We start from the raw sequence: 70,247 nt of genomic DNA, 5'->3' as shown, positions 1-70,247 counted from the left end.
TGTTTTTGCACAAGAATCTAAACATACCCAAGCACTAGCTTTGCATCGGCTACACGCAAACAACAATAGCCTACTTTTTGTTTATTTCAAAGTTTATATTTTAAGTAAACTTTTATCCATTCTATTTAATTTACCTTTTATTTATTGTTTAAAAGTAGCCTAAGTGGCTTACATTTCTTAATCTGTCAGTTTGTGTGCAGTTGACAGGGGCTATACAATAATAGGGCACATTTTTATTTATTTTCTCTATTCGCTGCCCGGCTGTCATTAAGTTAATGTTAATATTTGAAATAAAACTTGTAAAGCTCTAAGTGAATTTGACTGTTTTATTTGAAGGTATGATTCAATGGTCCAGTACTTAAAAAAAAAAAATAACCAAAAGAAATCCCAGGAAATCGTAATATCGAAACGCAATACTTACAGAATCACAATACATATCGTATCGCCACCTAAGTATCGTGATAGTATCGTATCGGGAGGTCCCTGCCGATTCCCGTCCCTAGAATCCCCGAGTGTTTATTTTATCTTTGTCTACAGCATCAGAATCGATTCTCCTCGGGGGCCGGCTCTCGTTTGTTTACCCTCTCATATGCTAATTAAAGCCAATTAATTTCCCCTCAGAATGGAAATGATGTGTTTCAATAAAAAAACCTTCTGTCCCGTCACATTTGCAGTTCTGCAGGATGTACTCTGATCCTATATGTGAGTAAAAGTACTCAAACTGCAGTGTAAAAATACTCGTGAATCTTTAAAACTGTGGGAAACTTAGTGTGAGTGAGTCTTACCTGCGAAGTGTTGAGAGTGATCTGCCAGGTTGTCGTCTGACGTGATTTTGCCGATTCTCTCTGATGCCTGCGTGGAGACGGAGCAGTGAGTGAACTGAGACTCAGAGCCTGAGAGCTCGGTGCATCACAGGGAGGAGTTTTCAGTTTGTCGCTGTGAGTCGACAGAGAAAATAAAGAGACGCACCTTCTCCATGTCGTCTCGGCTGATGATGTCACTCTGCTGAGCGAACAGCGGCTTGGAGCTCTTGCAGTCGAAGGAGAGCCGGCGCTGTGGCACGCTGATCACCTCCGGCCCGTCCACTCTGTCGGGATCGAACACAAACGTTCAGTTCAAATCTCAGAATCCTCAAAACCCGCAGAGCATCTGGGATCATAACTGTTATCAGAGGTTAATTCTCTGATTCCATCCGGTCGTACAGATGTAAAGCTGCGTCTTCTAACAGGTCAACAGCAACATCAGGATAGTTGTGTTATAATTGTGTCTTTTTGCTGCCGAGCAGAACTGTTGCTGTTTCATTGTGTTTTCACTGAGGTTTGATATTTAGCAGGATGATGCAAGAACAACTCAGTTTCCCTGGAGCTTGGGGGAAGGATGTGGGCGGGGACAGAATCAGGGGGCGGATCCAGGATTCTAATCATCATCCGGAAAAAGGTTCCGGGCTATCAGGACCAAAACGTCTCGCCATCTGAACAGTTTTTTCCCCGTGGCAGTGGGGCTCACAAACAAGCCCCCTGCACCACACTGACTCTGCATCACACTGACTCTACCCCACCAGCCCCCCCCCCCCTGCACATAATTTATAATTTATAACTTATATATTACTGGCACTATCACCAATCTCTGCACCTTCGCACAGCACGTGCCCATAACTCTTTTACTCTGTTACTGTATATATGTATATACTTTATTCTACTTTATACTTTATTCTATTTTATTTTATTTTATTCTATTTCTTATATATTGTTGTTTTTCTTATATTGTTGTTTTTATGTTCAGTGCACCAACGACACCAAGTCAATTTCCTGTATGTGCAAACATAACTGGCATATAAAAGAATTCTGATTCTGATTTCTCACCAGAGCTCAAACCTCCATTAGGCCGAACAGTCTCCAAATGAAACCAGGTTTAAATTCACCAGATTTCTATTTGCGCCAGATTTCACTTAAATATCAAGATTAATCAAGATCCATGAATTATTCTCTGAGAAATCAAAGTTAGTCCCAGATTGTTAAAGAAAGGGAAACAAACAATTCCCTGACTCCGCCCCCTGATCGGGATCTACCTTGAAGTGGGTCATGTCCCACCCCCGCAAAAATCTCATGGAAATCGGCTGAGTAGCTTTTGCATAATCCTGCTAATTAACAAAGAAACACACACAGAGGAATATAACCTCCACCAGAGAATAGTCATATTTTCTCTGGGTTGATTTGTATTTTACTCGGTGTGGTTTACTCAGTCTTGAATAATCTTACTTTGTTTCTGTCGTTTCTGTCTGTTCTCTGATGTCGTTGAAAGGAAAATTTGTAACTGAATTAAGATCAACTCCCTAAAAATACGTCTTTTAATTCACAGAATTCAAATCATTATCCAGATCTGCACAAACGTCACCTGTTCACTTTACAGATTATTTCATATCCTGCTCATCTCTGCATGAAATATGAAAAACACCCAAACTCACAACGTTAAATAAAGGAAATCTTAATTCCTGGATCTGCTCTTCGACTCGTCCCACATCCTTTTATATTATATAATCATCTGTCCAGTAAAGTAAATGCTGCTTTGTCCTGACAAATAAATAAATTGTTTGTGAGATTTGTCATCTAAGAACCTGTTGAAGATTTTGGAAGATAAAAATGAAACTGGAGCAAAGTTAAAGAAAAAACAAACGGCGTCAGAATGTACGTTTTAATTTTGTAGACGACGCAACTTGTGTTGTGATTCCAGGATCCCAGAATGCATTGCACAGACACAACCAGGAAACTCTTGGTCTAGTTCAGAACAAAATGAACTAATGACACAGAGACTGAACACAAGTAGACTCAATAAGATTTAAAACACAAGAGAATAAACTAAAAACCTAGAAATAGACCATGACTATAAAACACAAAATGTCAAACTTCTCCTTTAAACCTGCTCCTTGTTGTTTGGTTAACGTTAGAATCCTCCGGTCCTCTCCGTGTTCTCACCTGTTCAGCAGCTGCTGCATGAAGTTGTCGGAGCGCCCCCCCCGGTACATGACGGCGAGCTGTCCCTGGGCCGGGTCCATCACCACCTCGCAGGAGTGACCGCGGCCCGAGCGCTCCACGTACGCCCGCTCCTCCTCCAGCGCCCGGCGCAGACCCTCCGCCTTCTCCATCAGGGTGGAGATGTTCAGACCCTCCACGCCTTCTTTGCACCGGCTGGCGATCTTCACCGAGTCCCTGCCCACCGACGGGATGTTGATCTTCCACTCCCTCTTCTCGTCCTTGGCCTTGGGGGCGTCGGCCTTGCGGCTCAGCGCCGGCAGTTTGCTCTTCTTCAGGCCGAACCAGCTGGCGATGCCGTTGGAGGCTTTCTGCTTGACCTCCACGCTCGGCCCTCCTCGGTCCTGCTCCTGCAGCTTCAGCAGGTTCTCCTCGATGCCCTTCATCACCTTCTGCTCGATGGCGGACTGCGGGCAGGGCGCCGGCGGCGAGGGCTTCTCCCCCTCGGAGGTGGGCGGTCTCGGAGGAGGCGGCGGGAGGCTGTCCCCGAACATCGGATTCTTTTTCCCTTTCCCGCTGATCTTGGTCCTCTCTTCTGACTTGGACGAGTAGCGTGGGGTCTCGGGGGGCTTCCCCCCCCTGTGGACGGACGGCGCCGGACACGGTTTGGACGGCGACTTGGGGGGGATCTTGTTGGGGCTGCTGTTACTGTGAGGACCCGGTTTGAGGTTATAGCCCAGATTCAAGGAGCCGGGACACTTGATGTTGTTGCGTAGAACCTGCGGCGCGTCGGCGTTGGGGGAGGGGAGAGCGATTCTGCTCTTCGGGACTTCGGCCTTGGACACACCCACTTCCTGTTTGACCGCAGCTGGAGCAGGAGGCTGAGACGAGCCCGGATACTTCAGCCCGGCGCCTCCAGCTTTAGCTTTACTGTCCAGAGAGTCGGTGAACCTCGAGTGTCTCTGCTCCTCCTTCAGTTGCTCCAGCGGCTTCGTCCGCTCGTCGCCGAAGGAGGCGTCGCCCGCCGGGTCGACCGGGTGGAGGCCGACCTGCAGATCCTCGGAGCTCCTCAGCTTCCCCAGGGCAGCCAGCCGGTCTTTGAAGGCATGGTGACTGGAGTCGGCCTGGGATCTCACCGCCCCGGGCGCCGGCCTCTTGGGGATGGAGGAGGGGTCGCTCCTCCTGGCCGGAGGCGGAGGGGGCGGCGGCTTAACGACCTCGGAGCTCGACACAGGGACCTCCCTTATCACAGGCTGCAGCTTCTCTCTGGCTCGGGAGTAGCTGGCTCTGCCCGGAGTTTTCCCGAGGGCGGATGCGTTGGGTAGGCTGTGGTGGTTCACCCACACCGGGCTGTCCGAGTCCTCCTCCTCCTCCGACGTGGAGGAGGAGGTGGAGGAGGAGGACTGCTTCCGCTGGGGGGGGGGGTTCATGGCGCTCTCTGGCAGCGACTTCACCAGCTTCCTCTCGCCGCCGTTCGCCCTCGCTTGAGATGGAAGGGTGGTTCTTTTCTCCAGGCCCTGGGTTGGCTCCTCCTCCCTGGAGCTGGTGGACATGTCACAGACATTTTCATAATGCGGGACCCTGTGGGAGACCCTCGGTGAGGAAGACGAGCTGGAGGAAGGCGCGCTCGTCTTCGAGTCGGCGCTGGCTTTAGGTGCAGAGAGGCTGCTGTAGCTCGTCTCCTTCGCGGGCGAGGAGCAGACGTCCTCAGGCTGCGGGGGGGAGGTCGGCGCCGAGTGAGTGGCGGGGTAGGACTCCGACCGGGACGGAGGCGGGGGGGGCTGCCGGCACCTCTCGGTGGTGGTGGCTCGGCGGGTGGGCACAGGGGAGTGGTACACCTCGTAGTTGTTGGTGCGGCAGGGGATCCTGGAGTTGCGGGTGAGCTGCGGACTCAGACGCACGGCGGCGGGCGGCGGCTTCTCCCCGATCGACGGAATCTTCAGGAACTTGAGCAGTTTGGACGGAGAGTTGATGGCGGCGGCTCTGACGTCGCTGAGGCAGGAGGCGCTGGGGCTGATGGAGGCGCCGGCCCTCACAGCGCAGGCCTCCGGATCCGTGGCGTCTTCATTCGTGTTGCTGTTGATGGAGGACGGCGCCAAACCGTTGGGAACGCCATCGCTGAGCGCCGAGTCACAGTGGGAGGTTTCCTTCACAGAAGTTTGCGGGTGGGTCGAGGGGCAGAACCCGGTGAGCTCCTCCGGGGCGGGGGGGAAACTCTCTGCTGAGTCATGCTCCGGCTCGGCTCCCGGCACCTCCACAGTCTGATCGACCTCTGGGGCCGGCGGGTGGGCGGCGCCCGCTGGCGGTGGGGGGTGGGCTTCAGTCCTGGGACACAGCTTGGACGGAGGAACAGATTTACTGTGACATTCACCGGCAGCGGCTGCAGGAGCTGCATGGCTCGGGGGGGCGGAGCCGGCTTTCGGGGGACTACAGACGTGGTTGCATGGCTTCGGGGGCGTGTCCGGGCTCCGCTTGCAGTGCGAACAGCCGGCGTTCCCCCCCTCACACTTCACCCCCCCGTCACCGTTAACGTGCAGGTGTGCGTCGGCGTCGGAGCAGGAGCAGCGGCAGTGCGTGTGGAGGGATTTGCACTGAAAGGGAAGCGGGTCGGCGGTGGCCAGGACCGCCTCCGTGGTCATCAGCACCTGGCTGTAGTCGCAGAAGGACAGGCTGGCCGTGGCCGGGTGGAACTTCAGCGGGTCGCTCTCCTCCATCTTGCGCAGGACCTCCAGGATGTGAGCTTTCTTCTTGAAGAAGGGCGACAGGGCCTCCATGGAGGCGGCGGCCGGACCGCGAGGGCCGGGGGGGGCGTGCTGTGTGCGGTAACCGTTTCCCTGCCGAGAGAAAACCATCGTTATCAACACAAGACCTTTGAGTGCATGCGTACAGGAAGTGAGGGCGGGGGGGGAGATTAGCAGCAGAGGTCTTGTTGTGAGGAACAGTTCAAATGTCAGAGTGCGTGGTGACGTGTGGTGTTCACCTTGGCTTGTGCTTCGGTCTGTGCAGGCTCCGCCTGTTTGGAGGAGGAGTCATTGTGCGGCGGTGCATTGTATTCTGGGGGGGGGCCTGCGTGCACCTGGAACATGAGATTCACGAGGTCGTTAACACAACACTGTTTACACACAGATCCATTGTGTGATAAAGACACACACACACACACTCACACACACACACACACTTACTTCAGCCTAATTGTACTTTTCTGAGTATTTATCTATTATTAGTACGTGTAATTTCATCCACTATCCAATAATTATTTGGTGCGTTTACATCTTTTTTTAATAAATCCATTTATTCAAAATGTGTAATTTCATTCACACAACTTTCCACTGTGCACTAGTGTCTGGTCTGAAAGAAGATACAGTGAATTTTTAAATCTTGAATTTCCAATTTGTGTCACTAATACTTTTACTTCCCTGCACTTTTTATTACATATTTACAGCACTTTTAAACTTCTAAATAATCCATGTATAGTTTGAAAATGAAAATGACTTCGATGGATCTTCAGTCACTGAGCGAAGAGTCGTTCCCCAACAGGAAAACGATGTGTCTGCAAACTTCTTCTTCTGATTTGATCCATTTGATCTGATTTGGTTATGATGGTTTGTTCCCTTGTTGAGAACTGGACTCTCTCTCTCTCTCTCTCTCTATCTCTCTCTTTCCTGTTTGTAATAATAACGTTCTCTGGTTCATGCTCGTCAGACGGACTCGGTCCCAGAGGAAGCTGGTCACCTGGTAGTGAGCGGCCGGGTGGTTGGGAAGCTTCTGCTGGAACAGCTCACACAGCGCTCGGTTCTGTCTCTCCAGGTCAAACACCAACATCTTCAGCTTGATGCACTCCTCCCTCAGATCCTGCTCGGGGACAGACGGGCGGGGGGGAGGGGGGGGCAGTGAGACAACTGACGCACTTCAGTCTGTGACTCCACAGTAAAAGAAAATCCACACACACAACGTTACCTTCTGATTGAGCAGAGCCTGGACCACGTGGTTGGCCACCTGAAAACAGCAGAGAGCAGTTCACACACTGAGCAGACTGGAGTTATGATCTCAGTTCGGTGTGTGTGTGTGTGTGTGTGTGTGTGTGTGTGTGTGTGTTTGGAGTTATCGACGCTCACCTCGTCCAGACATCGCTCGTACGCTTCCCGCTGACTCTCATTCGCCAGAACCAGAGCTGAGTTCTCGGCCTGTGATGAAAAAGATGTGAAGAACAAACACAGCAGAAAAACAGATTAGACATGTCGTGCATCAGACATGAACTTGAACCATGAACCATGAAAAATACTTTTTTAAAACAGGGATCGGACATCCCACTGGAAGGGAGGGCCACAGAATACCTGCTCAACATACTACTCACAGCAGCATTGAAGTGTATAACTATCAAATGGTTAAAACCCGACCCCCCAATCAAATGGTTAAAACCCGACCCACCCACATACGATATATGGACCCAAAAAGTGTGGGACATCTACCAAATGGAGCAAATCACATATTCATTAAGGCTCCAAAAGTCTATCTTTACTAAACGATGGGGTTATTAATAAAATGATCTGGCTCCGGGCCTCTGGTGGAGCGGTTATCTGTCAACTCTCCCTCCTCACATACATAACACACCATCCTCTCTGAAAAGCATATATAGCATATACCACACTCTGGAGTGGACAATTACTATTTCTTTACCTCTGGTTTTATTTTCATTTTACTTGTTTTTTCTTTTTTCTTTCCTCTTTTAATTTAATAAATTATGTATGTAATCAACCATTTATTCTTATTCCTATCCCCCCCTCTTTTTCTCTTGGAGAGTGAGCACTGTTTGATGTTTGTTGTTCTTTCTATGCATCGTACACTGTACTTTAATACCATGTATAACAATATTGTATACAGTTGAAAAATGGACAAAGAAAGTAACTGTCTGAAAATGCATATTATTTTGTTGAAAACTGAATAAAAAATAAGTTAAAAAAAAACAAAACAGGGATCGGTCAAGAATGAGCTGCATTCAAAAGTGTAGAAACAGAAAATCATTTCAGCGTTAAAGGACTTAAAGGTGACATATTATGAAAACTCCACTTTTGTACTGTTCTACACGTTAATGTGGGTATCTAGTAGGGATGAGCGAGTACAGCATTATCTGTATCTGTATCTGTATCTGTTAACCAAATGAATTATCCGTATCCGTATCCGTACCTGGAGTGGGCCGGGCCTAACCCGGAAGTGGGTGTGATTTAACCCGGAAGTGGGCTGGTTCAACATAACTTTCTTTTTTAACTTTGAAATTTTTTTTATGATTTTTTTATTTAAATTTTTTTTAAATTTATTTCCACACCAGGTGTGTGTGTGTCGGTGTGTGTGTGTGTGTGTGTGTGTGTGTGTGTGTGTGTGTGTGTGTGTGTGGGTGGGTGTGTGTGGGTGTGTGTGTGTGTGTGTGTGTGTGTGTGTGTGTGTGTGTGAGATGCGAGGGACGTTCACTGTCTCCCGGAGAAATGAACACTCTGTGTTTTTAGTATAGAAAGACGTGAATTATATTCGTTCACAAGTCATACAGACTGGTTTTGTTATTTTCACTTTACATTAACACTTAAAGTTTAGTGCAGTGTAATTGTTTGCCGTGATAATTAAATGCCAGTGTGATAATAGAGGACAATTTCAAACCATACAAACTGTCATGTTGTACTGTATTTAATAGAGGTTTACTTTACTGTAAAGTAAGTGTATATGTAAAGTGAAAACAACAAAACCAGTCACCATGACCCGTGAACAAATATAATTCACGTCTTTCTATACTAAAAACACAGAGTGTTCATTTCTCCGGGAGACAGTGAACGTCCCTCGCATCTCCAGCGCTCCTCTACTGAGCCAATGCAGGTCTCGTGAAAATTTTTCCAAAGACTCGTACCCGAAGACCCAGTCGGGAAATGAACGAATCATTTCTGCTTCCTTGACTGAGCCTATGGAACAGTCCCGATGCGCAGTGAACCTGAGTGACTGAGAGACAGAGAGCTGTTCTGTGAGTGAGTGAGCAGAGCCGTGTGTGACGGGAGGAGCGCTGTGACGCTGTGTGAGGATTTTCATTCAGTCCGAGCACAGATAATGACTCAGATTACTCGTATAATAATCGTACTCTGCAAAAGTGCTTTATCCGTACCGGATACTCGTTTCAGCCGAGTATCCGGCTCATCTCTAGTATCTAGCATGTCTACCGTCCCAAAAACTCTGGAAAAAAACAACTTCCACGATATGTTGTGGTTCCTCTTTGTCAGAAACGATACGCTAGATGGCGGCGAATGGGATTATGACCAGAATTGACGTCATAGTCTCGCTACACGGCCCGGCTCCCCAGCTAGCGTTTGCTCGCGAGCTAACGCTAGCTGGGGAGCCGGCCCACAGGTCAATCTGAGGAGGGCTGCTTTAGACAGGGTAGAAAGGTGATGTTTTAAATGATCCTTGTGGTATTTTTACCAAAATATGTTTCAGACATTTCATTAAAACCCCAACGAACCATATCAACTGCGGTAAAATGAGCATAACATGTCACCTTTAAGTAAAGTCGTGTTAATAACAGATGCAGGTTTTTCCATATTTAACTGAAAGACAGATTTAAATGTCTGGTCTTCAGTTTGCTTCTCTTTGCGACGTGTCGGTGGTTTTCTCACCTCCAGTTCCCGGAGCCGGTCCAGCAGCTCGCTGCTGTTGTCCTCCAGCTCCGACTCCACGTCGGCCTCCTCGCCCTCCTCGTCCGAGCCGAAGTCCTCGTCACACATTCTCGGTTCCGTCTCGTCAGACATCGTTCGCATCTGTGACACAGGAGGAGAAAGTGTCTGAGGCAGGAAACAAACCATCACCAGAGCTTCCTCTATTTCTCCAGAGTCACTGAGTGTGTGTGTGTGTGTGTGTTCATTCGTCTGAGCAGAGACACGACAACATGTGTGTGTTCCATCTGCCAGAGACACACAGTGTTTGCATCAGATTTGCATCAAGCAGATTCACTTCTGTGACACTATCCTCCCGAGTATGTAAAGTTCACTTCGATAGAACTTGACATCAATAATTCAAATAATATTAAAAAAAACATTAATATCAAACAATGAGAAAAGGTTAAAATCACAAATGAGAAACGAGTTAATAAATAAAATGAGGAAGTGATTCAGACAAGTGGATAAAAGTCAAACTCACACAAGTTTAGTGTAAAAAGGTCCATAAGAAAAGAGGCGGGTTTAAAAAGAGCCATTTGAATTCACCCTAAAACCTTGGAGAGATTTTTAAGTTCAATGGGACAAATCTGGTTAAATAATGATAATAAAGCTGATTGGATGTTTGATGGAGGATGAGGACTCAAAAATTTAGCAGCAGACGTAAAAAGACACTTAACGTCTGGAGATCCTGGCCATAATCCCCATATTCACCATCTTAACTTACTGACATAACTATGTTGAGCTTCCGAGTCCTTTTAAAATCAAGCTGCAAAAACATTCCACAGACTCACAAATATCAGTCCTGTAAATATGATTGTTTTCACCGAGATCCATATATTATTCTCTGAGAAATGTACTGATTTCTCCTCTGACCTGTGACCAAACAACCAGTTCAGTCAACACAAATCTATCGATTCTAAACTGAGCAATTTCACATGAAACTGACATTTTATTTTCCAGGAAATCGCTGCTTGTTAATCGTCATACCACCGGGAGGGAGAAGGGATTTCTAGTAGCGGCTAAAACATATTGACAATATTTCAAACTGAAATGTCGAACAAGTAAAACAACGTGAACCATAAACAGGACCTTAGGTTTCCCAGGGTGGCACCAGTGGAGATTAGTTTCCCACAGGTGACATCTTTTATTTTACATCGTGTTAAACAGAAAGACTTAAAAAATTTGAAAAAACTCATATTTCTGTGGCTTCAATTTCTTCTCCTTCAAAATCAATTATAAACTTTGTTAATCGGTTGATGATTTCAGCTCTTTGCCGTCAGCAGTGAACCTCTCACATCAAACCAACACAAACAGCAGATGTGTGTCTGTGTGTGTGTGTGTGTCTGTGTGTGTCTGTGTGTTGATGGTCAGAGCCGAACAGTGAAGTGTGTGTCGTGGACATGGACCCAGATCACGGTCACGTCTTAAGGATCATTAGAGAGGATGAGAGGAGCCTGATTCTGTGGCTGGAGGCCAATCAGGAACTAGCACAGGTTCCTGGAGCGTTAAAGCTGACAGGTGACACACACACACAGACACACACACACACACACACACACACACACTCTGTATCTGTGTAGCATGTGTGTATATGTGATGTTGACGTTACTCTCACTGTCACATGTTGCAGACGTCTATTAAGCGGTTAGAAGGATTTTGGTTTTTCAGCCGAGCTGCTCGATTATAAAACTGAAAAAAAATCATAAACAAAACATAAAATAAGAAAAAGCATGAAAATATTTACAAGCCCGGATTTATTCATGTTATTTGTGGAATGTTTTACTGATTTAAATCTCTAATTTTGTTTTTCATCCAGTCAAAGATCTTGATTTAATATAAAACTGAAGGGCGACACCTCACTTTTACACACTGTGCATAAGGACATGTATAATATTATAGCATTGTTAATCTTAATGAATGAATATGTCAACATCTTGATCTCCTCCTGTGGGCTGGACTTTACTCTGCACAGATAAAACCTTTATTTATCATTTAATAAACGTTTGTTTAATTCTTATAAATGTTAAATTGATGGATTTAACGTGAATCAATCCATTAAAGACCGATACACACGAGAGCTTTGACTTGTGATGAGTCTGGTGATAATCAATTCCTTTTTGGGTTTAAAAAACAAAATTACACAAAAAGACCAAATCTAACAATTAACAAACAACAGTCGTGTCTGTGACCAGACTCTGATCTGTCTTTGTTCTGAACCACAAAGCTGCACTGTCCTCCGAGAACCAACACATCAATGAGCACAGTGACTCACACACACTCACACTCACACTCACACACACACTCACAGTTCTTCATCTGGACTCAGTCCCACAAACACCTTCGTGCTGCTGGAAATTCTCACATGAGCATCAAATATGTATGAATCCACGGCTGAAAATAGTCCCCGACAAACGCAGCACTTTAAATCCGAGCAGCAGCTGCTTCAGGAAACGAGTCACACACATTCAAACACTGACTAATATCAGGATTGAGAGCTGAAGCAGTGAATGACTGTTGCTCTCTCACTCATCCAGCTGTGAGGGAGCAACACTCATCTGGAGTCTGAACATCTGGCGAACGCGAGTCCAGCCTTCACCTGGTTTTAGCTCCGTTTGGGTCTCACCCGACTCCTGAGGGAACCATGAGTCTGTGGAGCTGCTTCTCTGTGTTTCACATCGTGGTTCCAGTCGTGTCCGTTTGCCTTTAAGAGCAAAGAGACGCCTGCAGATCCTCGAGCTGCAGCTGGACACGGCCCAGTGAAGGTGCAGCCTGTGGAACCCAGATGTGGAACAGCTCAGTGGAGCTGCTCAGTGGAGCTGCTCAGTGGAGCTGCAGGGTCGGGCGATAAATCTCCGTGGCTTCATCTCCACAAGTGACCCCCCCCCCCCGCTCACATGATCCATTGTTTGTGTAGAAAACCACTGATTACAGCAGCTTTACAGCTTCATGTCCTCAGCAGGAGGAACCAGCTCCGGGCTGAGAACCACAGGGAAGTGAGGAAACACTGAGACAACACAACAACTCACTGTTACTGCTCCGTAACGCATCCAGCACAAGGAGAGGGAAACTCATCTGCTACTGTTTTGATAAAATGAAAACGAGTTTTTAATCTACAGCAGTTAAGTGGAACATTTGAGGCTTCAGACGAAACACGACATCTGAGGTCATCACATTGGGGTTTTCCATATTTTTGAGTTTCATATGAACTTAATTATTAATTCAAGAACGTGGAGCAGATTCATCCGGATGGAAATAGTCACGAGAGTGAAGTTGATGTTTATCTATTTACTAATTCTATAAATCTCTGTCTGTGTGGACGTGAAGCTCATATCTGCCAAACCCTTCATCTCATGGTCTTCACACGTGTGTTGTTACAGACGAGTTGAGTTCAGTCCGGTTTGAACACGTGACTCATTCAACATTAATAAACAGGCGACCAGCAGCCGGGGGGGGGTCGGGGATAATCCAGATTTCTTATCTCGACTCGACTTGAGATGCATCAACCTCAGTGTTGCCGATCCGAACCACAGCTTGTTCCCAGCAACACTCACTGGTTTCAGCTTCACTGAACTGGTCCATGTGATTCTGCAGCTCAGACACTTTTACTGTTTGAAGCTGAAACCAGCATCACCAGAGCAAACTGGTTTAGAACAGACACTGAACCGGTTCCTCTAAATATAGATTGATTCACATGTATTTGATATTTCACCACGAAGGCTCGTTTTCATACTGAAAGGTTGATAGTAAAATATATAATATACAAATAACATGTAAATTATGAAATATGAAAAAAACATTCACTGCCGTTGCTGATACTGGTATAAGGGAGTAAAAGAATTCCGTATAAATGTCGTTATCAAACCCTCACGACAAAGAAATATAACTGAAGCTTCATATTTAGAGTATAACGATTAATTTAATTGTAAATAGCTTTAATATAAAGAGAAAACACAAAAACAACCAAATATATCAAACTAGAACTACGGAAATAAATGTATTTTCTAATGTAAAACAGAAACCTAAATGCAGATACCATCTCTGAACGTCTCTTATTGACAGACATCATCTACCAACGAGTTCTAATAAACAAAACCAACATTAGTGTGTCCACAGAACACAAGCAGCTCCTGGTAAGTGTCTAATAGCTGGAGGAGGTTTTCCTGAGGAGTCAGACGAGTCCGGCCTCCTGTAACCGGAGCTGCTTGCAGAGCGTTTACAGGAAGATTATCGAGCTTCATCGCTCTGTGGCTGGAGAAGCTCTCCTCTTCCTCACAGACCTGCAGCAGCCTCCAGAGTGAAGGAGGCTTATCGAGCTGCAGCCGACTGAACACGCTCCAATCTACACGTGTAATGGAAGCTGATCAATGCGGCCCATCTACAGAGGAAGCAGATATGATTCGTCCGTTTGACCTCGGACTCGTTACAAACACCAGCTCTGCTCCTCACTGATGCACATCGCAGCTCCGGGGAGAATCCTGCACTCGTCTCTCTGTGTGTTCGCTTTGGAAATTACAGCGTGGACCGAAAGACAACAACAGGGATTCTAAATATAACGTGAACATGTGGTTCTGCTGCCGCTGTGGTTTCCTCTGATGTGCAGAAGCTTTTCTGCTGGAAACGCCACAAGAGAAAAAAGAATCTCAGAGCTAAGAGTTGTCTCTCTGTGAATACCCAGAATCCAACAGGACTTCATGTCCAAGACGACCTTCTATTGACGCCCAATCACAGACGAGATTAACTGCTTCGCTGTCCAGAGCTTTCAGATCCTCTGAGGTCGACGCTGAACAAGAGGCAGAGTTCAGTTTCTTTAAGGAAACTCATTTCAGACACAAACTCCCAGAAGTCTCAGTTCTTGAAGATCAGTCTCAGTTCTTGAAGATCAGTCTCAGTCTGTCTGCTGCTGCTTTCAGTTACATTCAGTTTGGGACCATTCCTTTAAATGGAGGTATTTTAATTCCCCTGTTTTATCTTTTTTAGTCCATTTGAGCTCACGTTTGGAATCATTCCCGTGAAAGTCATGTTTATTTGTTAAGCAGCTTCCTGTTAAATACACGGTCATTTAAAAATATAACTGAATAATCCTTTAATACCTTTTTATGTCTTAGATTCTGCACCACGAATCAGCTTGTTGTTGAAAGGCACGATACGAATAAAGATTTCCAAAAGTTTGACCCTAGAAAACTAAATTTCATCAGGAGCAAAGCTGGAACTCAACTGAAATGATTAATTATCATTATTGGACTGAACATTGCAGCTCTTACTTAATTTTATAATATCAATTAATACTTTATATTCGATGTGCAGCACTTTGTGTCTAAACGTCTGAAACGATTCCTCCAGACAAAAGGAGGGAAAGCAAATAAACGGAGAGAAATATCGACACAGACGGGAAGAGAGAAAGTCCTGCTGGCTGCTTTGTGAACTGCAGCTCTGTGAACCCGCTGGTGGTGGTGAGCGTCCTGGGCCGGTGCACTCAGAGGCTCATTGACCGGGGGGGGGGGGGGGGGCAGGGAGCGTCCCGGAGGAGCATCACCACTGAAAACATGACTCTGAGTCAAAAGAATCGGAAATAAGTCTTGGAAATATCACAAGAAAAGACTCATATACAATAATAAATCACATCACATGGAGATATTTCACTGTTCGTCACGCTGGACGATCAGAAGGAATAAAGAGAATCTCTCACGTGTGTCTGACAATTAACACACGATCGATAACATCAGAACATAATCTGCAGATCGATCAATAATGAAAACAAAAATTTGTGGCAGCACCACACACATGTGAAGAATCCCAGGGAAGAATCCACTGTGACACACATCACAGCCGTGTTAGTTCTATAGAACATCTGCATTGGTCTGGAAAATGAAAACCGATTCTGAGAATGAGGAGAAGACGAGTGAAGCTGGTGTGGAGGTGAAAGTCAGCAGCACAAGGTTTCTCCTTTCGTGTCTGAAAGTCGACAATACAAGAGTAAACAAAGTGCAGCTTAAAGTTCCAGCGTGAACAAAACCGGGAGGATCACGTGTTCGCCTCCGAGCGAGTTCTGCTTTGTTCCTCCCAGAGTGAGTCCAACGGATACCTGCCTGTGAACATGTGAGCTGAGGGGTCACGGCTGTGCATTCAGAGGCAAACAAATAAAAAGCAACTTGACACCAGAGGAGAACTAATGTGTCGACCGCTGGAGATAAATCAACCCCCGTGTCCTTAACAACAAATCACCCAGAAGCCACTGCTGCTGCCGAGGTCGCTTCAAACCGCCGAGACAGAACCAGCTGCTTCAGCTTCTGTCCGATGACCAACGTGCAGAGACACAGAGGAAACCTTCAGTAGAAGCTTCTTCCTGCACCAGGGACCAAATATCAGTCTGATAATTACACACACGTCTGATCGTTTTCATCAAGATCAATTATCAAATGTTGCAAAGTCTCACAATCTTAAAGAAAGTGAAAATCAAACATCCAGGATGTGGCTCCTGATCCAGAGCTGCACCAACAGTTAATGGGTTCTTCTCTGAACAATTTAAATCACTTCCACTGAGTTTCATGCCTGTTCATCGAGTAGTTTTGGTGTAAACCTGCAAACTAACAAACTAACAAACCAACAACCGGATGATAGTGAGAACACTCTAACATCTGGCTCCTCTCTGCCGTGAGAACAGATCCACTCGTCACTCAGGGCTCGGATGTCTCTGCAGGTTCTATCGGCTCGGATCCGTGATGGAACCGAGACGCCCGGGGGAACCGGTTCATTCTGACAGACAGCGAGTAACTTCCTCTACTGGCAACTGGAAATGAGTCAATCTCCTTTTTAGTTGCGTTTTAATAACCTGTGTAACTCACAGAAACATGTCTTCTTGTCATCAGCATTTGTTTTGAGTTTAAGATGTAAGTCGGGTCAGGAGGAGAGTTGTCGGCTGAAGCCTCGGTGAACTGACTCATGGAATAAAGAAGCCAAACATTGCTCACTCACCTGTGGGTGTCTCTCTCCTGACGGTGCTGGAGGACGGGTGGAGTCCCCGGGTGGAGTCCCCGGGTGGAGTCCCCGGGTGGAGTCTCCGTCAGGCGCCTCTGTCTCCCAACGACAAAACCTCGGAGCTGAGGAGCAGAAAACACACGTTTCAATTATTGCGATTTCTCTGCTGAAAAAAACATCCTGACGTCTGTGAGTCTGTGAATCATGAGACACAAACCACAGGATTTGGTTCACATGCGTGACGAGATCTTTAGAAGCTCCATGGCGGTTCGGGGGGGTGTGGGCGGGGGGGTGGGGGGTGGGGGGGTCGGAGAGGCCAATGTCACCTCTGCAGGTTTCCTCGGCTCGGCGAGCGAACAGGAAACCAGGAGCAGGGCAGGACGCTCCTCTTTGCCCTCGGGGGGGAGATGCCAGCGCTCGGCAGACGCCAGCCACGCCAAGACCACAAGCACCCCCCCCCCTCTCCTCTTCTATCTCACCCCCCCTCTTCCTCAATCTCCCTCCTCTCGTCTTCCCTTTCATCTCTGACTCATTGTAAAGTGTAATGAAAGAAAGACGGATGAATAATTCAGCAGACACAGCGTTTAAGAACTCCTCTTTTATGTCTCTCTGATGATGTCGCACACGCAGACGTTACACACCCGCTGCCGCACAATGATTTTTCTTTTTGTTTTCGTCTAACGTGGGATTCCCCCCCCCCCCCCCATTAACCCACTTCCCTGTTAATTACGTCCACTTTCTACAAAGGTTTCTTTTATTATCGGCCCGGCTGCTGAGCCGGCGTCTTGTCCGAGCTTCAGCGTTAACTCTTCATTTCTGAAAGCACTTGTGCCGGGGACAAGGGCCTGATCCTGTTAGGTCCTGTCAGACCGAATGGGATTAGAGGTGTTGAGCATCTGCCTTCTCAATCTGGGTTTTAATAGAGCGAGCGCCTCACTGGTGAACCTGGTCCTGGGAGGCCGTGATCTGTGATCCGCCTCCAGAAGCCGGATCACACAGACGACAGATCACAGAACTCAAGCTCTCCACAGCAGTTCTTCATTCACTAGATTTGATTTTTAAATTCCTACTTTATTCAGTTTTACAGAACAAGAGTAGGGCAATCAATTATTCTTTTCCATCAAAGAAATAGAGATTAATCAGTCAAGTTTTGGAGGATCTGGGAACCGGTGCATTCCTTCTTACAGAAACCATAACTCATAATCTTATTCTGGAAGGGGAGGCCTGACTGCTTTTTTTATTTTATTTTGTTTCATTCTTTTTATTTTATACACGCTATTCCCTTGCCTGTCTCCTGTCATCCTGCTGATTGTGTATGTATGTATGTTTGTGTATACATGGATGTATATGTGTATGTATGTATATGTATATATATATGTATGTATATATGTATATATATTTGTATATATACGTGTAAGGATATATATTGCAGTGCTCATTGTTAGTTTGGGGTGGGACTTTTTTTGTTGTTTTGTTTGTTTTGTTGTCTGCTTTGTTTTTCTAATGTTTGTTCTATAAAACGGTTAAAAACCAATAAAAAGAATATGTAAAAAAATAAAAAAGAAATAGAGATTAACAATGATAAACAAACAACATTAAAATAAATTATAAAATACAGCTAAAATGCAATTAATTTTCTTTTACAGTGCAGATCACTTCTTTGACACACCACACATCCTTCAATGTTTCGAGATTTTGCATTAGCTCAAAACCTGAAATCAACCACAACTCTGGCTTCACCAGGGCAGGAAACAGAGCAATGACATCAGTCCCTGGTTGTTGCTCGACCTTATTTCTCCTGGTAATGTAAATAGCCATCTTGGCTTTACCCAGGACGAAGTTCAAAATTTTACATACATTTTGTCTTTTCTTAATATACTTAAAACCAAAGACAAACGTCTCAGTGGAGAAATCTTCACTAAATGCACCAAACACATCTTTCAGCAAAACAAAGGTTCTAACCTTAAACAAAGTGTAAAAGCATGAAAAACGGTTTCCCTAGGGCGGACTTTGATTTTAGACGGTGAGATGCAGAGAGTGAAATTCAAGCTTATTCTTAAAAAAAAGGGGTTTGGTGTGATGCTGCAGATGAGGGAGGATGAGAAGAAGGGATTCGGGTGAACGAGGGCAAGGCTGAAGCCAGAAGAAGAAGAACCCACAGAGGCAGAGGGAAGAAATGCACAAAAGCTTCTTAAACCCTGTCGGTGGCACTCTCGGGGATTTGGCAGAGGCAAGGCCGTCTCAGGATCTGTCAAACACCAGCTTCTCCATCTGCCGATCTGCAGAGGCTGGAGTTCTCTGTGGAGGCGGGAGATGTAAACAATGTGACAAAACCCTAAATCCTCACATGATGGAATTAAACACGATCGGAGAAGACTTGAGTCTCTCCTCCTCCCGCCACAAAATGTAGGCCAAAGTCAATTTGGTGTTGGTGTTTTTTTTGTTGCAGACACACTATTAGAACTGGATTGTCTGCATCGTTAACACAGATGCAGATAAATATCAAAGCGGCCGAGACAGAATCAGGCTGGCAGCTCTCCCTCGCTGCCGCTTCCTGTCTGATGCTCGGCTGCAGGAGCCGAGACGAATCCTACACAAGCAATATTTGGGATGAGGAGCGAGAAGGAGGGTGGGGGAGGGGACGTCGGGGGGGTGGGGGGGGAGCTCCCCTTCCCCAAAAAGGCCTGAAAAGGTTGGATGTGAGCCACGTACGTCTGAGAGCAAATCAAACACGACGCAGGGATCCTTCGGAAAATCGGTGCCAGGCAGCCTCCACACCCAGGAAACACACACCCCTGCCCCCCCCCGCTGCAACACAAAACACGGATTGTGTTCACGACCACAAAACAACACACTCAGGCGGCGCTGAACCCACAACCAGCGTTTGGCAGATTTATGACACTTTGTTTGGCTGTGACCAAAACAAGCGTCTGTGATGCTGCGTGTGTTCCGACCGGGATCCAGACGACAACACAACACTGTGATGATACATGAGCCTTGAATGTGAAGATATGAATGCTAACACACACACACACACAGACACACACAGAGCAAACACTGCCCTGAGAGTCATCACATCCATTCAAGTAAAAACCATAAAACCAGAACAGACCTCCTCCTCCTCCTTCGCTGACACATCACTTCATTCTCAGAGAAAAGCTGCTTCAGTTTGTCACAGACTCACAACTCAGATCCAGAGGAAGAGGAAACAGCTCGTCAGCGTAACACAAATCAGTATTTACACATTTTCAAAAGATTCACACCCCCTGCCCCCCCCACACCCCCCATCAAACACACAGATCCTGGGTCAGCTCACCTTCCTGCTGCCTCAGTCATCCAGTGACCACATCACAGATCCCTCAGCTCAGGAAACACAAGGCACCAGAGAGAGAGAGAGAGAGAGAGAGAGCGAGAGAGAGAGAGAGAGAGAGAGGCCACAACCTCACATTTCTGTTTTTTTCCGGCTGCGGAGGAGATTATTTTCTCCGTGGCGTCCCCCTGCGTGGCGAGGAAGCCGGTTTCCTCTGCGGCTAGAAGAGGCCCGTCCTTGGGCTTGTGCATTGTGTGTCTGTGTGTGTGTGTGTGTGTCTGCTGCCTGCAGAGGCTGCCATGTCTCCCATTGTTCCAGGGCGAGTGAGGCAGGCTTCCTACTCCAATAGACCCTGCCTCCTCCAACAGCTGTGGACCAGCCCCCACCTCGCTGCTGCACTCCTCCTCCTACAACTCCTGCCTCCCCGGCTGCATGTGCTGCTGCTGCTGCTGCTGCTGCTGCTGCTGCTGCTGCTGCTGAACATTAACCCTGCAGCTGCCGGCTCGGGCCCTAAAGAGGAGGAGGAGGAGAGGGGGGTTGTGTTTGAGGAGAGACCCAACCAGCAGCGGACAAAGGAACTTAACAGGGAGAGGATATCCGACAGCCAGGCTGAACTGACAGGACTTCTGCACTCAGCCGCTCGCTGGCCTAGAAAGGAAACCGGCTCGGAGCTATAAGAGGATTGTCTTTCTCCAATCACGTTGGCAGCAAGTGTTGGACCGGCTCCTGTGAGGCACAGCTGAGGGAAAGAAAAGTCCCAGCAGAGCAGGATCAGGTCACAACAGGAGATATGCTCCCAAAGTATAATCGTATAATCATTATTTTCCATGTGCAGATTATTCTCTGAATAAATCAACCCGGCTTGTCCGTATAAATGCAAGAGATAAAAACAACTGATCCAGAGAATCCACATGTGACAGGTTGAGCTACGTCCAGATATTAGTGGATATTAATGTTGAATAATGTTGAATTCATAGATAATTAAGAAGTAATTACAGGACAGAAGCAGCAAAGCTCTGAGGTCATTTCTCAGTCACACAGAGCAGCTGATTCTTCAAATATATAATATCACACTTAGCACGACAATATGTGTGTGTTAAAAAAATGATTGATGTGTATTTATTAATATGGCAAAATATTTAAAACTAACTGTTTAAAAAGCTCATATTTTGTCTGTGTCAATATTCTAATGTGAGTTTCTGGTAGAACTGGTTTCACACATTCGTCTCATAGTTCGTCTGGAAACCTTTATTTCAGCTCTTGGCCCCGCCTCCTGATAATCCCACTCTGCTGTGATTGGTCGACCGCTTAGTGCATGAGTCAGAGAGGTTACACCCCTTCATTCCAACACTATCATTTGGAAACAACTGCACCGGTGGAACAATTCTTGCCAAACTTACTTTAGGCGAGAATGTTGACGGATATTTTACGTAGACGCTTAACGTAACATTTTAATTTTACACCATTTATTTGAATGTTTAATAAAACAATAAAAACTCAATTTACTGTTATAAGACAAAGAAAAGCAACTTCTCTTCAAATGTAAGAACCTGGGACCAGAGGATATTTAGCTTTTTGCTGAAAAGATTAAACTCAGTTCCAGTTCCACGTTGAGTCTGTTGATGTCTCTCTCTCTTTCTCTCTCTCTTTCTCTCTCTCCCTCTCTCTCTGTGGTTTATCTGCAGGTTTTCACCCTGCGTGACTCATCAGCTCTTCTGGTTAATGAAGCCACATCATCCTCACACCCCCCCGACAGACCAGACACGCTAAACCCAGTCTGGTGACAAAATGACTGAGCTCCGAGGCAGCAACGAGAAAACACAGGTTCCAGAGACCTACAGACCAGTAAGACCTACAGACCAGTGAGTCCTACAGACCAGTAAGACCTACAGACCAGTAAGTCCTACAGACCAGTAAGACCTACAGACCAGTAAGACCTACAGACCAGTAAGTCCTACAGACCAGTAAGACCTACAGACCAGTAAGTCCTACAGACCAGTAAGACCTACAGACCAGTAAGACCTACAGATCAGTAAGTCCTACAGATCAGTAAGTCCTACAGACCAGTAAGACCTACAGACCAGTAAGACCTACAGACCAGTAAGTCCTACAGACCAGTAAGACCTACAGACCAGTAAGTCCTACAGACCAGTAAGACCTACAGACCAGTAAGACCTACAGACCAGTAAGTCCTACAGACCAGTAAGACCTACAGACCAGTAAGTCCTACAGACCAGTAAGACCTACAGACCAGTAAGACCTACAGACCAGTAAGTCCTGCAGACCAGTAAGACCTACAGACCAGTAAGACCTACAGACCAGTAAGACCTCACAGCCACGGAATCTGCAAACTGTTGACAACAGTGGGAAACGTCCATGAGCGAGTCCTTTTCAGGTTTGACCCTAATTGAGTCGACAAGAGTCGTGACCTGAATCGACTTCGCCCCCCCACACCAGACTTCCTCTGGTCAGAATCAGGTGCCCCGGGGGGGTGGGGGGGGTCAGTTGTTTGGAAGCTATTGTTATTCAGATTTGACCGACACAGTCCAGCCAGTGAGACGAGGACAGAGCTGCTCCGGACCCGCGGGTGGATTTCAGGTTCCATGAGCGATGAAAGAATTCCAGCTATGCTTTTCAAGATAAATATCAAACAGGAAGACGCCGGCGTCAGGAGACAGACGAGTGAGACACTGTGAGACACTGTGAGACAGACGAGTGAGACAGACGTGTGAGACACTGTGGGACGAGCTCAGCCGTCTTCAGACCAGCTGCTCAGGTCGTCAGGAATCAACCACAACAAAGAGAGAACACACGGCAGCTTCACATCAAATAGAAACACACCCAACGAGCCCGAGGCCAGTGAGTCACACGGGTCTGTGTCCGCCTAGTGGTGAGAGAGGGGAACAACCTGCTGGTCATCACCTGGGATCAGAGAACATGGGCTCAACCAATCAAATCTGATCAGTCACTCAAATTAAAGCTAGTTTTAAAGTAGAACCTCAACCAGTGGAGCTCAAACCTCCACTTCACACATCTGATGTTTTCTGCAATTAACGGTCATCAATTCACTTTTTATCAAGTTTCGAGCCACGTTTTAAAGATCCAGTTTTAGTATTGTCTGATTTTAACAACGTATTTGAACAAAAATAAGTATTTTAGTCACTGGACGACTGGATATCTGAAGTTTTTTGAGGAACAAAATGAGAAAATGTCGGCAGCAGCTCAGGAGCGGACGACAAAGAATAATTCTTCTGTGGAACGAGTGACTCTGAAGGAATCCGACCCACGGAGAAGCTGTGTGGTCGGGACTACAACTCCCATGATCCCACTGCTACTTCATGACATCATCGAACTGCTTCTTCTGTCACTGTTTTGATTGAGAGGCCCACATCAAAACATTACACATCATATGTAATATGACTAGGGTTGCAAAATTCCGGGAATATTCAAAGTTGGGAATTAACGGGAATTAACGGGAATTAACGGGAATTAACGGGAATATACGGGAATTAACGGGAATTAACGGGAATAAACTGGTAATGTTGTGGGTAATTTATACTAACTGTATTTACCTTGTCATATACAGTCATAAATATTAACATTTTTTTTGTCATAGGCTGATTTGAGCCCTGAGGAAACTTTGGGCACTTGACTATATGCTTCTGCATTGTTGTGTCATTCTTAACATAGGTCTTTCTTTGCATTCCATACATCTTTAAAATAATGATGTTTTTATTGCTCAGCGTTTAATTAGCGTGTTTTATTTTTTTTCAAAATTCCCAAAATTCCCGAGCTAAACTTCCCATGGAAAGTTTCCGTAAAGTTTCCGGAAATTTACCGGAAACTTTCCGCCCCTTTGCAACCCTAAACATGACAAAGTTTATCTGAAGTTACCAAGAAGCTTCAGCCGTCAAGTGAAGTGAAGAGAAGTCTGAGCTTAAATTAAGGGAATAAAAAAGCACGTTTTTAAGTTTGACGCGGTGGAAAAGTGGGAAAACACAACGTGACCAACGATGACGATGAACGTGAGACGAATCCGTCACGAGGAACATAAATACATACAATGATTTAAATCTCGTGAATAGCTTGTAAATAAAATAACGAGGTGAGATAAGCTGTTTGGAAAGAGGTTCGTTAGCGTCAGAGCTTTAAGAATCTGGGAATCGAACCCAGAAGTCAACGGGTCGTCCGGTCGATGGAAACACAAAGACACAACCACGGGGGGGGGGGGGGTTAACAAACAGACTTTCTCTCTTTATCCCGGGAGAGTAAACAAAGAGCAAACCGCTGGCGTCCCTGGTGGACGTCCCGTCAGAGGACGGTCGTACCGCTGCTGCGTCGGACGCTAACGCTCGGAGACGTCTCTGTGGGACGAGCGGGACATGGGGGGGGTGGGGGGGGGGGGTACGCTTCTCTCCTAAGAGGGTCAAAGGCTGAACAGGCCGACATGACCTGAATGAGCCGGTCACATGGTCCCCTCGGGCTAACACAAGGGAACGAGGATAACTCTGCACATAAAAGGCCTATTGTCGCCCCCCCCTGCCCCCCCGCCGCCCGCCATCCACTTTCCCCCCCGAGCGAGGATCTTCCCTAAGTGCTGGAGAAACTCAGCGTGAGGATAACGAGTCGGAGGTCAGGATGAAACGTGTCCTCACCAAGCTTCTCCCACAAACTGTCACGTGACCGAGTTCTAACGACTTGTATAGCAGGACAATGAGTCTTCTTCTTCTTCTTCTTCTTCTTCTTCCTCTTCTTGTTTCTCTTCTTCTTTTTCTTCTTCTCTAAGATTCATTAGATGTTTCCTCTGCTTCTGGACCTTTTAGCTGATCTTGGTTTGTTGGTGTTCGTGTATATAATGTTTTTCTCCCTTTGTCTTTTCCAAAAATGTTGAGTAATTAAGAGCTATTTGACAATGTGTCTTAAATAAAGTTATTTAAAAGTCTTCTTCTTCTTCTTCTTCTTCTTCTTCTTCTTCTTCTTCTTCTTCTTCTACACACAGGCAGATCCACGTGTACCAGAGAGATGAAGTACAGCAGGAAACTCAGGGAAATATCAGACAAACCAACGTGACGGGAGATTGATTCAATGATCAGAACAAATAAACAAATATATGAAACTGAACTTTCAACTCTATCGAACTGGAAACACTAATAAACAGCCGTCCCTCCATTAAAATCCATTATTCTCTATTAAATATGTTCTACAACACAAACTATTCAATGGGTTCCTCCCTGGAGTTTGTGTTTCAGGTGTGAAGAAGGCAGCAGGAGATCGGACTCCTTCACAACAACGTAGAACTTCTGCTTCTGGAATCACGTGATTCTGTTTCCAGCACGTTAACGTCCGTGTGGCGTCCTCACCAGAAGCTCTACCATCCTGCTGACTTATATATTTGAATACTTCGTTTTAATACTTTTAATACTTTAATACTGCTGGTTTCACTCAGTCGGAGATTCTCCAAAGAGGAACAACTTCACATTCTGGATAGGGATGGGGGAAAAAATCGATTCTGTTACAAATCCCGATTCTTGTGAATGGCGATTTAAAATCGCCATGCTGCCTCCCAAATCGATTTTAAAAAAAACAAAAAAAACCCAACATATTTATTGTTGGGTGATCAACATCACCCCAGAGCATGTTGACCAGCTCTTGTTTTTGCACAAGAATCTAAACATACCCAAGCACTAGCTTTGCATCGCCTACATGCAAACAACAATAGCCTACTTTTTGTTTATTTCAAAGTTTATATTTTAAGTAAACTTTTATTCTTTCTATTTAATTTACCTTTTATTTATTGTTTAAAAGTAGCCTAAGTGGCATACATTTCTAAATCTGTCAGTTTGTGTGCAGTTGACAGGAGCTATACAATAATAGGGCACATTTTTATTTATTTTCTCTATTGGCTGCCCGGCAGTCATTAAGTTAATGTTAATATTTGAAATAAAACTGGTAAAGCTCCAAGTGAATTTGACTGTGTTGTATTTGAAGGTATGATTCAACATTTTTCCATTGTCCAGTACTTAAAAAAAATAATAACCAAAAGAAATCCCAGGAAATCGTAATATCGAATCGCAATACTTACAAAATTGCAATACCCACAGAAATCGCAATACATGTCGTATCGCCACCTAAGTATCGTGATAGTATCGTATCGGGAGGTCCCTGCTGATTCCCGTCCCTAATTCTGGATCAGTTCAGAGCCGATCCACTGGAACAGAAGGTTTAAACCCCAAAAAACCTCCTGGTTGCAGCTTCTCAAGTGAAAACACCAGAAGAAGCTCCAGTGTTTCCACTTTGTTCTCCAGGAGAAGTTCACCGACTCTCTGCTCTTCGCTCTAACTGTTGTAGATCATAATAAAAGTCAAACCTCAGCTGTGAGATGATTTCCTCAGTTCTGACACTTTATAGACTTTTTAACGATTAATCAATAAACATTTGGACGATTACTCACAAATAATGGGGCTGAGGCAGGAAGCTAAAGATACAGGAGGCACTGAGCCGTTAGCAGATGGCGTTTCTGTTCCGTGGTCAGATGGCGTCCGGAGCCAGGGACGTGCCGGAGGAATCCTGAATCCAGAGCTGTAAATCAGCCTCGAGGGGAAGAAACCCCCATTGAGGAGAAGACAGTTTAATGGGGAGTAATGTGAGCGTCTCCGTGTGAGGACGGAGGGCGTCCACCAGGGGGGGCGTCCACCAGGAGGACGAGAGACGCTCAGGATGTGAAGGGTCTGCAGCTGGAACCAGAACACCCCCCCCTGGTCCATGGATTTGCATGAAGCCGTGGCTCATTAGGAAGTCGGGGGTTGTGGTCAGCGCTGCAGTTACCAGCGGCTGCTACAGTCTGGCTCTGTGATGAGGAACTCCCATCATTCCCATCACTCCCATCACTCCCATCACTCCCATCACTCCCGTCACTCCCCTCACTCCCATCACTCCCGTCACTCCCATCACTCCCATCACTCCCATCACTCCCATCACTCCCAGAGCCGAACGCTCCATTCATCAAGCCAGAGAAGAACCAGGAGCCACGAGGAACCGGCTCATCACCAAAATAAATCATCTATCAGTTTCTGTTTTTAGTGATAATTCAAGATCTTCTCTGGTTTCAGCTTCTTAAATGTGACGATTTCTTGCTTTTCTTTCTCATGTGACAGTAACACTCAAAGGTTTTGGGACCATTTTGTCTTTTTGTTTCTATTTTATTGTTGCATCGACTCAGGAAAATATCTGAAAAATAAAGCTTTTGTTTACCTTTGTAAGGTTTTTTAACTGTCATCTGTAAAGTGGATTTAAAATAGTTTTTTAACTAAATGTAGTAAAACAATCACTGGTTCTCATCTCAGACTGATTCTACAACATTTATTTGCTTTCTATGAAACTAAACTAAATTCCTTGAGTTTTGCCACGTGTCAACTTGAGCTTTGTGAAATTATTGTTACTGTTTAAAAAGCCAATTAATGTAATGTTAATAAACCAATCAGGAGAGTCCCTGGTGCTGGAAACACTCATTAGCACCGTTCACACCTTGAGGAGGTGACTCTGCTTTTCTCACGACCCCCTGCCGAGCGGCCACGACCCGAATCCCTCACACGTGAAAGTTTGCTCCGCAGTTCATTCCTACGATCATAAAAGCTCCGTAATGAAAACCATTTGTCACGGCCCCGGAGAAGGCAGGTTTCATACCACTGTAAATACTCTGCAGAGGGGCGTGGCCTCCGCAGCTGCGTTTCCATGTGTGTCAGCAGAACCTCCACGACCGGATCCTCAGTGACTCAGATTCACACCAAACTACTGAACCTCGACGTGACTGGGAAAAACTGTGGAGGTTGAACGAGGCGAGTTAATCCAGAAGCTGCCATGGTGTCCAGTCGCGTTGCCATGGCAGCAGCAGAGTCATGTAGGAAGAAGCCATAAGGACGGTTGGCGGGTTTCCCCCCCGGCGCTGAAATCAGGTTCTAAAGCTGGTTCACTTTCCATCATTCAGACCTGAGCTGACAGATGAACAATAAAGTCACGTTCTTTGTATAAAATGTAATTATTCCCTGAAACTCGAGATAAGAAATGAATTTGTTTTGTCTTTCTTTGAGTCAAAGATGCAGAATCATCAGAAAACAAAAGAGCAAAAATTTGAGAAGCTTTGAGACTTTTGGGCATTTTTTTGCATAAAAATCTATGTATTTGTAAAGATTTACTTCTGGAATCAGAGCTTTTCTCAAACTGTTCTATTCTTTCCGCAGCAAAATAACTTCATCAGGAGGATAGTTTCACTTCCTGTCGTATTAAATACTCGACTCCTGCTTTTGATGATGTTTCTTGAAATTAAAAACTCGTTTTTTCGAATGGCGAGGACGTGTAAACCCTGACTTGACAGAACCAGTCTCTAACCAGCTGGATTACCCAGACTCCTTTGTGTTCCGTCTCCCAGAGGAAGGGACAGGAGAGAGAAGGAGGTTGAGGAGAAGCGGTGAAGCTACGGACATCTTCTCCACATCTGCTCACATCTGGCCGCCAGCCGCAGCGGCTCAAACCCGAGGCGGCCGCACAACGCACGCTCATCGTCCACTTCCTTTTCCCAAGGTCGGGCCAAGAGGAAGAACTATTTATGGTCCAGAATAACAGATAATAAGGGGGGGGGGGGGGGTTATGAATGGAGATCCTGGTCCGAGCCTCCAAACAATCTGCTCTCCATCAGGCCGCCCGACCCGACCTCCACGGGCCGGGCGCTGCTCGCTCCTCAGGGGTCAGAGGTCGCACTGGGGCAGAGGTTTGGAAACAGGAAGCTGGAGAGCGTGTCAGAGAGCACCTTGTGGGACCGGGCGCCGGGTGGGAGGAGGAGTCGGGGGTGCGGCTCGCAACGCGCCTCAATAACAAACTTATTTTAAGACAAATGAAAATAAACTGCAGGCGTGCACAAAGACACAGTGTTCAACACAGCGTCCTCGAGAGACACAAGGTCCCAGTGTCCCCCCCCCTCACTCACTGATGTGTCCACACGAGAAGACAAGAGCAGAATCATAAACATTCAATTCCTTTTGTGGCCGAACAGGACGCGGCTGCAGACGTGGTTCCACTGAATCGATCACAGCTTCGTTCCAGCCGATGTTTCCTCCGGCCGATGAATCAAATGTTTGTAACAGCTAAGGTTGCAAAGGGGCGGGAAGTTTCTGGTAAATTTCAGGAAACTTTCCACGGGAATATTAAGCTCGGGAATTTAGAAAAAAAAAAAAACTGTGCAAATTAAACGCTGAGCAATAAAAACATCATTCAAAACTCTATTTTAAAGATGTATGGAACGTTGAGTTTCAAGCCTCCACTGTGCATTCTTCCATCACATGCACAGATAACTCCCAGCATGCTTCACTCTACAGCAGGGCTATTGAGGCCTGCTGTAGTGTGAAGGACTAGTCAGGTAAGTTTCAATGATATTACTGGGGAAAATATATTAGCATGCTGATTGAGGATTGTTCATCTGTTCATCTAGACTATTTCCATTCATTTATCCATCAATTGTAAAATATGTTTACAGACGATTCCAATTGTTTGGCTAACTATTTATATCTCTGGCATTGCATTAGTGTTTTTTTACAAACTTTTTTCTCATCTTATTCTACAGAACAATGCCACGTGCACTCTCTCATGTGTGGAGACATTTCACCCCATCCAATGTAGAAGGAAAGGCTGTGTACATTTGCAAATACTGTGCAAAGACCTATGTTAAGAATGACACAACGATGCAGAAGCATAGAGTCAAGTGCCCAAAGTTTCCTCAGGGCTCAAATCAGACTATGACACAACAAAATGTTTATATTTATGTCTGTATATGACAAGGTAAATACAGTTAGTATAAATGACCCACAACATTTCCAGTTTATTCCCGTTAATTCCCGTTAATTCCCGTTAATTCCCGTTAATTCCCGTTAATTCCCAAGGAAAGTTTCCAACTTTGAATATTCCCGGAATTTTGCAACCCTAGTTACAGCTGCAAAAAGCTGAAGCTGTTTTGCCAACTTCGATGTTTGTGCGACCACAGATTCCTCTATCGGGTGGATTCGGATTCGGAGTGAGGCCTCTGGCGAGCGACTGGGATTCCTCAACACATTCAGGCGGCGTGTTTCAGAGGCCGTGTCCGACGCCGCTCACGTGACGATGGGAAACACGAAGCCGGCGGCGTTAGCTCGTGTTTCTGCTCACGAGGAAACAAAGTCTCCGTCCGGAGGCGAGAAGACCGAGGGAAGAGGGAGGAGACGTTGCAGGTGAAGATAACTCGTTTGGTGAAGATAACTCGACCATGTGCGAGTCAACAGAAGAGATGATGATCTGCAGTGAGGCCCCTCCCCCCTGCTGGGAGCTCTGTCCTACCCCCCCCCCTCCGCTCTGTGGGGGAACTGATGAATATTTTGCGATGCTAATGCGGAGCCTTTGGTGTATAAACCTTGTATCTACAGTCCCTGCATGCATCTGATGGGGGGGGGGGGCTGAACTGATAACTGATAACTGATAAGGAGACATCCCAGCTCCAGCCGCGGCCTATCTTCAAAGCAGGGTCGTCTATGCAGTGGGGGGGGGGGGGTTGGGGGACAGAGATAGGCCGACTACAGGAGGTTCTGACCTGTCTGCCCCCCCCCCACACATTGAATTACTGTCCCGTTGCTCTGTCCTCCTGGAGAACATGATCCACCACGACCTGATGAGGTGAGATTCCACCGCGGGTTCGACCTTCAGCCTCCGTCGACTCTTCTTCTGCTCGGGATTTAAAACGACGTCGAGTCAAAACCAAACAAACCAGCTTCATGTAGAGGAGGGGGTTTCAACCGGGGGTCCGTGAAATTCACTTTGATATTTCAACACGTTTCCAGAATATCGTGAAAAATAATCTAAAATAAGAAAAATGTCTAAAATAATATAAAGGTGCTGGTGATCATGAGGTTAAACTCAAGTCGGCCTCAATTGTTTGTGTGATATTGTATGATTTTCATTTGTGACGTATTCTGCATTACTTTGTCATCTTCCCTCTTCAGTTGTAGCCCCAGTTCATGTTGATTGTTATTAATCAGCTACATGTCTGTACATTACAAGTCATGAACGTTATATATTGATGTACATATGGTTCTGAGATGCAGTACAACTACAAACTGCATTTTTAATTTTGTTTTCAATTCCTAAGCACTGAGAATCAACCGTTTTTGTAGTTTTTTCACAGATTTTTCTAGATTTGTTTGAGGTCTTTAAATAAAATCAACATGGAACACCAAATGTTTAAACTTCCTTCTATCCACATGCACACACACGCACACACACACACACACACACACACACGTAGGCACATCCGTGGGCTGCGGATCACTTTCTAGTCAGACTGGTCCCTGGGACAAAAACCAGTTGAAAACCCCTGATGTAGAGCAAAGAAAATCTGTAACACATGATCCAGCTCCTGCTCCATGTATGTGAAGGTTGTTTATTATTATAAACTGATTATTTTAGAGGTTTAGGTCGGACAAAACAAGGCATCTGAAGACGTCACCTTGGACATTATTACGTTTTTCTTTCAGCTACGTCCACATCACTACGTTTCCTTTAGAGAACACATCTGCTGCTGGTCCTGTTCAGTTTGAGTCTGGACAAACAGAAATTGAGATGTTTGAACCACTTATTTTCATTCCAGATGAATTTGTTGACTAGTTTTTGATTCATTAACGACGGATCCTCGGAGCTTTGAGTGAAAGGAGCCTGAGCCAAAGAGGCTGTTGGTTCATTTCCTGTCGATCAACTTTTCTAACCGGACTCCAGTTTCGGAGCCGGGTGAGTTCTGGTACAGTTTGTTGTTTGAATCCACTTCCTGAAGCTCCGAGGTTCCTCTGGAGACTTGATGATTTATCTTCCACAGAACTGATCAGTCGTCTAATTGGTTCAACTCTGTTACGCTTTGTGGTTTTTTCACTGCAACGCCTAATAAACCATTTAATAACCAAAACCCAGTTAACGGGAACCAACGGCCAAATTACACACTTACTCCGCGCCACGTTTCCCTTCTATCATAAAGTCTGAACACCCCCGATGTGGCGTCTGGTACAAGATGTGGGACAAAGACGTGCAGCACATCTGGGAGCGATTAGAGTCGCACAGAGCGAGCGAGCACTTATTCTGCCCATTACACTGGAACCAGTCACTGGCTCGGCTCCTCATGATGTAATGCAGCGCGGCTCGGGGGTGCAGAGCTGCACCGGGACCGAACTCGCACTCGAACACGCGGTTTCCTACGTGTAACGTGAAGAGCGGCGAGTGGAACCACATTTCTCTGCAGCTCTGAGGTCATTCCTCACGCCGCCGCCGGGTCCTCGTGTTCTTGAACTAACATGGTTTCACGTGTGACACGTTTATGCTCAAATCCATGTTTCAAACTCTTTGATTCACGTGAAGCAACTGAAACTAATCCAGTAAGTGGAGGATCCAGTCAGAAGAACCGGAGAGCTGCAGCAGGTTTTCCCTGACGCTCATGTTTCACATTCATCTGCTGAAGGAGGAGAATCTGTTCACATTCGATCTGTTGAAATGTATCTGAGGGATATTTTCACGTATTCCTCTTGACACGAGCTTGTAACATAAGAAATACACTTGTAGTTTGTATTTTTATCACTCAGATATATTTTTCCACGTTTTTTTGCAGTCACTTCACTGTTTATAGTTCAGTTTTACTATATTATGATTGTTATCAAAAGCAGATTGTCTAGATTTCACAGTTTGGTCCTTTTTGTATCTGCACAACGCTTGTTCTAGAATCTTTACGTTTCGACGATCAAACGTTGATCTGGACGTTCATCTCAAATACTAGAAAGACAAATCCTCTCGTCTCGAACCTTTCCATCTGAGTGTGACACGTTTATGCTCAAATCCATGTTTCAAACTCTTTGATTTACGTGAAGCAACTGAAAATAATCCAGTAAGTGGAGGATCCAGTCAGAAGAACTGGAGAGCTGCAGCAGGTTTTCCCTGACGCTCATGTTTCACATTCATCTGCTGAAGGAGGAGAATCTGTTCACATTCGATCTGTTTATTTCTATAAGTGGATGAGATGTATCTGAGGGATATTTTCACATATTCCTCTTGTAACATAAGAAATACACTTGTAGTTTGTATTTTTATCACTCAGATATATTTTTCCATGCTTTTTTGCAGTCACTTCACTGTTTATAGTTCAGTTTTACTATATTGAGATTGTTATCCAAAGCAGATTGTCTAGATTTGACCGTTTGGTCCTTTTTGAATCTGCACGACGCTCGTTCCAGAACGTGTGTGAAGAATCTTTACGTTTCGATGATCAAACGTTGATCTGGACGTTCATCTCAAATACTAGAAAGACAAATCCTCTCGTCTCGAACCTTTCCATCTGAGTCTTTGTGCCGCTGAGGCTACCAGAGTTTCTTACATGACGTTTGTCAGCAGTGGCCAAAAGCAACAAACTGCAGCATTACATCAACAGAGGATCTGAAAAGGACACGAAGGAGACGTCATCTCTGTTCGAGGCAGAAATTAGGAAAACGTTGCCTGCAAACACTAAAAGATTCATCGAGCATTTCAGAGGAGATCTTCAGTGAAACTTAAATATTTTACAGCCTGAGCGCCGGCCATCTCCTGGAGGCTCCAGAAGAGACCGAGTTCTCACAGTCCTTCCGTCCTCGGTTCCTCCGACCTGCAGCTCGGAGAACGTTGAGACAATGAGAACAGCATGAGCGTGGACACCTGGCCTCCAACCAACCACCACACATCGTTAACTGTGGGTGTTTCTAATAACTACATGAACATATCTGAGATGTTTTAAATGTGAAATAGCTCCACAACTTATTCAGATCAACCAGCACGTGTTTTATTGCCAATAAAAATTCCTCCACAGAGTGAAAACCGAGCAGAAACCGTCCCGGTGACCACGGAGCCATTCAGACGATCCGGAGGTCGTCACGTCCACGGAGAAGCTGCTCTGGGAACTTTGGTCCGATAACAAGTTTCTGTTGCCAACACAGCTTCTAATACCTTTAGGTAATGTGGGCATTAATCAAATCCACCGAACACTGAAGTCATTGGAGTAACCTCATTACAGCTGCAAACATTTATCAATTAGTCACCGGGCAGAAAATAATCCATTTGTTTGAATAACCGATTATTGGTTTTCCAACCGTCCGATTGGGAGGAGCCTCTGGGTCTCTCTGGGTTCAGTGATTTAGAAAAGATTATTTTGAGGCTTTTTTTCAGATAAAACAAACTTATTCTAAGAAAAAACAATTTGAGGAAGTTTCACTTTAATAGACCAGATGATTAATGTGGTGGAACTCTGAGGAGGATCAGCCTCTGGTGGTTAAAGGTTTAGTTTACACTCACACACACATGTTTCCATCCAATACTGAAGTTTGTTGTGTTGTCTTTTTATCAACACATTGATTTCACCTTTTTGTTTTACAATCTCCATTCAGACCTTTTGTGCACTAGTAACTAAAGTGTGCGTTAGAAGATCAGGTGGACGCACTTGATGTGAAAAGATGTTTGAGGTCCTAACAATATTCTAACATGTTTTCGAATCACTTTGTATAATAACTATATAAACCAGTAGCTGCTGGACGTGAGGATCTGTGAGTTGTCTTCTCCTCTTGAGAATCATCACACACTGAGGTTTAAAATGAGCTCAGATCATATCTCCTCTTTCAGGTGGAACCTGAATTAAAGGTCACGCGGCACAGTGAAGGTCAAACATCAGAAAACAATAAGAAAGACACTTTTCTTCAGGCTGGTTGGACTTTGAATCAGCTGATTAACAGGAAGCAGATTGAATTAAAAAACCAGGTGAACAACGATTCATTGTGATTAAATCCTCTTAAATGTGTCTCAATAGCTTCGCGTGACGCAGGATGGTTTAGTGACATCTTAAAGACTCCTGGAATGTAGCGTGTTCCTCTCTGACCCGAAACCACTTCCTTCCACCAGTTCAGTGCAGATCCCTCTGAACCGTTGTGTTTGCGTAATCCTGCTAAATAACTAACAAAGCAGAACAACACTCAGAGGAGCACGAACCTCCGAGGCTCAGCTGTCTCCATCCAGCTGCACAACACTGCAAACATCTCACAGATGTTCCGTGACTTTAAATCAAGTGATGAACAGGAAGGTCGAAGCAGATTGAATCAAAACAAGATAAACTATGATTCACTGTGATTGAATCCTCGTTAATGTGTCTGAATAGCTTCACGTGACGCAGGAGGGTTTAGTGACAGCTTCAGGATTCCTGGATCCACAGACCAACACTCACAGAGAAGAAGAACAGTCAGAGGAGCAGCTCGGGGTCTCCTGAAGATCAACCAAGCTGCACGACAACACTCACAGAGAAGAAGAACAGTCAGAGGAGCCGCTCGGGGTCTCCTGAAGATCAACCAAGCTGCACGACAACACTCACAGATCAGTCGGACGTTCTGAGACTTCAACTCCACAGGGAGGTCGATGCAGATTGAATTTGGATCAGTGAGAGGAAGCTGGTTTATCCTCCATCTCTGCAGACACACATCCTCATCTTCATCCTCATCCTCATCTTCATCCTGACACCATGACGGTGGAGCCTGACTCAAAGTGATGTTCTGCTGCAGTCAACAATCCTTCTCTCTCTCTCTCTCTCTCTCTCTCTCTCTCTCTCTCTCTCTCTCTCTCTCTCTCTCTCTCTCTCTCTCTCTCTCTCTCTCTCTCTCTCTCTCTCTCTCTCTCTCTCTCTCTCTCTCTCTCTCTCTCTCTCTCCTGTGAGGAATGAAGAAGCGGCTCGGACTCACATGTCACTTCCTCCTGCTGCTTGTTCCCTTTTCTCTCTGCTGGCAAAACACAAAACCATCAAACCCATTTTCTCTGCAGCTGAATGTGAACAAGAGGATCAGGGCTGAGAGGAAGGGGGGGGTGAGAGGGGGAGGGGGGGCATCGGGCCCTGTGCAAAACCCCAGAATCCCTGCGCCCGTGGGCCGGTGTCGGTCCGCCCTTTGCAGGACTCACACGCAGCAGGAGACACACAAACACACACTTTGAATCTGAGAAAAAACACACAAAGACAATGAAGCGTCCGAGGCTTCGCGACACTTTCCTGCTGAAACACAACGATCCGCGGTGTCGGTGTCGATCTGCAGCGAAACACACCGAACCGAACCGAACCCAGGACAACCCCCACCCAGACCCCAGACCCCCATCCAGACCCCCACTCACCTCATGTGTGCGTGGAGAGGACCCTGTGGAGAGGACACTGTCCGGAGCAGCTCCGTCTCCTGCAGCCTCCCTCCTCTGTTTGGGTTCAGGAGGAGTGATGATGTCATTGTATGGAATTGCATTACCCGCCCCATTCTTCCTCTGCTGGTCATAGGCTGCCCCATGCTGCCAAACATGACTTCAGCTCCCCCCACCCCACCCCCCCCACATGATGATGGATTCTAGGGTCAGGGACTAGAAACTGTTTGTTTGTTTGTGGATGAGAGATGAGAGTTTAATTTATACAATAATATTGTCTTTTGCACACTTTGTCTACATATTCTTACACTCATAGTATATTATATTACCTATTGTATAGTCAAATACTTATATTCATACCTCTACTATATATCATATATTATATCATACTCTCTGTATATTCTTTGTATACATAAGTCTATATACACATATTTATACATGTGTACATGTTATAATTACTATTATTATATCACTATTACTATTATATATATATTGCTGCCATTATTACTATATACTGCTTTTATATTGGTATAATTACTATCATATATAAATATATATTATGTTATATTATATACTATATATACTGTACTATTCTTAATTACTGTCTAACAATAACATTACCATCATATCATCAGTACTATTACCATCATCTTGCCACTGCACCTTATCTACCTATTTTATTTTATTTTATCTTGTGCTTCTGTTTTTTATTCTTTCTACCTCAATATTTTTTATTTTATTCTATTGTATTGTATTTTATTGTATTCAAATATACCGGCTGTTATGACGACTTAATTTCCCTTCGGGGATGAATAAAATAATCTATCTATCTATCTATCTATCTATCTATCTATCTATCTATCTATCTATCTATCTATCTATCTATCTATCTATCTATCTATCTATCTATCTATCTATCTATCTATCTATCTATCTATCTATCTATCTATCTATCTATCTATCTATCTATCTATCTATCTATCTATCTATCTATCTATCTATCTATCTATCTATCTATCTATCTATCTATCTATCTATCTATCTATCTATCTATCTATCTATCTATCTATCTATCTATCTATCTATCTATCTATCTATCTATCTATCTATCTATCTATCTATCTATCTATCTATCTATCTATCTATCTATCTATCTATCTATCTATCTATCTATCTATCTATCTATCTATCTATCTATCTATCTATCTATCTATCTATCTATCTATCTATCTATCTATCTATCTATCATCTATCTATCTATCTATCTATCTAATCTAAAGTGGGAATTACAGTTTAAGAACAATTTAACCCACAACAGAATAAAAAAGGAAAACAGAATAAATACAGCTCCAGGAAGAAGTAGAATAGTCTGTTAGAGATGATCTGTCAATCAAAGGTCAAATCAGTGTCTTGTGTGATTGTTTTCACGTTTAATAACACAACCTTCATTCTCACAGAGTGGTTTTGTTGTATATATGTACTTTATATCACATAAAGAAGAACGTCACACGTCCATTTTTCCTCTTTCTGCGTAAAAATACATTTCAGAGATCAGGTTCAGCCTGAACTCATTATATCAAATCAATCATTTGCCCAGAATTTGTCTTTTTAAGGGATTCAATTCACTGTGTTTGTTTCTGTAGCTCCTCAACAACTGAACCCTAAAATGTCAAATCATACATGTGAAGTGTTTTACTACAAATACGAATATTAAATAATAAATAATATACGAATTACAGTTTAAGAGAAATTTAACCCACAACAGAATAAAAGAGGAAACAGAATAAATACAGCTCCAGGAAGAAGCAGCACAGTCTGTGTGTGTCTGTCAGAGATGATCTGTCAATCAAAGGTCAAATCAGTGTCGTGTGTGATTGTTAACACAACCTGCACAGAGGAGTTTAGTTTATATAAAGTACTTTATAGCAGGTACGTGAAGAAGAACGTCACACGTCCATTTTTCCTCTTTCTGCGTAAAAACACATTTCACAGTTCAGAACTCATCACATCAAATCAATCATTTCCCCAGAATTTAACTTTTTATACAATAAAATTCACTGTGTTGTCACAGAAATGTCAAATCATATATAGATGTGAAGTGTTTTACTACGAACTTAACTTGGGCGTTTTAAAATGTAAATTAGGCAGAGCAGCCACACACTAGTCATTTTTCTGTATTAAAGATAATCGCTATGTTCTTTTTTAGTCACTGAATATTTTCTTCACTTATAAACATTATATTTTCATGTCTCCTCGCTACAAGTCTTAAAACACAGAAACCCCAAAAGACAGTGAAATTACAGATCTGTATTTTACATTTAAACTAAATCCCTTTGTTTTCTAAGGACTGAACAAGTTGATATAAATCTGCAGGTTCCTGTGAAGTGTCTCATTGTGACTCCTAACACGAGCCTGTGATCCTCCTCTGAACCTGTAGGAGTCAGTGTTTTATTGGTGCCTGATTAAAACTATTTAAGGACTTTGTTCTTGAGTCTTCTTCACCTCCAACGACCTCTGACACAACATCTGGTGCAAGATTGTGGCGACAGCAGAATAACTGGTTTCCTTATCGACTCGATTCAGCGACTTGTTTTCCAAACAAACAGAACATCTGGATATTTATTACACCGTGAGCTGTGTCGATCGTGAGAAACAAGGTGAAATCGTAGTTGCTAAATCAAACCAATGAGCTGAACGACGACAGGAGAGTAAATCCTGACAGTTGAAGGTTTTAGACAATTACAGTTTGCCACGAGAAAAGTGATTTAATGAAGTCATTTGAATCTTTTGTTTTATTTAAGCATTTATCCTCATGTTTTATATGTTGGACGTGTCAGGATGTGTTTTGTGTTTGTCACAGAATGAGTTGAACCTTGATGTGAGGCCATGCAGAGTCCACAGTGCAACTCAAGTGCAGAAGACAACTTTATTTCAATGTTTTTGTTCAGTCTGACACAGTCACCAGGATTCTATTGCACCAGATTATAACAGAGTGACAAACAAAGAAGATTTCATCATCCGAGTTCCCACATCATGAGTGAACCCGGTCGTCCATGATGGAATCCACATCTCTTTCTGAAAGCTCCTGTCCTGAGGCGTCCAGGTCCCCCTGGTCCGGGTCCTCTCCGGTCAGGATGTCCATCGGGGCCTCGGCGATGGCTCTGATGGTCTGGTCCTCCAGGGCCAGCGCCGTGTCAAACTGAAGCGGCGACGGCGGGCCCTGCATCCCGTCCCCTTCCACATCCAGGTCCTGCATGACAGGGATATTTATGACATCTAAAGCTTCACAACAAACTGGTCATAGGAGACATTTGCAGTTCTGTGTATAAGCAGCCAGTCCCTTTGTGTTCGAGACAAATTCATAGAACACGAGAGAAACTAAATCTCACGGAAGCAGCACTTGAATTTAAAAAGCTGCGATAGTCTGATACTGATATCCAGAGCAGCTACAGCTCCCTCCTCAAACCGTCCTGGTCCGGTTGTTTGTTCTAAACCAGAATTTCAGTTCTTTTCCAATCTGCATGTTTTGTTTAGTCTTGTTGAATCACAATCAGGTTTGGTGTCTGTGCTAATTTCAAAGTAAAAGCACTCCTGAGAATCTGTTGACTGAATTCAATCATTTGTCATTCAAGTTTTTATTGTGGAATATTTGCAGGACGGCTTCAAAGCAGAGTGCTGGCACTTAGTTTAGTACGTAGGTCTACTTTAATCTGAGGAACTCCAGAAACCTCACGTGTCGCTCTGCAGCCGACACGTTTCCTTTGTGGACGCTCGGCTGCAACAAGATTCATAAATTCTGGAGCAGCTCATCTGTAGTAGAAACTTGATCTGCAAATCTGAGCTTAACGGCTCCACTCAGCCAGATGTCATTTGATGCCCATGAGCAGATTGAACACTTTCTCGCAGCTTGACTGAGAACAAATGGAGACTAGACTCCAACTATCTGCTGTTAGCACCAGCTCCTCTGGATGTATGGAAGGACAGGACCACCTTCCTGTGTTCCACTCCCACTCCTGTCCCACACTCAACAAACCAAATGGCTGAAACGAGCATCGTCACATCTTTGACTGATTGTTGAGTATTTAATATTAAGTATCGCACACGTTTGTTACAGAACAGCGTTAGAAGAGAGTAGTCGGGTAATAACTACGTACATCACTGAACTCTAAGGGAAGGCTCTCTGTGGGCTGGAGCTCTGCTGCACTCAGGTACATGTCTCTGCTGGCCAGGGCGAGCTGGTCCTGTGGGGGCGTTTCCTGCTCCGGCTGGAACATGGGGGGGGGCAGGGTGAGGTGAAGCGTGCAGCGGGGGTCGTCGGACTGACCCAAGTGCACCGTGCGCTCACAGGGGACGTCTTTCAGGCCGGGACACATTTTGAAAAGCACCTGATTGCCGTCCTGGTAAATGTCTGCAGGTGTCGGGGAGTCAAGGGAAATCACATCGTCGCACAAACACAAAACAGACACAACTCTTGACTGTTAATGTTACAGCTGAGGAGTCTTGAAGTAACTGATTTTGCTCAGAACAAGCACACTTGGTTTTTTCAGATTGGTCAAGAGCAACACGAGTATTTGGAGTTTAATCACCGAGTGTCTGAGCCGATACTGAGAAAACAACTGTTAATCTAGTTTGAATTAAAAACATTAAAGCACACGGCTAGACATACAATATTTTGGGTTCATTAATAAAAGGCGAGTTGGGAAAGGATTTTGTTCCTTCCAACTGAAATGATGAACCCCATATTAACTCTGGGAGAAATCAACAGACCACAGGAAGGAGTTCATGTCGGCTCTATTTGAAACCAACAGCTACAACAAGCTGGTGGTCTTGATTCCAAGCCAAAAGGATGATGACTCACACTAGGGTCAGTTCTCCTTCCATTCAATAGAGAAATGTGTGGATTCTTGTGTGGAAACAGATCAAACTACTGGTTGAGGATACGTGAGACACAGTGCCGGGTCATAGGCAGGCAGGGGTTGATGCAGCGGGTTCCCTCCACGAACGAGATGCACTTCTCGTACACGGTTCTCGAGTTCGGCTGCAACAGAGGAAACAAGAGTCAGATGAAGTCGATGCAGAAAACACAAGAAGAATGTTGTAAAATGTGGTCAAATAAACAATAAACACGACCAGACACCAGCACTTAGAGTGAGAACCTTTGTGCTACAGTGACCTGACAGTAGTTTCATGTGCTGCTGATGAGACCCACCTGAAGACCTCTGACGATAATACCATCATCTTGCCACTGCACCTTATCTTTTATTTATCTTGTGTTTCTGTTTTTTATTCTTTCTACCTCAATATTTTTTATTTTATTCTATTGTATTCTATTGTATTGTATTCAAATATACCGGCTGCTATGACGACTTAATTTCCCTTCGGGGATGAATAAAGTAATCTATCTATCTATCCATCTATCTATCAATCCATCTATCCATCTATCCATCTATCAATTATGGGTTTGAAATGATAGTTTAACGAAACTAGATATCTGAGAATATCACCGTACGTGCCGATAAAATGGATTCATAAATAACGGTGGGTTGCAAAAGGATTGTGTTCCTTCCAACTGAAATGATGAACCCCATATTAACTCTGGGAGAAATCAACAGACCACAGGAAGGAGTTCCTGTCGGCTCTATTTGAAACCAACAGCTACAACAAGCTGGTGGTCTTGATTCAAAGCCAAAAGAACGATGACTCAATAGATAAAATACACAATGTACATTTTATAAACAAAGACATTACTCAAGTGGTGGAGCATATTTACCAGATCTACGTCTTTTGACACGTTTTCAAATGTCCAACAGTCCGTTCACGTTCTCAAATGTGAGGATTCAAAACTAAACATTTAAAGAAATATCCTCGTGGCATTAACGTAATACCATATTTGTTTTTGTCTTGCTAGCTACATCTACTCTCTAGTGAGAACCTTTGTGCTACAGTGACCTGACAGTAGTTTAATGTGCTGCTGATGAGACCCACCTGAAGACCCCCGTCCGTCACGGCCTGCCTCCGCTCCCTCAGCTGCCGATGCAGCAGAGCTTCCACGCCGTACCGACGACGGTATCGACGCAGAGCTTTGAGCTTCTTCAGGTTCTCCCTTTCCTTGGTGGACAGCCCTTCAGGACCCGTCAGCAGACCGCTCCCTGTTAGAGACATGAGCAGATATCAGTGAGGCTCTGAGGACATGAATGGGAGTGAAAACAAACTGTTGAACAGCAAGTTAAAGAAAACAATGTTTATAGTTGTGTGATTTACCGAGAGATTCATGCTCCACTTTGCGGTTGTGCAGGTATCGGCGCTTCTTCTCCTTCAGCAGGTGCTGCAGGCGTTTGAACTGGTCGATGTAGAGAGACTGGAGCCGGATGAGCTTCTCCCGGGTGATGAGAGCCACCTCCTCTGCTGTGTAGACACCTGCATGTCTACAGGACAACAAATACTTTAGTTCACAAGTTCAGCGACCAGTAAAAGATCCACCTGCTCGGTGCAGCTCCTCCAACCAGCTCCATGAGTCTGAAGACACCAACTGGGTTAAGACCTGTGACTGTCCACTCAGGTGCAGCTGTGTGAGTGAGCACGGCTGGGAGCAACCACCCATCAGGCCCTGGTGGTGAAGAACCAGTCGACTCACTGGGACCAGTGGCAGCCGTCCAGCTGTGTGTGATGCTGCTGAGAACGTGACCATTCAGTTTCTTTAGGGTTGTGGTTTTGAGTTCAATTGTTACAGCTGCTACTCGGTGTCACTTTCCCTTTTGGAAAGTTGTTTTCGGTTCATTGTTGATAAATTACTATTGTTTGTTTATTCATGTTGACTTCTGGTCGTCAAACTGATTTAAAATTAAACTGCTGATTAAATTTCACAATAAGAAAATGTTTTGAAATATTAGTTTAACAAAACTAGATATCTGAAAATATCACCGTACGCGACGATTAAGTGGATTCATAAATAACGGTGGAGCGGGAAAGGATTTTGTTCCTTCCAACTGAAATGATGAACCCCATATTAACTCTGGGAGAAATCAACAGACCACAGGAAGGAGTTCATGTCGGCTCTATTTGAAACCAACAGCTACAACAAGCTGGTGGTCTTGATTCCAAGCCAAAAGATATAACACAAGGTACAGTTTATAGACAAAAACATTACCTCGAGTGGTGGAGCGTATTTACCAGATCTACGTCTTTTGAGACATTTTCAAATGTCAAAGAGTCCGTTCACGTTCTCAAATGTGAGGATTCAAAACTAAACATTTAAAGAAATATCTTCTTTGCTTTACGAAAATATAATATTGGTTTGTGTGGAATCGAGCCGGCTCCATCTACCACTAGTGATACGTTTCGGCCTGAATCTTTAATGATGACGTTTAACAGCTAAAACTATAATGGTTTTGAGTTCAGTTGTTACAGCTGCTGCTCGGTGTCACTTTCCCTTTTGAAAAGTTGTTTTCAGTTCATTGTTCATAAATTACTATTGGTTGTTTATTCATCTGTTGCCCAGGATTCTTTTTCACTGGGTTATTTATATTATTACTCCCCTGGAATGTAACAGACCTTTTACAACATTTGATAATATGCAGCGTGTTCTATGGGCTTAATATTAATTAAATAAAACACACATTGCAGTTTTATACTTTTAAAAACGATAGTTTGTTTAAATTTCACAATAAGAATTTCCCCCCCCAAAGATTTAATATTCACGTTTGGTTTTCCATGATCTGTTTGTGGCCATTTCACCATCTGCGGTTAATTTGAATATTTGTAAGTTTCCGCCCAGTTCCTCCATTTTGTGTTTCTTAGTTTGCATAATGAATTTTCATCTTAATTTATTCACCTACCAGCTAAAAACTAGAAATCTGCTCAGAATGTATTTGAACCATCAGCTGACACACATTGCTTGATGCAGATAATTGAGGGTTTGAGCTGATGAGCAGAAAGATGCTCGACAGTGTGAAGTCACAGCAGAACGTGCTGGGCGGTTCCATGAGTCCACGTACTTTAAAGGATCCTCGTGATCACTGTCAACACTGTCGGCTTCACTGTCGGGGTCTCCTCTCCACGTCTGGTCCAGAACCAGGGGTCCCTGGTCCTCGTCGCTCAGACTGTCTTCATCTGCACAGAGAGGAAACTGTTACACATCAGATTTACTTCTACACATCTCCCCTAGCTTCACAAGATTCATATCACGGGGTTAACAAAGTATTAATCAGACTGAACTTGACCATTTACCTACAACTCGACTTCCTTCTGAACGACCTCCTTCAAGGCCGTGTGTCTCAGCGCGGTTGAAGCCACTGAGCTGAGACAGCAGTGTCTCTGGGGACGGAGCGGACGCCGCCTTCCTGGTCTGAGCCCGCAGAGCCATGGCGTTCCTGCGAGCGTGTTCTGCACAGAGCATCGCGCTGGACAACACACAGAAGTCAGACAGGTGCTTGGTGTTTTCTCAGGTGTCATCAAGCAGGAGACATTTGAGACTCCATCTTCTACTCACCCTTCTTTCTTGTCTACTTTGGGCGCGGCGTTGGGACAGCGCTTGCCGTTCTTGGAGGACACGTAGCTGCACTGCTTGTACGGCGCCGTCTTGTCCTCCAGGATGTGCTTGAGGCAGAAGTCCAGGCCTTCCAGGCGGGGGTGGGAGCATGGTCGCTGGGTGAAGGAGCAGGCCTGGGGCTCCTGGGGTCGGGGGGGCTGGGCCACCCGGTTCCGACTGGACGGCAAAACGTGGATTCGAATCCTGTTCATTGTTACTCTGCAAAAATTAAACAGGAAGGGATTTGGATTATTATTACAAAACTCCCTCGTTCAAGCTTCGCTAATTTCAACATTTGCTGCTTTTCTGTCTTGGAAGACGCACACTTACACCAATTATAAGTCTATATACACATATTTATACATGTGTACATGTTATAATTATTATTATTATATTACTATTATATATACTGTTGCTGCCATTATTACTATATACTGCTATTATATTGGTATAATTACTATCATATATAAAGTTATATTATAACTATATATACTGTACTATTTTTATATACTGTCTAACGATAACAATACCATCATATCATCAGTACTATTACCATCATCTTGCCACTGCACCTTATATTTTATTTATCTTGTGTTTCTGTTTTTTATTCTTTCAACCTCAATATTTTTTTATTTTATTCTATTGTATTTTATTGTATTCAAATATACCGGCTGCTATGACGACTTAATTTCCCTTCGGGGACGAATAAAGTAATCTATCTATCTATCTATCTATCTATCTATCTATCTATCTATCAATTATGGGTTTGAAATGATAGTTTAACAAGACTAGAAATCTGAGAATATCACCGGACTGGCCGATAAAATGGATTCATAAATAAAAGGCGTGTTGGAAAATGATTGTGTTCCTTCCAACTGAAATGATGAACCCCATATTAACTCTGGGAGAAATCAACAGACCACAGGAAGGAGTTCATGTCGGCTCTATTTGAAACCAACAGCTACAACAAGCTGGTGGTCTTGATTCAAAGCCAAAAGGACGGTGACTCAATAGATAAAACACACAATGTACATTTTATAAACAAAGACATTACTCAAGTGGTGGAGCATATTTACCAGATCTACGTCTTTTGACACGTTTTCAAATGTCAAACAGTCCGTTCACGTTCTCAAATGTGAGGATCAAAACTAAACATTTAAAGAAATATCCTCGTGGCATTAACGTAATACAATATTAGTTTTTGTCTTGCTAGCTACATCTACGACAAGTGAAACAAACTAAAGCTGATAAGTTTCTGCCTGAAACTTTAATGTTAACGTTTAACAGATAAAAACAATAACGGTATAATATGTGTTGGATCAGAGGTACACCAGCTGCTAATGAAAGCTGAACATGAATCTCTCCGGCCTCGTGTGGACGAAGGCCGACACTTGAAAACGTGGCAAAGGTTAAAGTTCAATATCAAACTGCAGCGGATCTGAAAACACGTTAGAATCCAGAATGGGTATTTTGATTTTGTATTTTGCAGGTTTTACACGATTTTACACGGAATTTGGTTTGTCGAATTTGTGCAAATTTACATACAATTCGCACGGTGGGGTTGTGCAATATGTTGAGAACCAACGTGGCTTTTATTTAGCCGTTAAACAAACTGCGTGCAAAGGTCACAGCCGATAAGAGTTTGTTATTTGAAGCTGTCTGATATTAATATGAAATAGTAGTTACAGTGTAATAACAGCTGTAGGAACACACCACGTGTTATTTATCATTAATACATTAAAGTGCGCAGGTGAGCTAGCACGGAATCAAACAGAACCGGTCAGAACCGGTTCGGCCCGGACGGAGACCCGGAGTCTCCAGGAGAGACCGACCCCAGAGGGACATGTCCCCCCGGGTTGAACACGTGTCCCCGGGCATCGAGCCTCGCGTCAACCCGCCTCTCCGCTGCGTCACTCCCAGGCGATGGGGGGGGGGGACCCGCCATCTTGGATTAGCCACAGCTAACGCTAGCAATCCGCTAATTCTCCCCGTTCCGCGGGCGGGAGGCGAGTTGTACCGGGCCCGTGGTGAGTGCGGGTCCGGCGGCTCTCCACCCGTCGCACCGGGCGAGGCAGCACCGACACAACCCGGGTGGAACTGACGGTTTCACGGCTCTTACCTCGCGTCGGTTGATCGCCTTCCTCCCGCTGCTGCAGCTCTGCTTACACTGCCGCTCCGCCCCGCCCCCGCCGGGCTCCCACTGGCCGAGTCGCCCCGCCCCTAGGCTTCCTCATTGGCTGAGCGAGCCGCCACTCAAAAACCTGCAGCCACTTCACCCAGGCAAAAGTTTGAAAACACGAAAAACAAAAGCAACGGGCGTTTTTTTCTTAAAATATTTATTGACTTTAATTGAGAATAAAGCAACCACATGATATCAAAAAGACAGTGTTCACATACACTCCTGCTCAACAGCTTTAAAACACCTCCACTGGTTCCTATTGACAACTGAGCCATTTAGAGTCAGCAAATAACCGTAAATGCTGTAAATGTACGAAGTAAAGTGCCAGGGTGTAATTTCCTGCATCACTGAAGTAAAGTCATCCGCAAAAGTAAATGCAAACTATTGCTGCAGATCAAGCCAGCAACTTACACACGTCTCTGCAGAACACAACAGCCTCTGATGGATTATTAGTTCATTGCTCTCCTGCAGAAAGTTTATGTCAGAGTTGTGAGAGAAAGAACAGGAAACCCAGCAGACATGTTGTTTGGTCAGGGGTTCATCCTGCAGCTAAATAATGATCCCAAAACACGACAGACGCTGGCTTCAAATGGTCAAAGAGCAGAACTGTCTGCATGTTTAGATCCAGGTGATTTGGGATTAAAGCAAACAAATGCAACTTATTTGTGGTACTTTCTGCATCGAAACTTCCCACACTATGGTAAAAGTCCATTGTAGAACGAACCCAGTGTGTTCTGCTGCCGAGGGACTCGACACATTTCATAATTAAGGTTAAAGGAGGACACAGTTTACGGAGTCAATCTCAGCAACAACTTGCGCAGTGGAGGTGTTCTAAAACGTCTGACCGGTGGAGTAAAACCTTTAAACTAAAACAAAACAAAACAAAAATCCCATAACGTTTCATTTCCAGACCTGAGTGTCACTGAAAACACCAAGACATGAAAAAACAGGAAACTTATTGTAGCAATGTGATTTTGCATTGATAGGTTGCATGAGTGTCTTCTGTTTTTCTCACATATGGATTTATTTTAAAAATGTGTGTCCTTTTGTACGACCTTTTCACAGCATAAAGTTAATACTTAGACGGGAAGATTTGTCCGGATCCAAAACAGAAAAGTTATTAAATGGCAATGATATATTGGACATCCACTCTAATAATAGTCTAACCACAATACATGTAACACATGGTCAGTTGCATTGTAGGCAATCCTACTGAGATAAATATTCAGTGCATTTACTGTTTCCCTGTTACAATAACTAATAAAACCTCTGCTGCCTGAGCAAAGAGCTGTACTCTTTCCGCACAATTTCCATTGAGCAAGGGAACAAAAATATTTTACAATTGTATGGCTGATTTGTTGTACTGCATTACTGTGAACCGCCTAAAAACAAATATGTTTTTCATTACAAACCGAAACAAACAGAACGCAGGTTAAAAGCAGTAATACTATACAATCAAAACCATATAAAGCTTAATATGAATGAAATATACAGATGATACCCGATTTTCTTGGCAAAAAAGTAGCACCTCTTTCACTATTTTAGATCCAACACAAAATGTTAACATTGATTCAGATTAATTACAGTATTATGCTTCATGCAAATGACCGTACTGTAGTGGAGGTATGAGGAGAACCTGTCTGCCGTGTATGACGTCACAACTAAAAGAACACATGTAAACATTATGATGAGTCATGGCGTGTAAAGGGATTAAACTGAAGATGCACGGTATGGAGTCAAAAGACATATTTAACATGACTAATTTAGACCAGAATGAATTGACACTGCATACACTGTGGTTTACAAATGCAAATACATCCCAAAAAGGAAATGCATACACGAAAGAAAACCATAAAGACAGACAGATGACCCATGATTAGTCTTTTATAATCTGTATTGTAAATACTTTGTTGTACACTGTGAACAATATGGTCACCACAAAGTTGGTTGCTGGTAGCTTCTTTATTGTGACCATACTGGGTAGATATGTCTGAACTCTGAACCCTTTGATAAACCATAAATGTATATTCTCGGCATGAACATTTGTCCATTAGTGTAATCAGTAAAGAGCTGAATGTGAATATTTTACAACCATTTAAAACAATGACTGTAACACTGGAAATCTAAAAACCAAAGTACAAGCTTCCTTAATTTACATCTCTTTTTTTTGCAATTTTTATAACAAAATGTTAAAAAATAATTCATGTTTGTTTAAAACATTTTTACAATCTTTGTACAAGTTGACGAAATAATGAAGAAAAGAAAATAAACACCAGGGGTAAAATACCATTGTTTAGGTTATGGCTGTTAAAAAAAAAAAGAAAAATATTTAAAAAAGACAAAAATATTGAAAAGATGGCTTTGGAGACATGCACTCTCAAACTAGCCTGTACAGTCTTGATAAGGAATTATCCCTCTGCCTAAAATAACATCAAGGGAAAGCCTTAAAAAAAAAAAAGGTAGAAAAGGGGAACATGTTTTTTTTAAGTATTCAATTAATAAATAACATACTATAAAAACATTATAAAAAAGACAATCGGTAAGAAGATGTGATGGAAATCTTTCAGTTTCCTCATGATTTCAAGACGATGACTTCCTCTACAACAGTAATCAGGTCCCATCATTGCATTTCCTTTGAATTAATAAAAGAAAGAAAAAAAATATCTACACCTTCCTCTCATTTTTTGATCACATTTTTGCTTTTCAAGCCTTATTATTGCCCCAGAAGTGAACTGTAAAAAAAACCTAATTCGTCTCACAATAACATTTCTCTGCTGTCACACTGAAGCCCAATAAAAAAAACATGGTTGAGTCCAAAAAAAAAAATAAGTAAATACTTGATGTAACAAGATTGATGTTTGTGATGCCAAGCATAATGTACATAACATCTCTTGATCAGGAACTCATTTGGGCAGTGGGGGCAGTGGTGGGGGTGGGTCTGAAGGCAGTGGGGGTGGTCTGGAGTTGTTCCCTCGGGAGCCACCGCTGTACCGATACTCCCCAAACTGGGATCTGTAGTCAAACATGGACGGCTGGGAGGGCTGGACCCCTTGTGCGCTCAGAAGAGAGTTCAGCATTTCAAAAGTGTCCTGGTACTCGTTGGACTGGGCTCCGCCGGCCGTGCCGTGCCCGTTAGTGTCCGTCTTGTCACCTTTGGTGTGGGGGTAGCTCCCTGGGAGGAGGGGCAGGCCCAGGGCAGGGAGAATGTCAGGGCCGTGCCCAGCGGAGGAAGACAGGGACGGGAGCTGGTAGGGATTCCTAGAGGACTTGCTGACTTTTGTGGTGGGGTGAGCGACTGCCGCGCCTTCCTGGGAGTGAGTCCTCTTGCGTGACGTGGAGGAGGATGAAGAGCTGGTTCTCGAGGAGTCGCTGGGGACTTTTTTGCTGTTACCTACTGCTCCGCCAGAGCTAGATGAATGTTTATGTGAAGAGGAAAGCGAGGCATTGCCAGAAGAGGAATGGTGGTGGTGGTGGTGATGATGGTGATGGTTAGACCGGTCCCTATGCTTTTCCCTGCTCTTTCCCTCCTCCCCCGAACTCCCCTTTTGTTTCTCAGGCACTCGTATTCTGACTTTGATGTCCTGATCCCGGGTGCCGCTGCCTCCTCCCCCTGCTACAGGGATCCGCATTTTCAGAGAGCCCCTTTCATGTCTCTCCTTCTCCAGGGGGATTTTCAGAATAATGGGCGAAGGACTGGACATGTCGGAGGAGGATGAGCTGGTCTGCTGCTGGTGATGATGCTTCTCTTTCCTCTGCTGCTGACCAATGAGAGCCTGGGCAGCATTAGCGTAGTCCCTCTTCACACTCGCCTCCATGTTCTCCAGCTTCCTCTTCTGGGCGGCCAGGACGTCAGCATTCTTGGCGCGGTACTCACTCAGCGACACCCTGGCCGGGGCATGGACCTCGTTGTTGGCCAGCTGCTGCTGTTCAGCTACAACAGCCTGACCTTTTCCACTCCAAGTCGCCGCACTGCCAGACGCGCCCTTTTCCCCCGTGGATGAAGACGATGAGGCCGATGGCGGAGCGGAGAGGCTCATCAAACCTGCAACAGTACTCTCGGATGAAGCCATGGAGATCATGCTCATCATGGTGTCCCTCTGGTCACCCTCTTCCTGGACTTTGGGCTTGGCTTTCGGTGTCTGACCTCCTGCCTGAACATTGAGGAAACAGATAGTTTTGGTTAAGTGAGGCAACTTAAAAAAGTTTTCATGATTCTCAAACCGAGACCTAAATCACGGGTCAAACGGACGCCGTTTCCTGACACGATTCCAGAAGACAGAACCGAGACACGTCTCTGTGCAGCTACCTGGTAGACGGTAAGCGCCTGGAATCATTCAATAGAAATTGTTTTCAAATTTTATTTAATTAACCACCAATTTAATTAAAGTCTGAATACATAAACTTCCTGGTGTTGAGTGCCGGCCAAATAAAAGTGAACGTAGGTCCTTAAACTTTTGGCAACCACGGGACCTGAGGCTTACATTTCTGTGTAAGTGAAGCTTTTTATGGCTTCACCCTTTTGCTGTTTCAAAGTGTCGGCACAGAGCTACTGTGGACCGTGCCGTGGGTGCGAAACCTAAAACATCTCTGCATCAATGCAAAAGGCACGAGCACTGCCACAGTGATTTAGTCCACAATACATTTTATAACCAGCCGCCACTGGTCTGAACTGAACCGTGGATTTGGAGAATGGTCACAGCCCTAATGGATGACTGGGTTGTGCTCTGCAGTTCATAAAGGATCAACGGGGAATAAAGCTTTACCTTCCAGTTGCGAATCCGTTTCAACCTGCTGGGCGTTTTCTCCAGAATCTGCAGGAACTCATGTGTGAGCTCTGAGGGAAGAAACACGCAACAGTTAAATTATAATAATCCTAAAACCTCATGAGATAATTCGCTTGGGGATGCATTACTTATCCTTCATAGACACATCATTCCTGCTTGTAATATGACGTCATTTATAGAACATACCATCCAGCAGTTCCAGGGTGACTGTGGGATCAACATACTCCCACCAGTGTTTGCCATCTGTGGACACGGGGATCTCCCAGTTGGACCATTTGCAAGCGAGGTGGATGCACACACAGGCCACGACTGGCGGACTGTACTGCAGGCAGAACGTGGTTAAGTGCAGACTACGTGGCAGGATACGTCCCAGGAAGGCAGCGAAAAAACAAAAAAGAAAGGGAGAGAGAGAGAAAGAACAGACATTCAGTATATTGAGTTTGAGGATTACACTAAAAAACATGGAAAGCCTGTGTTTTACAGTGAACTGTGACTATACCTGTTCGTAGCCATAAAGTAAGATGTTTGGGCCAGATCCTTACTCGCTGGAACAACAACAGATCAAACAAATACAATTAAAACCTGCAGTTTCAAAGAAGGGATGTGCCACTTTACAAATCGTGCTGAAATCTCTAAACAGAATTTCACAACTTAGGAATTGATTCTCACCTCTGACGAGCTGAGTGCACTTGACAACATGAGTATGTGGATGGTCAATGGTGATTTCAAAAGCTGTAATAAAAGGAGGACAAGGAGAAAGAGCTTAAGGACTAATATATGCACCAGGCGATAGAGCTAAACCCAATTTCCATGCCAATTTCCCCATTCAGATGTAATCATTAATCCCTGGAAATCAGAAAGTCGGTATCGTTACACCAAAGTAAGTTTTGCAAAGATTAATGTGGGATGTCCCTTTGCATAGTCTTCTCATAACATCCGGGACAACATCAGAAAAATCAGCTGTTGAATGTGAAAATCATTAATGACAAGTCTGTTGGGTTTTAAATGTATTTCTCGCCTCATATTCTGTCGCTTGACGGGAATTAAATCAAAGAGTTATTTTGAACAAGGCATGAGATCAGACAGTCTACAATGGACGTACTAAGAACCATTGATCTGATGATAATGCAGCACGTCATCACACAGACCTACAAAAAAAGGCTAAAAAACATGAAGAGGAAGATGTGAGCTTTAACCAAAACAAAAGGAAATGATGGGTTATGAACCGGTGGGTTACGTGAATGCCAATATGAAGCATGAAAATCACTTTCAAATAGCTTCTAACAGCATATAGAATTTCTGTGGACAAAAGTAAAACAAATGTTAGCACTATTTTACAATCACATGTTTCTGGAGGGAAATCAAGGGACCCAGTTCTTCCTTCCAAACTTACCCAAGGTCTGGAGTATTATGCTCTCAAGAATGACCAGGTCTTGGGCTTGTTGCAGGTAGGCCTGAGGTTGAGAGGACAGGCACGTTACTCACTGGGCGCCCTCTATCCATTGTCGAACAAGAGCAACTGCACATGCTTTGTGATTTTGGATACCATACATCTTATTGCATCCATAACAAAATGAAAGGTTGGGTGTGTAATACGGTCCAACATATATTAAACCTACCTTTCACGTGGAGCTGATTAAAGCGGTGCAGCCTGTACAGATGCTCTTGTTTTACAAATAACAGACATCACATTACCTGGATGACTGAAAACCAACAGACAGTGGGATGCATTTTGTCTTTCAAAGAATGTTTCATGCAAACCCCAACATCTGAAGTACCGACAGCTCATAATAAAACACCCGGTTTAAAAATGCAATGTGAAACGCACGGATAAAGAAGAGTTAAAATAGCTGTTGTTCTTTATCAAAGAGATTATGTCAGGAGAAGGGAGATGTGATGGGGGCGGGGCGGGGGGGGGGAGTCTCTTGGAACAATGATTACATTAACGGCCCACTGCTGTGAATAAAAAGATTAATGCCAATTTGTTGTTCAGTAGAACCAATAAACCAAAAAGAAGTCTCTTAATTTAAACACAGTATCTTTAAACCAATTTTACCAGGAATCCTCTATCAGGTAAACTCAGGAGGAGTCGAGGGAAAGTGCAGAAAACTTTCACTTACTTCGCTGCGTACGTCTGGTGACGGGTCCTGAGGGTTGAGGCATGCATGGGCCACTTTGATTACATGCTCCAGCTTCCGGGGCTGCTCCTCCACCTTGGCTGCGAGGAAGAGAGCTGCAGGAGAAATGACCTGGAGACACAAGAAACACACACAACACCATGAATGCTTGCTCACCGACAGCTGCATGTGGGACCTGAGGTGGAGACGACAAATCAATACTTACATTTCTGTGAAACCTGGTGAAGGACTGGACCATGTAGAATCGGTGCATGTACACAATGGCTGTGTTAATTGTAAGTTGGGACCTGACACATGGAGGTTAAGGACAACACCAACACTGTACCACACCTGATAGTTTAAAGGGCCTATAAGGTGTTTGCATGTGAAACAACACAAGTTTGGAGTTTAACATTAGCTTATATAACAACATGATAGTGTCCCAGCAGCTACTGAGCAGAGAAGTTGAAGCCCTGCTAGCTGCACAGCTCCTGAGGTGGACCGGAAGATGTTCCAAATAAACAACACAACACCGTTAGCCCAACACAAACAGTGTGTATTACACGTTCACTAAAAGACACAAGCGTCTCTACACACAACGCGGTGTACAACTCTGCACAATCTCCCCACAAACATTTACAGCTAGCAGCGATGCTAATGCTAACGTCCTGGAGGCCCGGGCCGACCGCACAGGCCTCCTCCGCGGCCCCGGCTCAGCCTGCTGCGCCGCCCGGGGGGGGGACAACCGCAGCCGGGGGACCGACACCACGCAGCGACCGCGGCTGGAAACGGACCCGAAACACAAACACCAACCGGGTTGGGGTTAGAACCGAGCCCGCGGAGCGAGCACCGGCGTTGCCCTCCGCCGCACCGGCATCATGAGGAGCTGCCCCTCGCTTAGCTTAGCATGCTAACCGCGGCTAGCGTGCTAACAGCGGCTAGTTGCCCCCGACAAAAGATACACATTGAGCCGCTGGCCCATGTCCTGGAGCAGGTTGGCCGCCTGTTGCCTGTAGGACAGCTCCTTGTCCGGGTCCAGGCCCGCCCGCCGGGAGGGGTTGTTGTCGATCTGCTGCCGGTTGTAGGACCATTTGTTGTTACAGGTTTCAGGGAGAGAACGAAACGAAGCCGCCATCACTGAGAAGGACGAGAGTTTAAAATTTCCCTGCGTCACAGGAACATACGTCACAGCGAGGGGGCGGGGCCCAGATCAAGGCTGCTCGACCTCGATAACATGCTTCTTTTTTTTTTGGAGGGCGGGGGGTGGGGGTGGGGGGCAGATAGAGAGAGAGATGGAGATATATATATATAGAGAGAGAGACAGAGAGAGAGAGAGAGAGAGAGAGAGAGAGAGAGAGAGAGAGAGAGAGAGAGAGAGAGAGAGAGAAAGAAAGAGAGATATAGAGATGGAGAGAGAGAGGGAAATATAGAGATGGAGAGAGACAGAGAGATAGAGAGAGAGAGAGAGAGAGAGAGAGAGAGAGAGAGAGAGAGAGAGAGAGAGAGAGGGAAATATAGAGATGGAGAGAGAGAGAGAGAGAGAGAGAGAGAGAGAGAGAGAGAGAGAGAGGGACATATAGAGATGGAGAGAGAGAGGGCGAGACAGAGAGAGAGAGGGAAATATAGAGATGGAGAGAGAGAGAGAGGGCGAGACAGAGAGAGAGGGAAATATAGAGATGGAGAGAGAGAGAGAGGGAATAGATGGAGAGACAGACACACGCACACACAGATAGAGATGGAGAGACATAGGGAGAGATAGAGATGGAGATAGAGGAAAATATAAGGATGGAGAGAGAGAGAGAGAGAAATATAGAGATGGAGAGAGAAACAGAGAGATAGAGAGAGAGAGAGAGGGAATAAGGGAGAGAGAGGGCAAGAAAGAGAGAGAGAGAGAGGGAAATATAGAGATGGAGAGAGAGAGGGAAATATAGAGATGGAGAGAGAGAGAGAGGGAAATATAGAGATGAAGAGACAGACACACACACACACACACAGATAGAGATGGAGAGACATAGGGAGACAGAGAGATAGAGATGGAGATAGAGGGAAATATAAGGATGGAGAGACAGAGTGATGTGGAGACTGAGAGAGACAGAAAGAGAGGGAGAGACAGAGAGAAAAAGATAGAATCACTTTTAAAAACACGACTTAGACAATCTGACATGACAACAAAATACAAATACTACTTGCAGAGGAGCCACGAGTCAGTGTCTGTTATCTGGAGAACATAATAATATGAATAAACCTACTTGTATATTTCATATCATTCTTATGTCCCGTCTTCATAAATCACACTTCACCTCCAGTCTTCACAACATGCAACACATAAATATTTGTTATACAACTTGCAGCCCCTCCATTGTATTGTATATTGTATGTATATTATATATTTAAATGTTCTTGTGTCATGTTTGTACTTCTCTTTTATGGAAGAAGCTAAAGAATATTTTCTAAATGTGTGGACAGTAATGTGTCTGTCTACCATCTGTCCATCAAAGCTGTGTCTCCACACCTTGAGGGACGTTCTCCAAATTAAACATTCAGATGGACTGATTAGATTCGAGGTCAAAGGTCAAAGGTCGCAGTGCATCATGTAAACTATACTGGTTGGTGGAGGTGTCTAAAGTGACCCGAGAATTACATAATTGCGGGTGTGTGATTGACCAAGGTTTAAATAATGGAATCTCAAAAGATTGTTTATCAAATGTGGAAACAATCAAAAAATCTATACCTGAGAGAATGAACCCTGATAATTCATAATCTATTTGTTCAATGTTAAAAGTAAATTGAGAATTTCTCAACAATACAAACATTCAGAGTAAAAATGAGAACCAAACGAAGCAGATATCAAAAAAATCAAAAACAATTTATTTTTAAATCACAAAATGTTAGAAAATGGACAGATAACTGAAGCGGTGTATGAATGGAACCCCAGAAAGAAAACAAGAACATCACCAGTTCATGGACAAACCAAAAGTACAATTGAATACAAACAAGCGAGTTGTATCATTTAAATTGAATTAAACTCTGATAAAAACACACATTTGCAAATATCGTAATTTTTCATTATTCAGCTTAACTTGTTTTTAGGTTTCACAGGCGTTAAATTTCAATAAATCCTATTTATGCAGCGGATTGTTTTAATTTTTCTCGTGTAGCTCGAGGCCGTGTTGGTAGAAGCATCTGCACAAAGCAAGGGATGATAGTTTCTATTCCTCTTCTTGATGAACTAGTAAACTCATCCATAGTTTCTGATCTGCTGGTCTTAACTGGACTGATCTCACAAACATCCTGATTTCATCTTTTTGCCGTCACTTCCTGCAGATGCTACAAAACTACACCATGAACTACACGAATTTTAGTTTTGGATCATAAAGTAACTGATTACCTGAGATTTGGAGAATATACTATTTTTTTTGTCATAGTTGTTAGATGGCTTGAAAAACAAACTTCTACATCACACAGGAACTCACACCCACGACTCCAACATGAAAAACATGAACATTGACCATAACTGACCACCAGGACACGATATGTTGCTCCGTTACGTAATGAATGTGAAAAAAAACGAAAACAATTCATAATATCCCACTGACTTGCTGCTCGTTAACATTTTCTGTTTGTTTCCCAAACCATTTAAATGATCTAACTCACCCAATAGCCTTTGTATTTAACTATACTTTTGATTTACAGGATTCCTATTAGTGACATGTGTCGTCTTCCGGAGTCTCTGTTGTTGTACAGCCATGAAAATGCTTCACAAAAAAGCCAACTCTGACACATTATTTACACTTTCCCAAATCGTTCACCGCGCTTCATTTTCTTAGCCTGTGGAAAAACAAAGAGGAGAAATATTTACATTAATTATTATACGTTTCTTTTTCATTCCCACAGTGTTTTGTAATAAAAATGTCAGCGAGTTAAATGAAAGATGAAGTTACCTCAGCTTCTTCTCCGCCGACTGTAGCTGCAGTCGCCGAGATCCCGAACCTCTCCTTCCGTTTCTTCAGCTTCTCGTCATCTTCCAACTAGAAAAACAAGCTGGTTTCAGTCCCATGTCAACTTTAGACTCAAGTCCCTTCATTTCCATGTATGGAACTATGGCATTTTTTAGGAGAAACTTTTAATTACTGCCAAAATGCAAATGAACTTGTCCTTGTAATTAACAGAAAATTACCAGATTATTTTTGGAAATAAGGATGAACAAATACACGAAAGTAGAAAGATTATGAATCTCAAAGTGTAGTTGCCCCATGAATCTCTGTGAGATCAACTATACAAGTTCATGTTCACCTTTTGTGAGATGGAGGAAACGTTCCCGCCAAATCTTTCCGCTCTCTTCTTCAGTTGGTCAGCGCTCACCTGTGTGAGACACAAGAACAATCCACTTAACATTGTGTCATTTAATGAAGGAATAAATAAATGTCTAAATACTTTTATGACAACACTTACAGGAGCTTTACTGATGGCGACGGCACCTGTTTGGGAGAAAGAGGAATGGATTTGTGGGAGTGAGAAACATCACATAAAATATGTAAAAGTTAAACAATGCAGCAGTGAGTGAGGTTAGTGACCTGGAGCTGGACTGGACTCCTCTGTGGACGAACCAAACCTGAAGAGAAGGAGCAGAACAATTTTCACCATCATAATTAGGGTAAAAATCAAGCCTATAATAACCCTAGATTTGAATTCAGGGCTTTGGTTATTGTTTCTATCAGTTATGACGACAGTGGATCCACTGATTTATGAACATAATCTTGCATGTGATGAGCAAGAAACATGAAGGTTGTGGAAGTCTTACCTCGCAGCACGTATGGCCTTCTTGCTTTCAGCGGTCGCAGGCATTTTGAAACGTTCAGCTCTCTTCTGTAGCCTCTGCTCAACAGAAGGTAACATTTTAAAATATGAACTGGTTCTGCTGACGAATGATTGCAACTAGTAAAACAGATCGTGAATATTTGAATCTATATAACATCTGTGGTTTCATGCTGGATTTTAGTTTGAGATCTATTTGAAGCAACACTGTGAAACTTTTGCTGAGCAGCAGTTTTTTACTCGAACTCCAGATTGGGTGCAAAGTTTGTCTTTCACGTCTGAAGAAGCAGCAGGAAACTGTCCTGGTCGGACTCATTCACAACAACTGGAACATTCAGGTCTGGGTTGAGCAGCTCTCTTATGCATGTTGTATTTATTGCGTTTTTATGTGTCTATGTTCATTGTTTGCACCAATAACCAGAGCAAATTCCTTGTATGTGTGAACGTACTTGGCAATAAAATACTTCTGATTCTGAGGAGGCAGAACATGACGTATAAAGTTTGCTGCAGAAATTGTGTTTTTGTTTACAGCCCGATGACCTTGGCCCTCATCACCGCAGGCTCTCGAATCTCGTCTTCTTTTCAAGTCGACGTCTTTGTCTACATTTAATACGTGTACGTCTTCTCTTCTTCATCCTAAGATATTTGAAATCTTCCAGTTTCACAACCATCCCGAGTTAGAAACGTCTTCAACAAATCCACATTTCCTGAACTTTTTAGTAGAAAAATATCCCTGCGCACATGTGAATCACACACAACCCTCAGGAAAGAGTTCCGTGCTTAACTGAAAACCGTGTTTCACTCTTCTCACAGGAGATCGTACTAGCTGCTCACCACACAGACATAGAACAAGATTAGAGGTTCTGAGTGAAGAGTGGAAATGAAAGAGGAAACATTCTCCTTGTTCCAAGTCAGTTAACCATCAAAACCATTTGGAAGCTGCTGTTTTAAAGTTGCACAGTGTTGCTCTAACCTCGACCTGTGACAATCTTTATATCAACATCTAAGACATCCAATCACATAAGTGTCATACATACTTCGCCGGAGGATGATGGAGGAACTATTTTCACCACCTTCTTTTCAGCAGGTCTGAAAGAAATCATGTAAAGAAGGGAAATAAGCAAAGACTGAAATTGGCAATTGAAAAACAAACATAAATATACAACTTACATAATAATAATGCAACAGTCTAAAAGTATATGTGAAAATAAAAATGAAAGCATATATTGTAAATTAAATACTTTATATAAAGTATATACTGATACAGAACCAGTGACTGACAGTCAATTAAATGACAGAGCCTAATAAAACGACAGCTGACAAATCTACATGAGTGATAACAAATAATAAATTATTTTTTTTGAATCTCAAATGGAAAATAATAATAATAATAATAATAATAATAAATAAAAATAATAAATAAATATGCTAAAATATATGAAAATATAACATTTTTAGGGCTGCAAAGCAGCACTGGGTGGGCCCGAGCACATCCATTTTGAAGCGTTGCATGCTTTTTGTCTGAAAAAACTAAAATAACCAGTTCTGAGAGAGAGAGAGACGTAACCTTTGCAAGACATAAAGTTTCCTTTGATCTAGGAAGACTGAAATCAAAGGATTCATGGTCCATGTATGTCCGCGTTACAGAACATCATGTTTTAATGGCGTGTAATCAAACTTTGATGCCACGCCACGGTCACACTGTGTGATTAAAAAAAAATCCGTCAGTCAGTTTTTATCTCCATCTTGTCGTGATGACACTCATCTCAATTTGACGTTGATCCGATGAAAACCCTGGTACAAGTGTATCAAAGAAAAAATGTGGAATATGGCCAAAATGGCCACTAAATGCAATATAGCAGGCTTCCTGTTGTGTTTTTCCAATTGCACCCAGAGACTTTTTTGTTTGTCTGGTCATGATACACCTGTATATCGATTTTTGTGAAGATAGGTCAATGGGAACACCTTCCGGGGGTCTCGGGCTGTCTCGGGGGGCACCGTTGAGCCATTTTGCGACGCCCATTGAAAATTCCTTCAGAATACGTAAATTTTCACCACTTTCTAACTTTCTGCAAATTTTGGTAAGAAGTTGAGCATGTTAAAGCCCTCAAAAAGCCAATTCATTTGCCTGAATAATAATAATAATAATAATAATAATAATAATAATAATAATAATAATAATAATCCTTACAATTTCAATAGGGTCTCACCAGACACCTTTGATGTCTGTGCTCGGGCCCTAATGATAAGAGGGGCTAATTGCCAAGTGGAAATATTTTTGTTTGTTTGTTAAGAAGTAAAATAAAACTCACGTCTCGCAATCAACAGATTCGGCGTCCTTGTCGACGCTCACATCGTTGGCAGGCTCAGCTTTAGTGAACTCCTAAAAAAATAAAACAGAAACTTTAACCACGAGGTTCAAAAGCAGTCTGTGAGGCAGGAGAGAGCACACAACTTAGAGCAAACAATCCCGTTACCTCCGTGTCCTCTGCCAGCACTTCATCTACGTCTACGTCGTCCTCTGTTGTTTGTCATATGAGATTCAGGAAATCCAAAAAGAAAGATGGAGCAGATGATGAGATCAGTGGTGTTATCACATGAAGGATGGCAGAAAAATATGCTTTAACCACGTATGAGTAACAATGTGCAGCGGAAGCGTCCTCACCATGTTCCTCCAGGAAGGCTTGAAGTCGGGCGATGAGCTCCCCTTTGTTCCCCTTGGTGTCCAGACCTCGGGCCTCACACTCCAACCTCAGCTCAGCCAGCTGCAAGAGAACCAGGAAGAACACTTTCAATCAACCGAGCAGCAACGAGCAGGTTCTCCTTCCTGCCAACACTTTGTTTAAAACTGTTTCTTCGGTACAAGGAGGTCTGATGAAAACCTGCTCGTAGTGTACCCTGCAGATTGAACTACATCCTCGGAATATCCTCCACAAACGACCCAGCCAGCTCTTTGATTTATCTCAACTTTAGCACACAGCTTTTCGAAATATTTTACTGTAAACAAGTACTAGAAATTCTTGCTAAATAGATTCTTAACATCCATGGAAATCAACGACTAAATTCTCACGTGTTGGTAAATGAAAATGTTTGGAAGTTAACATCATGTCGCCTACTTTTCTTTGCTAACCATAAATCACAGGCAACTAGTAACTGGATATGGACATTAAATATAGATGTGATTATAATATAATAAATATATTTTTCTACAGTAGGGACGTCAGCAGCCCTGCAGACTGTGATTGGTCAGAGTGTGAAGTTACATCCGGACTGAAGTGATGTCACCAGGTTGCTCATCACAGCCACTGGTCTTTAGAGGCTAAGGTTGCGAGTTCAAAACCCCAAGTTGAAGCTCAATAACACTTCTGACGTCTATTTAGGCAAAATGCGTCATTAAACCCTCATTTCCTCTTCCTCTTCATTCCCCTCTTCCTCCTCCTCCCATCAGGCCCCTTGTTGCTTCTTTACAGGAAGTCTTTTCCTCTTTAGCTGCTGCAGCACGTGTGTCTGATCAACAAAGTTTTGTCAAATGAGGTCAAATAATCACCGGAAGCGTACGTTGAAATTGAGGGAAGTGGCGGGAAGCCTTGCCACAAACAGGAAATACAAATAAAGTTTGACTGAATCCTCACAGGATGTGTTTATCCTCGTGAGCAACCCGCTTCCTGGGCGCTAAGTCGCTTTGAACCCAGCTAGCTGTTAGCTCCGCGGCTGAATGAACAACGTGAACATCCGCCGGCTGCTACGCGTCATCACACGTCACGCTGCTCATGTAGCGCAACGTCGCCTTTGTGCTGAACCGCGAACAACGTCCACGACGCGTTCCCCGGGGGCTCACGCAACCGCGCGACGGGATTTAACGCAAATTCGAGTCGGTACGAACCTTCAGCTTCTGCAGCTCGCTCACTTCGGCCATCTTTCTTTGTTGTGGTGTCACTTCCTCCAATCAAAGAGCAGCCTTGAGAGCGCCGGCCGCTGCCCACAGCGCCGCCCGCAGGTCAGAAGGACACACTGCAGGCCCGTTAACATTTTCTTTTGCGACCTCAAAAGTTATTTCCGTTACAACATGTCGGCAGATACGGATCACTGATACGTTTTAAGTTTAAATATAAATTCTATAAAATCTATATACATTTATAAAGCACATCGCATACGCAGAAGTAGATTCAATGTGCTCTGCAGGGACGTAGAGACAAAAGGAAAAGAACGTGACGTTAACATCTTAATGACTTTGTTTAAAAGATTAAAATTAAGTTGAAAAAAAATAGAATAGAGCAGATCGAATTGTGTCTATTTTTCTCTCTCTCTCTCTCTCCCACTCTCTCTCGCTCTCTAGTCTGTCTGTCTATCAGTATCTATCTCTCTTTCTATCTATCTATCTATCTATCTATCTATCTATCTGTCTGTCTGTCTGTCTGTCTGTCTGTCTGTCTGTCTGTCTGTCTGTCTGTCTGTCTGTCTGTCTGTCTGTCTGTCTGTCTGTCTGTCTGTCTGTCTGTCTGTCTGTCTGTCTGTCTGTCTGTCTGTCTGTCTGTCTGTCTGTCTGTCTGTCTGTCTGTCTATCTATCTATCCATCTAGCTATGTATTGCACATGATGGAAATTGAACAAAAGCAAACTTGCCTTTAGATGTACAAATAAAAGTCTTAAATTGGGTTATTCCTGTTTGTGGGAGTAACTTCCTCTCCAGTAGAAAGTGAAGAGGAACAACAGGACGCGGCCTCCCTGAGGCTTCAGAGCCTCGGAGGTGTTTCCATCTTCTGTTCAGCCTGAATGATCCAACTTCTCTAACATGGAAAAGACCTGCTAATTAGCCAGAGCAGGTCGGCTGTGGGACAAGAGGTCATGAGGTGTATAGAGGTCACAGAGGTCAACTTATTTCCATGGGAACTCTTTGATGTATCATGCTACACATTTAAATTTTTTTTTACTTTATACCCTGACCTATATTTTCTACTTAGTAATAATAACAATATCTTTGCAGCAGGTGACTGTGGCTCAGGGGTCGATTGGGTCGTCAACTAAACATATGGTCGGCAGTTCAATCCCCATCTCCCTAGTTATGATGAAAGTACATTTTAATCTTTGATTTAACGGAACCTACTGTCTGAGAAAGTTCCAGAGCCAAGTTCTACTCATTGGGATTTTCTTGGTCTGTTTTTATTTCTATTCTTGGCTTAAGCGACTGTATTGACAAAACTACTCATACTAATTGATTGATTGAATATTTATTTAAGCCTCGGAAGACACATTGAGGGATAAGACCCTCATTTTCAATGGTGCCGAGGGTACAATAAAAAAGTTGATACATTAAAAGTTAATACATTGAATAAATAGGAATGAAATAAATATGCATATATATATATATATACAGTAATACAAGGTATAAAACAATTCGTCAATAAAATACTATGGCAAAGTCAACTAGCAGTTACAGTCATTGCAGGAGAAGTCAGCTGTACATGAGACCAGACTCGAAAACTCTGTCAATGAAACAAATGAGCGCAACTTTAAAGATTTTTGGACCTCATTCCAGATGTAGGGTGCTTTATAATAGAAAGCTGTCTTCCCCAAGTTGGTCTTAACACGAGGTACATACAATGAAAGCCAGCTCTGGGAGCGAGTATTGTGGGTATTAGAATTCCAGCTGATGAGAGAGGAGAGATATACTGGCAGTAGCCCAATGATTGTTTTGTAAATATAAATCTTCCAATGACCATCCCTTTTTTCAGACAGGGCTGGCCAGCCAACCTTGTTATAGAGAGTACAGTGGTGTGTGCCATAGCGGTCTCCTGTGATAAAACACAGAGCAGAATGGTATACAGCATCCAGAGATTTCAGTGGGCTGTGGGATGTATTTCCATAAATTACATCACCGTAATCTAAAACTGATATAAAAACAGACTCAATAATGCGTTTTCTGGCTTGGAAAGTGAAACAGAACCTATTTCTATAGAGAAAGCTCAATTTTGTTCTTAGCTTTTTTACGAGTTGACTCACATGTGGTTTAAAATCGAGCTTCTCATCAACCCAAGTTTTAAACTGTTAAAATCAGTGCTTCTAGCTTTAGTAAAAAGAATCCATTTGGTTTTGGCACAATTCAGGACTAGCTTCAAGTCACTTAATTGCTTCTCTAGCAATTAAGTGACTTGAAGCTAATACTGATACCTTTACTAATACTACTAATACTAATACTAGTACTAGAAGTAATCATAATAAAGTTTCTTTGTCAGGCACTGTTCAAAACAAAGTTTCTTTACAAGTTAAAAAAAAAAAAAATTGAAGAGAAGCAATAGGAAACAGTTGAAAGCAATTTGAAGAGCACACAGCAATAGATCACTGATACAGAAATAAATAAATAAAATGTAACAGATGTGAAAACATAGAAACCCCCTGGATAAAATGATTAAAATAGACGGAAAGATCAGAGACAGTATTTAAGATTCTGATCCTGTTGAAATAAGGACTGATAGAGGACTGATATCTATAATTGTGTGAACTTTGGTGCCTCTACATTTAATTTACGAGTTTCACATGTGAACACACCGTGTGAGGTCATACTGTAAATTTTAAGACTCTGCAGCTTGTCCAAAATGCTGCAGCACGTGTCCTGACGAGAACCAAGAAAAGAGAGCACATTTCTCCAGTATTAGCATCGCTACACTGGCTTCCGGTTAAATCTAGAATAGAATTTAAAATTCTCCTCCTCACCTTCAAGGCCCTTAATAATATGGGTGTAGGCGTATTGCTACCCGGCAACTGAAAGGAGAAAGTGACTGTTGAACTCTTTAATGTCCACTACGGGGTGAAGACGGACTACTTCCTCTCGTGCACATATAAAGTGTCAATACAAAATATGTCTTGTTTTGTTGAAGTTTTTTTTGCTGGCGTTAATATGGCTCTTATGACTATGTTGCATTGAAATTATTATAAAACCATCCTGCCTTATAGTTAGGGGCCGGAAATGTAAGAGCCACCATGCAGCCTGTGTGTGTCGATAAGTATAAATGTTGGTTTGATATGTTCTTAAACTATCCAGGTTTGTAGTTTTATTTTTATACAGTTAAAATATATTTTGTATAGGGTGTCTGCTGTATTTAATTATATTCTGTTGTGGGCGCTGTTTGCGGCTTGTTGTTTGCGACACTTGATGCCGTAATGCAGTTCAGTGCACATGCAGGTTGTTGCTAATGAGCACATGAACATCGTGGTGGGTGCGAAGTCTAAGGAGTGGATCGAAATAAGTTTTAGATCGTGATATCGTGACAGGTTGAAATAATAATGGTATTGTGGAACAAACTGAAACGGCCACTACAGACTGGATTCATTCTTTATTTAAAGTTTCAGCTTCTTCACTCATGACATTTGTATTGCTTTTTACATATATAAGAGATTTCACTGTATATGTATAAGAAGCACATGTGATGAGAGCTGCAGAACAAACCCTCAGAGGGACTCGATCAGGACACTCTCCAATGGAACTGCTAGTTCAGATCAGGAAACTCCAAAAGAACAGAAACCTACGCAGCAGCAGATCAATATGCCCGTTCACTAAATATGTAAATATAATGAGGACGAGTGGATTCACACTTTACAGAGATGAGCCGGAATAAAAACAAACCAGGTTCCACATTTACAATGTGACCAAACATCCCATAACACTGATGCTATGTGAATCCAACCAGAGTGAAGTTGACCTGTTGGACATGTTGACGCTCTGAGGTTATTGATCATTTCATCAGAAAAGTCTGTTCAGTGACTCTTGTTCAGTGAGTTCATGGACACACACTCAGTTGGTTTCACCTCCGTCTCACATGTGGAAAAGAAAAGAACAAATAATCATCTCATTGATGAGGATCAGGATCAACACAGGTTCTAAAACATCACACAACCTGATTTCTACTTTGATTTAGAAAACAACAGCAACATTAGTTCTTTCAAACACATTCATGTCAGTTTAATTATAGATTTCTGTCTTTACAAAGTGAGAACTAAACATGTGTTATAAAGGAAGGTCAGTGTTTGATTGACAGCTGATCTCTGTGCGGAGCAGAAACATCAACACCACGAACTTTGATCAACAAACATGGAGACAAAAGAAGGTAAAGATATACACACAGAATCTAAATCACTGCTTTTAATGACTCAAGTCTATTTGAGGTTACAGAACTCAGCTCTGGATCCATAACAAACCCTAACTCCAGCATAGAGAGGCTGAGTGAATGTGGTCTGGACTCTGTGGAGGAGAGTCATGGTGTCAGAGATGCTGTAATAGGACAGAACACCTGCACTGTGATCCAGGTACACTCCTACTCTGGAGGACGGACGACCTGACACTGGAGTCTTGATGCTGTTGTAATAAAAGTCATAACTCTTTCCACCACAATATAATCACCAAGATTTATCATTGAATCCAAATTCACATCGACGTGAGTATCCTTCTCTTCTGATATTCTTGTATGCGACTGCTATATCAAATCATCGTTGTCTTCATCTCCCAGTAACAGCGTCCAGTCAGACTCTCTCTACTCAGGACCTGACAATGAGCAGTGAATCTGTCACCGTGATTAGAATAAGACTGATCTTCACTCATTCCTGTTACTTTTCTGTTTCCCTTAGATAATGACAGATATTTGTTTACTGTGTTTGGATCCAGTGTGATTTTCTGTGAATATTTTAAGAAGTCAGCTCTGGTCTCTGGTTGTGGAAGTAGAACACTCAGAATGTCCTGTAGTCGACCTCTGACCTGTGACACAGCTGCTGTCACGTCCTCAAAGTTCCTCAGAGGACGGATCCTGATGCTGGATGAGTGTGTAGATCCACTGAGTGGTGACAGTGAGGGGTAGTTGTATAGAAACTGGTGCTGATCCTCTGTGTCTGAGAGCTGCTTCAGTTCATGGTCTTTCCTCTTCAGCTCAGTGATTTCCTGATCCAGTCTCTCCTGAAGCTCTCTGACTCGACTCACTTCAGTTTCCTGCTGGGATCTGATCTGCTGCTTCACATCAAAGCTTCTTTTCTCCAGCAGATGGATCAGCTCAGTGAAGATCTCCTCACTGTCCTCCACTGCTTTATCAGCAGAGCCATTAACGGCCTCCTCCTCCTGTTGAAGCAGCTTCACGTCTTTCTCTGTGTCCTGGACTCTCTGCTGGATTGTTTGTCTCCTCAGCCCGAGCTCTCTCTGCCTCTCAGTCCTTTCTGCTGCAGCTGACACTGTGCGGCAGAACATCTTCATCAACTCGTCGTGACGCGAGCAGATGTTCTCCTGGAGCTTCTCTGAGGGCTCCACCAGCTTCTGTTTCTTAAATGGAGGTGGTTTATGAAAGTTTATTAGATAGTTTGTTAGCTCTCGGTGGGTTGGACTCAAAATAATTCAAGAAAAGATCCACAAATAGATATTTGGAGCGGAGGCTGCTGATTGGCTCAGTTGAGCAGGTGAGGAGGCAATCAAGGGTCTTATTTAAGAGGTGCTTCTTCCCGGTGCCTGGAACAAAGACATTGAAACATTAAAGATGAAAAATCCTCTTGATTTTATTCTATGGAAAACACTGATGTGTGTGTGTGTGTGTGTACATGTTGAGTCATCTCATGGCGACACGTATCTGTAGAGTTCTGTCGGAGCAGTAGGTCTGATATCCGTCCTCCTGTTGTTTCGTCTTGTAGAGCTGGTTCTCCTGGTACCACTGTTGTTTCTTCTGCAGCTCCTGCGTCTCCTGAACAGTTTCAAAAGTTCAGATGAAGTGTCTCTAAATCCTTAGGTTCATCACAGACTCTTTAACGTGTCTGTGTTCTGCTTCAGGTTCACGGATCTCCTCAGAAAAATGCTGTTAAACTCCACAATATCTGCCCTCTTATGTTTATGTATTCAGCATTTATTTAACCACTGAGAAATAACCGCAAAGAATGTTTACATTTGTAGATTTCAAAATGAGTTAGTGTTTTCATTTAAATCTTTTTTTTAAGTTTTATTTTTGTTCTGAGAAGAGGGCAGGAATTATGGCTTAGGTGTTGTCCATCTCCTTTTTGTGAATATGATATCTCAAGAACTCCGAGGGAACTTCTAAAATAATTATCATCTGTGCGCACCAGAGTTAACCATGGTGTTCCACAGGGCTCTGTGCTCGGCCCAATTTTATTGTCATTATAAATGCTTCCACTAGGAAACATTATCAGGACTGTAACGAAGAGAACTTCGTTCCCTGGAGCTGGAGATGGGGTGGGGGAATATTGCACCATATACTTTAATAATTGCACAGGCGGTGGTAAACAGTGCACTTTATTGGTATCTTTGCACACTTAAAAACAGTTGATTGGTGTTACATGTGTTGTCCTTTGTGGGTCTGTGCTGGGGTTCTGTGGTGGCCACATGCACTTGCAAAGAGAGGGACATGAGTTAAGGTGCAATAGTGTGTGTTTGTGTGTGTAATGTTACTCACCAGTTTTTTGTCTCCAGGGTGTTCGGGTAAAAGGCCTCCCCAGCAAACAAGCCACATATTTATAGTTCCGGGGCCATCCAAGTGGTGATTAGTGTGGGTGTGGGCAGATTAGGGTATTTGATTATTGTAAGGTGTTGGAATTGGGGATGTGGGGGTGTTTGTACATAAATGTGTGTGTTTGTGGGTATATAGTAGAGTGATGGGGATAATGATAAACAAAAGGTGTTGTAAAAAGGTGAGCCTCGCAGCATGGAGAATGGTTTCTCCCTCTGTAATTAGGCCCCTATATAAGGGGCCATTTTGTTGTCAGAAGGGGGTTGCTGCATGAGGTGGAGGACCTGTGCTAGTTGCCTGAGAGACCCAATAAACTCGTCTTGACACACAACGATCCTGCCTTGGTTCTTCTTTTGCGCTGTGGTCCAGCCGTGAGCGTGGTCATCCTAACAAGGACACACTCGGTAAATTTCCAATGCTATGCGGATGACACCCAGTTATACATGTCAATAAAACCTGAACAAAGTCATCAATTAACTAAACTTCGAGCATGTCTCAAGGACGTACAAACCTGGATGACCCGCAATTTTCTCTTATTAAACTCAGATAAAACAGAGGTTTTAATACTTGACCCTAAACACCTTAGAGATACATTATCTAATGATATAGCTGCGCTAGATGACATTGCCCTTGCTTCCAATGACACAGTCAGGAACTTGGGAGTGATCTTTGATCCTGATTTGTCCTTTAATTCTCACTTAAAACATATTTTCTAGGATCGCCTTTTTCCACTTGCGTTACTTCTAAAAAATCAGACATGTCCTTTCGCAAAAAGATGCAGAAAAACTAGTCCACGCCTTTGTTACATCCAGACTGGACTATTGTAATTCATTATTATCAGGCTCCAGCAGTAAGTCGTTAAAGACTCTGCAGCTGGTCCAAAATAACGCAGCACGTGTCCTGACGAGAACTAAGAAAAGAGAGCACATTTCTCCAGTATTAGCATCGCTACACTGGCTTCTGGTTAAATCTAGAATAAAATTTAAAATTCTCCTCCTCACCTTCAAGGCCCTAAATAATATGGCGCCATTTTACCTTAAAGAGCTGTTAGTACCTTATCAACCACCTAGAGCACTCCGCTCCCAGAATTCAGGCTAACTTGTCATCCCTAAAGTCTCTAAAAGTAGAGTAGGAGCCAGAGCTTTCAGCCATCAAGCCCC

The 70,247-nt window shown here is 43.7% G+C and overlaps 4 protein-coding genes and 4 non-coding genes across 9 annotated transcripts in view; all 8 read right to left on the bottom strand.

The window, feature by feature from the left end:
* nckap5l (NCK-associated protein 5-like) overlaps positions 1-19,987 on the bottom strand; it is a 23,129-nt gene extending 3,142 nt beyond the window's left edge. The window contains exons 1-10 of the mRNA XM_061075253.1: positions 19,950-19,987; positions 16,631-16,755; positions 9,620-9,760; positions 7,085-7,153; positions 6,927-6,965; positions 6,702-6,821; positions 5,950-6,045; positions 2,973-5,803; positions 970-1,087; positions 786-852 (exon numbers count right to left, since the gene is read on the bottom strand). Coding sequence (XP_060931236.1) covers positions 786-852; positions 970-1,087; positions 2,973-5,803; positions 5,950-6,045; positions 6,702-6,821; positions 6,927-6,965; positions 7,085-7,153; positions 9,620-9,760 — 3,481 coding nt within the window. The 5' untranslated portion in view covers positions 16,631-16,755; positions 19,950-19,987. The remainder of the gene's footprint in view (positions 1-785; positions 853-969; positions 1,088-2,972; positions 5,804-5,949; positions 6,046-6,701; positions 6,822-6,926; positions 6,966-7,084; positions 7,154-9,619; positions 9,761-16,630; positions 16,756-19,949) is intronic.
* A 19,099-nt stretch (positions 19,988-39,086) lies between these two features.
* On the bottom strand, positions 39,087-46,866 carry kansl2 (KAT8 regulatory NSL complex subunit 2). Its single transcript, XM_061074490.1, has 9 exons — positions 46,826-46,866; positions 44,668-44,925; positions 44,406-44,578; positions 44,174-44,288; positions 42,441-42,604; positions 42,165-42,328; positions 41,121-41,217; positions 40,334-40,587; positions 39,087-39,429 (listed from the first exon to the last, which is right to left on the bottom strand). The coding sequence occupies exons 2-9, from the start codon at positions 44,916-44,918 to the stop codon at positions 39,211-39,213; spliced, it is 1,437 nt and encodes a 478-aa protein (XP_060930473.1). The 5' UTR covers positions 44,919-44,925; positions 46,826-46,866; the 3' UTR covers positions 39,087-39,210.
* On the bottom strand, positions 40,887-41,021 carry LOC133007921 (small nucleolar RNA SNORA2/SNORA34 family). The gene has a single exon (XR_009680212.1). It is a non-coding gene; the product is annotated as a small nucleolar RNA SNORA2/SNORA34 family (small nucleolar RNA).
* Positions 41,734-41,868, bottom strand: LOC133007918 (small nucleolar RNA SNORA2/SNORA34 family). Its single transcript, XR_009680209.1, has one exon. It is a non-coding gene; the product is annotated as a small nucleolar RNA SNORA2/SNORA34 family (small nucleolar RNA).
* LOC133007920 (small nucleolar RNA SNORA2/SNORA34 family) lies at positions 43,151-43,285 on the bottom strand. Its single transcript, XR_009680211.1, has one exon. It is a non-coding gene; the product is annotated as a small nucleolar RNA SNORA2/SNORA34 family (small nucleolar RNA).
* On the bottom strand, positions 45,567-45,701 carry LOC133007919 (small nucleolar RNA SNORA2/SNORA34 family). The gene has a single exon (XR_009680210.1). It is a non-coding gene; the product is annotated as a small nucleolar RNA SNORA2/SNORA34 family (small nucleolar RNA).
* A 1,885-nt stretch (positions 46,867-48,751) lies between the features above and the next one.
* Positions 48,752-54,925, bottom strand: ccnt1 (cyclin T1). Of its 2 annotated transcripts, XM_061075112.1 has the most exons (9): positions 54,749-54,925; positions 54,013-54,094; positions 53,790-53,918; positions 53,063-53,123; positions 52,340-52,401; positions 52,169-52,224; positions 51,856-52,019; positions 51,649-51,719; positions 48,752-51,036 (listed from the first exon to the last, which is right to left on the bottom strand). In XM_061075112.1, exons 1-9 carry the CDS (start codon positions 54,919-54,921, stop codon positions 49,789-49,791), a joined length of 2,046 nt encoding a protein of 681 aa, XP_060931095.1. In that variant the 5' UTR covers positions 54,922-54,925; the 3' UTR covers positions 48,752-49,788. The 2 variants fall into 2 exon arrangements, with proteins under 2 accessions (XP_060931095.1, XP_060931096.1); XM_061075113.1 differs by lacking the exons at positions 53,063-53,123; positions 54,013-54,094; positions 54,749-54,925 and having other exon boundaries at positions 53,790-53,898.
* Positions 54,926-56,633: 1,708 nt separating this feature from the next.
* On the bottom strand, positions 56,634-62,532 carry sarnp (SAP domain containing ribonucleoprotein). The gene is made up of 11 exons (XM_061074369.1): positions 62,485-62,532; positions 61,267-61,366; positions 61,079-61,122; positions 60,914-60,984; positions 59,639-59,690; positions 58,588-58,661; positions 58,361-58,398; positions 58,239-58,264; positions 58,080-58,148; positions 57,728-57,814; positions 56,634-57,614 (listed from the first exon to the last, which is right to left on the bottom strand). Exons 1-11 carry the CDS (start codon positions 62,515-62,517, stop codon positions 57,573-57,575), a joined length of 636 nt encoding a protein of 211 aa, XP_060930352.1. The 5' UTR covers positions 62,518-62,532; the 3' UTR covers positions 56,634-57,572.
* Between the last annotated feature and the right edge of the window lie 7,715 nt (positions 62,533-70,247).

The sequence above is a fragment of the Limanda limanda genome, chromosome 7 (assembly GCF_963576545.1).
Source record: "Limanda limanda chromosome 7, fLimLim1.1, whole genome shotgun sequence".
Classification (NCBI taxonomy): domain Eukaryota; kingdom Metazoa; phylum Chordata; class Actinopteri; order Pleuronectiformes; family Pleuronectidae; genus Limanda; species Limanda limanda.
Note: the sequence above shows the minus strand (reverse complement) of the source record. Positions and strands in the feature narration are given on the sequence as shown.

Coding starts and splice junctions, on each gene's coding strand:
- ccnt1 (XM_061075112.1), bottom strand. CDS start 54,921: ATGGCGGCTTCGTTTCGTTCTCTCCCTGAAACCTGTAACAACAAATGG. Junction 52,402..53,062: donor CATAATACTCCAGACCTTGG/GTAAGTTTGGAA, acceptor CTTTTATTACAG/CTTTTGAAATCACCATTGAC. Junction 52,225..52,339: donor AGTGCACTCAGCTCGTCAGA/GGTGAGAATCAA, acceptor GTTTGATCTGTT/GTTGTTCCAGCGAGTAAGGA.
- kansl2 (XM_061074490.1), bottom strand. CDS start 44,918: ATGAACAGGATTCGAATCCACGTTTTGCCGTCCAGTCGGAACCGGGTG. Junction 44,579..44,667: donor AAAGTAGACAAGAAAGAAGG/GTGAGTAGAAGA, acceptor TGTGTTGTCCAG/CGCGATGCTCTGTGCAGAAC. Junction 39,430..40,333: donor TTCCCTTAGAGTTCAGTGAT/GTACGTAGTTAT, acceptor CCTGTCATGCAG/GACCTGGATGTGGAAGGGGA.
- sarnp (XM_061074369.1), bottom strand. CDS start 62,517: ATGGCCGAAGTGAGCGAGCTGCAGAAGCTGAAG. Junction 61,367..62,484: donor GCGAGCTGCAGAAGCTGAAG/GTTCGTACCGAC, acceptor GTTCTCTTGCAG/CTGGCTGAGCTGAGGTTGGA. Junction 57,815..58,079: donor TTTCCTCCATCTCACAAAAG/GTGAACATGAAC, acceptor TTGTTTTTCTAG/TTGGAAGATGACGAGAAGCT.